The 72,089-nt window shown below is 32.1% G+C and overlaps 2 long non-coding RNA genes across 4 annotated transcripts; one reads left to right on the top strand and one right to left on the bottom strand.

Annotated features, from left to right (window-relative positions):
- The first annotated feature begins 13,591 nt into the window (after nt 1–13,591).
- LOC127736750 (uncharacterized) lies at nt 13,592–57,439 on the top strand. 3 transcript variants are annotated; one of them, XR_007999164.1, is made up of 3 exons: nt 13,592–13,714; nt 49,260–49,318; nt 56,967–57,439. It is a non-coding gene; the product is annotated as an uncharacterized LOC127736750 (long non-coding RNA). The 3 variants fall into 3 exon arrangements; XR_007999156.1 differs by having other exon boundaries at nt 13,603–13,735; XR_007999159.1 differs by lacking the exons at nt 49,260–49,318; nt 56,967–57,439 and adding exons at nt 43,897–43,930; nt 44,122–44,645 and having other exon boundaries at nt 13,603–13,735.
- An 8,112-nt stretch (nt 57,440–65,551) lies between these two features.
- Nucleotides 65,552–69,787, bottom strand: LOC127736763 (uncharacterized). The gene is made up of 3 exons (XR_007999170.1): nt 69,675–69,787; nt 67,657–67,747; nt 65,552–66,935 (listed from the first exon to the last, which is right to left on the bottom strand). It is a non-coding gene; the product is annotated as an uncharacterized LOC127736763 (long non-coding RNA).
- Nucleotides 69,788–72,089: the final 2,302 nt, after the last annotated feature.

The raw sequence follows: 72,089 nt of genomic DNA, 5'->3' as shown, positions 1-72,089 counted from the left end.
TTACAAGAACGACAACTTTCCGGTATGTTTCTATATATTCTGCCTAATTCAGTTCAAAACAAAAATAATAAAACGCATCAAAGAATATTATCCATTATCCATTCTTTGTGTGAGGGAACGTAATGTGTTCTTCACTGAGACAAATTTAAAATGACGAAATGCAGCATGTGACGTCAGGTGTGATTTATCGTTATTCGACGCAAGAAAGTAATTCACTTGTTATTTTCTATATTCTTGAGTAATTTTCTGAAACATTTTGTAATTTCGGGGCCTTTAATAGCTGACTATGCGGCATAGGCTTTGCTCATTGTTGAAGGCCGTACGGTGACCTATAGTTGTTAATTTTTGTGTCATTTGGTCTCTTGTTGAGAGTTGTCTCACTGGCAATCATACCACAACTTCTTGTTATATATATGACAAAATTTTAAAATCAATATAACGAAGATATATCGGATGATAGTTTTTCTCTCGATCTCACTTGGGCTCCTTTCGCCTTTTCTTATATATCTTATTTAACTTCCTTTCAGTATCATTTATTTCTTTTTCGGTGTCATCTATGTGCGTCTTGTCCTTTAATCTCATTTTTCCTTAAAGTCTTTTTCCAAAGTAAGTCTTCGCCCGTTGGTCAACTTTGCTTTTTTTTACAATAATTTGCGGTTACTTTCCCTAGCGCGATTTTAAAACCACCTCCAATAATCTACAATCTACAATCTTATGCTTCTTTTTCAGATACATAGTTATCAAATTATTGATTAGTTCTTGGTAATCTTTATCTTGCAAAACTGAATTATTTATTTATCAATACCCATTTGCCATTTCTAATATCCCGGGCTTAAATCTAAGACATATACTTTGAATGAAACACAATTTAGTGCAGTATGATACCATTCTGACAATCATATTTATGTTTAAATGATATCGACCTAGTTCACCATAAAAAACGACGATTCAACATGCAGGATAAATTTGCAAAATGTCAAATGAACTTGTTCAAGTATGTAAGAATGTGGTGATGTGGAATGATAGCCAATGATTCAACTATCCACACAAGTCCTAGTAACAAAGATATAAGGAATTAAAGGTCACCGTACGAACATCAATCATAAGCAAAACCCGACCCTTGTAGCTATACAAGGCCTCGACATGACGAAATGTGATAACATTATCGGTACCAACATTATTGCACCAGATGCGCCTTTCAACAAATAATGTCTCATCAATGATACTCGAGACCAAACTAAGTGAATGTCCAAAGCCTAATTCAAACATTAAAAAGCTGATAAACCAAAAAGGACCAAAAGAAATGACAAAATCCCGAAAGGGAATCAGACCTATGCATAAAACAATTCAAACGAGAAAACCACCGGCCTGATTCATGTCAAAACAATAATAAAAACCAGAAATGACAAACAATATACCGACGACAACCCCTGATTTACAGGCTCATGACTTACGACAATATACCGACGACAACGCCTGATATACAGGCTCATGACTTAGGACAATATACCGACGACAACCCCTGATTTACAGGCTCATGACGTAGAACATACATAATTTTACTATATTATCGAATAGGCCGTGCTCACTTTTAATTGACAAACTGTGACCACAGAAGTAACAGGTAACCGAAATTTGAATGTTGTAAGAAAATTAGAAAAGGCATTCTAAAAAATTTGTTTAATTTTGAGACATTATCCAAATGATTTCCATGGGAATAAAACTAATGTTTGTCTTTCAAAAACAAATAATTTTATGCACTTTGTCCTGTTAACTTTTTTGTAATCGAACGTCACTTATGAGTCTTATATGCGTTTGGCGTACGAAATGATAAGCCTTGTATCTTTGATAAGTTTCTCTACATATAAAGCAAAGCAGCTCTACAAATCGTGTGCAAGTCCTACGCATGCTATGGAGATATGCGTTCATCTAAGTATTTCTCGAAATTAGTGATTTATGATAAAAACTCAGTTTTTCACAATTTAATCTTCCAATTGCATGTCTACATATGAAGCTGTCTTTTTTAGAGAATTTGCATTTACCAAAAGTATTTTTCAAAATGTCATTGCGAAAAAAATTTTCCAGTTTTCACAAAAATAATATGCATCTCTACATAGTATGCACAACAATTGCACAAAATTTTCACTGTGCCTTTTTTTGGACTTGGAATTTTTGCATTCATAAATATTGTTGACGGACAGACTGTCAATCCGACAATGTGGAAAGTGGAAAGTAAAGGGCGCCTGCATAGTCAATGCGGTGCTATAAACTTAAAAAACATGGTTATTTAATATATAAATGTCTGACTTTTTTTTTATTACAGTCGTAAGGAATGGGAATTTTCTATGATTTATCGTTCAGGAACTGAACATGATATAGGCCGGTGACCAAAATCAGAATTTTCAAATTTTAATCGTCAGAAATACTACACGGCTATATCATATACCATTCGATTCGAAAATATATGTACTTTAAAATTGATTTGGTCGTCAAAGGAAAATATGGTGCAGTTTTTTCAGAAATCAAGATCAAAGGTCACTAACCGTTTTCAAGGAAAAACCAAATCCAATATGAATTCCAATCTAAATATCCTTTTTGCAGTAGAATGATTGCAAACTTGCATCTATTTTCTTCTATTCAATTTTTCATCAAGAAAGTGGAAACCCATCACTAAATGAGTTTCCCAAGTAAATGTATACGACTTTACAAAAAAAGAGGGTCGGTGGTTTCCATTTTAAAAAACTGTATTTTTTTTTCAAATAATAAGAACAACGACCGTCAAAACTATACAAAATGTATAGTCAAATATGAAAAAAAATGTTATGATTATACCTCAATAAAAAGTATTATTTTTGTGAAAACTGGAAACTTTTTTTCGCGATGACATTTTGAAAAATACTTGTGGGTATATAGGTTGAAGTCGGTTCATGCAAAAGTGCCAACGAAAATTCTTTCAAAACTGACTTATATTTGAGTTTACACTATGTCATGACGTTTTGTTTGAAGTAAAATGTACAAATATGAACATGAATCTTTATAAAATTGATTAACATCTTTGAGAAGACATTTTGGATGAAAAGAACCGCCTTTTATCCGTTAAAAAATTGAGAAAGTTTCTGTTGTTCAATCCAAAACTAATTGACACAAGATAAGAAATTTTCTGCTATGCAGGATAGTTGAACATTACAATAAACATATGTTACGTTAATAAGAAACAACTTTAAAAAGATATTTTTGATGAATAGAACCGCCTTTTATTCGTTTGTAAATTGAGAAAGTTTGACATGCGTTACTTTAATAAGTAATTCAGTCCTCAAATGACTTTTGTATTGTGGGAACGTTATAACAAGGTTCTGACACTTAGCTAGAATGTATATGTTCATACATGCAAGACTAAGCAACGCAATCTCGAATATCAACATTGGTCCAAAGTTGTACTATCGTGGTTAACGAACACACAAAATTCTTAAACCACAAGTCCTAATAATATGGCGAATATGAATGTTAAGCTTCGGACATTTGACTTGTGCAATGGAATAGAAGGCCGGTCGAATGTTTGCGTACAACATGTAGCGTGCTTTTATCAAGCATCATAGGACATTTCAAATCATTTCGTCAATGCAGAATACACTTTGGCCATATCAATCTAAAATCGGGGAACATAAAACAACTGTTACATCAAGGCTCTTCTCCGATAAATGTCAAAAGTAAAATAACAAAAATACCGAACTCCAAGGAAAATTCAAATCGGAAAGTTCCTTATCAAATGGCAAAATCAAAAGCTCAATAACATAAAACGAATGGAAAACAACTGTCATATTCCTGACTTGGTACAGGCATTTCCTTTTGTAGAAAATGGTGGACTAAACCTGGTTTTGTAGCTAGCTATACCCCTCACTTGTATGACAGTCGAATAAAATTCCATTTTATTGACTACAATGTGTGAAAAAAAAAAACCAGACATTATAGGTAACAATGTCCGACAAATGCCAAATAAACCCTGACTAGAAAGGAATAGTCTGTCCTGCTGCTTGCAACTCTAAATGTCCTTCAACAAAAGTCAAGAAAAAGCCGTCTCTGGTCGACACTATACACTTGCTATGATCACATGATTGCAGTTTCTGGAATGTTTCCGATTGTCGTGATTGTCGTGATTGTTTTGCCCTACGGTCTGGTCTGTATAAATTGATTTGATATCTGAACTAGGGTTATCATTGATATTGCACTGCTGATGATAAAAAATAGATTCTGTAAATTTGTCTCTTCAATTAATGAATAAAGTTTGAATCCCCGTAAAGGTTTATAGTGGTTTTAAGACAAGCTAGCCTTTATCTAAATCTATTTTGAGAGTATGTACTCCCTTCTCTTGCTTGTAGCTTTTTTTATTACAATATGAAAAATAATAAATCGGTTTAAACTTTCATACCAATGACATTGATTTCTGGACTTAAGCCGGCAGCTATTTTATCTGTATGTTTCTACGAAAAATTAAACAGTAATTTGTACCTTAATAATTTGTCACCAAAAGGCTTTTATGATTAACTTTTTCGCCTAATGAATAAAGCATTATGTGTGATGTTCGAGTGAAATAAAAAAAGAAATATATTTGAGTGCGGCCTTTGAATAACAAGTCAAACTGCATGCCACTTATTATCTGCATTTGAAGTTATATTTGGTAGCATACGCTATAAATTTATTACTTTGGGATACCATACGGCATCTCTTGTTAATAGTGAACAAACAGGATAAACATGCTACACAAAGGTACAAGTGATCAGTATGCTGGAGTTTCTTATTGACAACATATTATACGTTGAATTTGGAGGTATACTTTTTCAACAAATTGTCGACATTCCTATGGGAACGAACTGTGCGCCTCTCCTTGCCGACCTCTTCTTATTTTCATATGAGTCGGAGTTCCCTCAGACACTTGTCAAAATCAAGAAGAGCAAAGAAGCCAGATCATTCAATTTTACATTCAGATATATTGATGATGTTCTTTCCATTTACAATCCAACCTTTTCTGATTGGGTTCCATTAATATATTCTAAAAAACTAGAAATTAAAGAAACAACAGATAAGGCTTCCTATGCCTCATTTTTAGACTTCGAATTTGACATAAGCGGTCATCTCAGTACCGGAATCTATGACAAACGAGACGATTTTAATTTAGAAAATATCAATTTCCCCCACCTTAGTAGCAATATTACAACTTCACCTGCATATGGAATATAGATTTCCCAACACATTCGGTATTCAGCAGCTGCTACTCAGACTTTATAAAACATCACCAGTGTCTGAGCAAAAAGTTGTTGAACCAGGGTTATGTCAAAAAAAGTCTCGTCCTTTTTCTCAGAAATTTCATCAGAAGATACCAAGACATTGTTGATAAATATTCCGTATCAACTTCACAAATAATACACGATGGTCTTGAAATATAGATTATAGGTACTGCCGCTGTTTATCATCTTAATTACGTATTAAAGTGTTCTTTTGTTTGTCTTTGTAAATTATTACTTTTACTGTTTAGTCTATTTTTGGTAATATCCCTTTGATGTGGCTCGGTACTATGGTAAATTTTTGTATTCTTGTCTTTCGTGTTTGTTTATGTGCTTTGTCTATATGCCTTTTTGTTTGTTTTTTTTTTGACATATTTGTTCGTTTTTATAGTGATTAAGATTATAACACAATGTTGACTGCTGCACCCTTATTTTTAACATTTTTGCCTATTATGTCACGCATTGTTGTCAATATCATGGAATTTTATGTGACTGTCATACAAGTGAGAGGTTTAGCTAGCTACAAAACCAGGTTGAATCCACTATTTTCTACATAAAAAAATGCTTGTACCAAGACAGGAATATGACAATTCTTGTTATCTATTCGTTTGATGTGTTTGAGCTTTCGATTTTGCCATTTGGTAAGGAACTTTCCGTTTTGAATTTTACTCGGAGTTCGGTATTTTTGTTATTTTATTTTTTGCTACCTAAAACGTAAAAATAAAAAAAAACTGCACCGTACGACTTTATGACAACCAAACTTAAATTCAAGTAAAATCATTTTTCTAGGACTGTGCAAATTTTTAGCCGTGTAATATGAAGTGAAATTAAACTCTTTTAATTTTCGACTTTTGTCTATCCCGTCACCGCACTAATAGTTGGCATGAACATTTAATTCATTACATAAAATATATATAATACATTATGTAAAATTTTAAAACATTTTGCAAGACAAAAAAAAAATGTTTAGTGCTCCAGTAATTCTTTTATTCATTTATTTCTTGTAAAAAGATCTTTGATTATGATAAAGATAAAATATAAACTTATAATGTGTGTTTACATCTTTAATATTATTTGAATTTCAGCTGTGACTGCATGCTATATTAATCACGATTGGACATATACATTTTGCTTGAATAGAATCAAGTCTTGCGATTGGAAAAAATTCCTCCGCCAGTTTATTTTTTTATATTCAGTTTTTATTATTCCATATTGGTGTAAAAGGTAGTCAAAATTTGGTTATTTTTTTACGATACGGATGTTAGTGTCCATAAAACTAAGGTTTGTCAAATAGTATATTAATATTTACCCTATATGTTTGGTCTAAGTTCTATTTCAGAGTCTATCGTAAAAGAAATGAAAAGTTATGACACAAGAGCTTACAACATATATAATAAGAAAACAGAAATACATCTGAAAAGACAAAATAAATTGCTTTTGGTGATTTTCTCATTCGAAAACTATCTTATCATAACAAAAGCATGGTGGAAATTTGCATGTCGCTAATTAATTACAATGAATGTTATTCCAACTTCTTAGAAAACTATCTGAATGAATTGCACGAATAAACACTTAGGTCTTGTTATGAAAATTCTATGAATATCTAAGCATTAAAACACTAATTTTGAATAAAAAAAAGACCAATCCGAATAAGAAACGGTCTCTAAAATATTGCTGTTTTTCACTTTGTAAAGATTGACAACATGCTCAAAGAACTCGAAAAAAACGAATGTGTTACACAAAACTTTATTTACTATTGCTGATGAATATTGAAATATTTTTATTGACACTTCTTCAACCCGTCTGCGACGGACGAGAACCAATCTTAGTACCTCCAATAAAACACCACTAAAGACAGCAATAAAGCATTTGTCTAATGCTGATTGTAAAATTACTAGACGAAATAAACGAAAAGATTATCGCAAAAAAATAGAGCCGGATGACAAGAATAGTTTGGCCAAAGCAATAAAAAAAAATAAAAAATTATGAACAAAACTCTTAATGAATATAGAAAAGATTTGAGAAAACAGTTTGGCGAGTTACAGAAAGGTGATCGAAAATAATATTGGAATATATTAAATAAGCAAGAGCATATGAGCCAACTAGAGGCATGTCCTTATATCATATTAGTGCTTGCTTGCTGGTAATGTAAATGAAACCAAAGTAGACAAATAACAAAACAAGTTAAAATAAAGTCAGCTTATAATCGTTAAAAAAAATAAAGCGTGCGCTAATGACAAAAACTATAAATGAATATATAAAATCAACAAATTATCAGTTTATTGATGTACTTTTTAAGTATTTAAACATAATATTTGATTCTGGAAAAAATATAGAATGGTGGATCTTTGTGTTATCAAGCCATTTTAAGGGGTTAAATATAAACCGAACAATTAATATCCTATTATGTATGCCACATGTGGAGTAGGATCTGCTTACCCTTCCGGAGCACCTGGGACCACTCTTGATTTTAAGCGAGGTTCGTTATGCTAAGTATTTAGTTTCCTATGTTGTATTTGGTAGACTGTTGTTTGTCTCTGGTCGTTGTTTGTTTATAACCATGACGTTGCCAGTTTGCCTTCGACTTATAAGTTTGAACATTCCTTTGATATTCTCCACCTCTCTTACTGTCAGATATTTCGGCAAATTATGTATGAGTATTCTAATTAATAGACGCAATGAATTATCGAAAAGGTTATTTAACTGTTAATTCTATGCTCATTTTGCACTCTTTATTTGAAATCTTGAAGTACGTGTGTAAGAAATAGAGATTATTCTGCACTTTGTGGGCTTGGTAAACATTGGTAATAAAAAGTATAACAAATACATGAAATTATGCTAAACGATATAAACGGCAGATGCATCAACGTACAAATCAGAATGATTCGAATGTTAGATTGAATTGAGACAAGGTAAAAATGTATCCCCGTTTTTAGTTTCATTATGTTTCCATGATCGAGAAGAATATCTGAAAATAGAAAATGTGTCCGGTTTTAATCCACTCACAAGCGGGATCCAACATACTGTAAACATGGTAAATACTTTTCTTGTTTTTTTTAAATTTCCTTTAGGCAGATGACCCAGCGATTTTGGTAGAATAAAAAAACAGATCTACAAACTTCACTTGGCAAACTTATAAAGTATTGCTTTTCATTGGAAACTAAGAGTGAATGTTGAAGAAACTATTTTTTTTTTTTTAAGGTTGATTACCACGAAATCTGAGTTTTAAATATGATGAAAAAGAATTGAAGTGGCTACCGATTTAAATTACTTTTGAGTATAATTTTCAATAAATGGTAATTTCAAAAGATACAAAAAACACATAGACGAAAATAAAACGAGGGTCAATTAAAAGTAATCTCAAGCTATTTGATAATATAGTTAAAACTATTTCACTATAACACTGTGAATAATGGGCATTTGGAAATAATAACATACTTGAAAAGTTCATTTGAAATTTTGCAAACTTATCCTGTATGTTAAATCGTCGCCCCCCGAAAAACGGTTATTTACGTAGTGCTTGAACGATATCTTTCAAACATAGATATTAATTTCAGATTTGTATCGAACCGGATTCAAATTCTACAGATCACGGACAGTAAATTGTGTTCTATTATGTATAAATTTATATTATAACTAGCTCAGGCAAACTATTTCTGTTCTGCATGGCTTTATCATATAGAACATATTTTAAACAATTGTGGTTCTTCTTTCAAATGTTAGTCAATACATACTATGAACACAATTGGCTCAAATTTACAGGCTTACTTTGCAGAACCAATTCAAACCTTGATTTCAAATGTTGATATAAACACTAAATTGTAGAATTTATACTTTTTTGAAAACTATTTAAATTTTTAAGACATGGATATGTTCACCCTTTGCAAATTAAGAATGATAAATCATTAGCTACAATTTAAATGTGGAAGAAGATTGAACATTTCAAGAAGAAACAAACGTTGTCAACTGTGCAAAACTTAGGATATTTGAGACGAATATCACTACCCTCTTGATATTGATTTGTTGAAATGAGAGCTTGTATTGATAGGACATATATTAACCATTGTATTACTTTGAGGTCAGGGATCATGTGACTTTATTATAAAAGGTAAAAACTAAGAAATCTTTCTAAATTTACAAGAATTATTAATGAAAAGGTGGGTTTTGTTGGTTAACAACTATGAATCTGATATGTACTGGTTACCTTTAAATGTAGATTGTAATTTGTGATTTGTATTATATAACATCCTTAATCTCTCTATTTTCATTTTGTTTTCTTTGCATTGTCACCCAAACATCTTTTGTACCTTTGTCTTATTGTCTAATTGTATTTATCATGTTTTTGTTTTGTCTATTTACCATTGTTTCAACAACGGTTAAATCAGATTAAACGCAATTTAAATATTTTGCACTCATCAAGATTTGGATAAGTGTTGGAAGTTATCTTTGGTTACGCAAAGGTACCTAAATGTGTCTATGGTTATAATGTCTGAGATATAAATCTGACGTGATCTTTTCTACCAAGAGCTCATACACTCTTTTAGTTCATTTACTGTTTATAGATAATCAATCATAAAAGCTCTCAATACTTCATTCGGATGGTAAATATAACTGATTTTAGAATGCAGTGGAAAATTATATCATCATTACCGTTTTATCATAAACTAACATACAATGCCAAATGGAAATATTTTCGTATATGATATTATTTATTTTTTCGGTGCGGAAAAGAAAGGGAATTTTCATTGATACGTGCCAGAAAAAAAATCACCTTTCGGGCATGTCATTTATCTAAGCCCCTCCCCCCAAAAACAAATGGATTGAAAAGTGTATACTAGACTTAGTGTTGATGAAAATGAAATTGAAAAAAAATAGAACAATGGACTTTACGGGAACTAGTCTGGAATAAAGAGGGCAGAAGACTAAATGCCAAGAAAACATCAGAATACAGAATTTCTCTTTAATAACTTTTTTCGAAGTTTGCACAATTGTGTTATTGATACCGATTTTGTATAAAAATTTGTCTGTTTGTTTTGCTCACACATGGTAGTCAATATAATGGAATTCTATGCGACTGTCATACAAGTGAGAGGTTTGGCTAGCTTTAAAATCAGGTTTAATCAACCATTTTTTACACGAGGAAATGCCTTAATGAGGTCAGGAATATGACAGTTAGTATCCATTCGTTTGTTGTGTTTGAGCTTTTGATTTTGCCATTTGATAAAGGAATCCCCGTTTTGAATATCCTTGAAAATCGGTATTTTTGCTATTTTACTTTTAACATGTAGAAACATTTTCACACAACACAACTGGTTATCACATGGAAAATTACTCATCAAGTCTTCCAAATTTGATATTCCAATGAATAAACGTATATATGGGATAGTTATCGATCTTGTTATAAATAATACGTAATTAAGTTGAGGTACTGTCAGGTTGTCACACTTTCTGATCTTACTTCAATCAAATACCTAGCATTTTCACATTCTTTTTTTCTCAAATTCTGTCTCCTTTTACAACCACAGTTGCTGTACTACCTTTTTTTATCATTCTGCTCCCGCGCATAGTTAAGTATCTGCTTCTGAAGCCAAGTTTTAAGGGAGAGATAAATGTCATGGCCAAAGTAAGTGCATAATCACAATGTAAAATTCCTTCTGGCATCTATACTTGAAATTTTAAGTCAGCATCCACTCTCATCGCTCATTGATTTAAATGCGTACGTTTGTTTTCAGGTGACAACGTCCACATTTAGCATGATGTGCAGACAAAAGAATGTTAGTTTAGTATGAAATACTAAAGAAAAACATTTCTTGTGTCCAATAACTAGCCAGTGCATTTTAAAATTAATTAAAAAGATATCATACATTGATTTTTCAGTTATATGTGTAACGTCAATGTAGATATACACTCACTAAATATGCATGAAAAAGTATTCCTTCGAAACTTACGAATTACGTCGTAGTGTATTCGTAGTCGTCGTGCATTAGATTTCGCGTGCGTAAATACACAAAATGTTCGCTTTCCTAGGCACATACTTCAAATTAACTTAACTAATTTAAGGAATGACTGTAATATTTTTTCGGTCTATGAAGAAATAACATCAAATTTGTGGTGTACACTGTGCACCACATTTTTTATGTTATTTCGAATAGACAGAAAAAATATTAGTCATTTCTTATAATTTAAGGATGTTCGCTTGTCATGTTTTGGAATTTTTGTCAGATTTTCGGAATCCTCTGGTTTTATACATTTGAATGCCTTAAACATTTTTGCCCATTGACCCCCATTTTTCTTTTAATAAATCTTTTACATGTATAATTATAAGCCATCTGTAAAAGTCTCATAAAATCTTTGTTATTTTTTAATAATGTTTGAGAACTTAAACTTGTCAATGATAAAGCTATGAAAAATCAAGAGAGAACATTTTCCCGCCAAAATTTGAATGCTAATATCTCGAAAACAAGCACATTGACCTATATTTTTGTTTTGCTCTTTTGGTTCCTTTATTAGTCCCCTATCAATATATACTAATGTTATGAAAGCTTGTTATTTTGAAACTGAGTAGCGAACTTCCTTAATTCTAAATTTCATTTTAAACCGGAGTAAACCATGAAAAAACGTTGATGACGTCACGGTCACATGACAAAATTATGTCTATGAGCTGATAAACAAAACAACGTCAGCCAATCAGAAGACGCATTACATCCAAAAATAAATTATTTTATGATAATTTCTGCAAATTGTGGATGCTTATCATTAGAATTTTTACAAAAACAACCACGCTTTAAGTTTGGATGCATCATAATATATCCCAGCTCATTGTGGTATAGTATCGTATGCCCTTAAAATAAAATCCTTGGGAGGTAAATTAAGTAGTAGAGTGTCTGAACTTTGGTTAAAAAAGGTCACTTACGGTCAGATTAATTTTTTACATGTTTCAACAATAGTTGGGTTACAATGATTATTCTCAGATATATATCCAAACGCACCCGTTGGTCTTAAGGAATTGCCTGTTTAATTCTTGAAAATTCAAAAATACAGTTTCTCCGATCAATAAGCTTTAAATTTCATCGCAGCTAATAACATCACTATTAATTGTGCTAATTAGATATGTGCGTAAACATTTGAAAAAAGTACGAAAATTCTTAACTTTAATGTAAATTGAAAAGGGGGAGTCCATAAAAACTGTCAAACTCAACTGACAAAATTGGAATGAAAATTAACTGTCATATTCCTGAATAAGTACGGGCATTTCCCAAGGAAAATGGTGGGTTGAACCTGGTTTTATAGCTAGATACCTCCAACCTATATGGCAGTCGTTTATAGTTCCATAATTTGAGTTGTCAGTATGCGATTTTAATTTTTTAATCTCAGTGTAGATATATATAGTGCATATTTTGAACTTTTTTAAATATATGTATGTGTTTTAAACAAAAATATCAATGACTTTGTTATTCTCAATATATGTAATATATACATATATATATAAATATAATAGTCTCAGTCAGATTTTTTTAAAGTTATTTTTTAATCTGAGTGCATTTCTTTTTAAATTTCATAGTGTATTTTTTTTCTCGATTAATGGCTTTCGCATCATTCTGACGCGAACGGCTAATGAAGACAAAGTAGTTAATTTTATGCGACTGTCATACAAGTGAGAGGTTTAGCTAGCTACAAAACCAGGTTTAATCCACTATTTTCTACATAAGAACATGCTTGTACCAAGTCAGGAATATGACAGTTGTTGTTATCCATTCGTTTGATGTGTTTGAGCTTTTGATTTGCCATTTGGTAAGGAACTTTCCGTTTTGAATTTTCCTCGGAGTTCGGTATTTTTGTTATTTTATTTTTTGCTACCTAAAACGTAAAAATAAAAAAAAATGCACCGTACGACTTTATGACGACCAATCTTAAATTCAAGTAAAATCATTTTTCTAGGACTGTGCAAATTTTTAGCCGTGTAATATGAAGTGAAATAAAACTCTTTTAATTTTCGACTTTTGTCTATCCCGTCACCGCACTACTAGTTGGCATGAACATTTAATTCATTACATCAAATATATATATATATATATATATATATATATATATATATATATATTATGTATAATTTTAAAACATTTTGCAAGACAAAAAAAAAAGTTTAGTGCTCCAGTAATTCTTTTATTCATTTATTTCGTGTAAAAAGATCTTTGATATGATAAAAATAAAATATAATCTAATAATGAATGTTTACATCTTTAATTATATTTGAATTTCAGCTGTGACTGCATGCTATATTAATCACAATTGGACATTTACATTTTGCTTGAATAGAATCAAGTCTTGCGATTGGAAAAATTCCTCCGCCAGTTTATTTTTTGATACTCAGTTTTTATCATTCCATATTGGTGTAAAAGGTAGTCAAAATTTGGTTATGTTTTTACGATACGGATGTAAGTGTCCATAAAACTAAGGTTTGTCAAATAGTATATTAATATTTACCCTATATGTTTGGTCTAAATTCTATTTCAGAGTCTATCGAAAAAGAAATGAAGAGTTATGACACAAGAGCTCACGACATATATAATAAGAAAACAGAAATACCTCTGAAAAGACAAAATAAATTGCTTTTGGTGATTTTCTCATTCGAAAACTATCTTACCAAAACAAAACCATGGTGGAAATTTGCATGTCGCTAATTAATTTCAATGAATGTTATTCCAACTTCTTAGAAAACTATCTGAATGAATTGCACGAATAAACACTTAAGTCTCGTTATGAAAATTTTATGAATATCTAAGCATTAAAACACTAATTTTGAATAAAAAAAAAGACCAATCCGAATAAAAAACGGTCTCTAAAATATTGCTATTTTTCACTTTGTAAAGATTGACAACATGCTCAAAGAACTCGACAAAAACGAATGTGTTACACAAAACTTTATTTACTATTTACTTTTATTGAAATATTTTTATTGACACTTCTTCAAATCGTCTGCGACGGACGAGAACCAATCTTAGTACCTCCAATAAAACACCACTAAAGACAGCAATAAAGCATTTGTCTAATGCTGATTGTAAAATTGCTAGACGAAATTACCGAAAAGATTATCGCAAAAAAATAGAGTCGGATGACAAGAATAGTTTGGCCAAAGCAATAGAAAAAAAAAGAAAAAACTATGAACAAAACTCTAAATGAATAAAGAAAAGATTTGAGAAAACAGTTTGACGAGTTACAGAAAGGTGATCGAAAATAATATGGGAATATATTAAATAAGCAATAGCATATGAGCCAACTAGAGGCATGTCCTTATATCATATTAGTGCTTGCTTGCTAGGTAATGTAAATGAAACCAAAGTAGACAAATAACAAGTTAAAACAAAGTCCGCTTATAATCGTTAAAAAAAATAAAGCGTGCGCCAATGACAAAAACTATAAATGAATATATAAAATCAACAAATTATCAGTTTATTGATGTACTTTTTAAGTATTTAAACATAATATCTGATTCTGGAAAAAATATAGAATGGTGGATCTTTATGTTTTTGGGGATTGGGAAATAATAATATACTAGAAAAGTTCATTTGAAATTTTGCAACCTTATCCTGTATGTTAAATCGTCGTCCCAACAAAACGGTTATTTAAGTAGTGCTTGAACGATATCTTTCAAACATAGATATTAATTTCAGATTTGTATCGAACTGGATTCAAATTCTACAGATCACGGACAGTAAATTGTGTTCTATTATGTATAATGTTATATTATAACAAGTAATCCTGTGTTAGGATGCTAACACAAAAGTCGCCAAAACGGCCCCCAACCATTTTTCTGCTGTTTCCATGGTAACGGCAGCCATTTTAAAATTTCATAGTCAGATAGCACATCTACACATGACAGGTCACATTACTCACAAGTTTCATATAAATTGGACCAATTTTCAAATTTAGGGATTCGTGTTTCCATGGTTACGGTGGCCACTTCGGAAATTCCAAAGTCAAATGCCACATCTACATAAGACAGTCAACATTTGTGTAAAGTTTCATTAAGTTTAAAGCATTTTGAATTTTTTGACATTTTTGCAGTTTCCATGGTAACGGCAGCCATTTTGAAAATTCCAAAGTCGGATGGCACATCCACACATGACAGGTCACATAACTGTCAAGTTTCATAAAGATTGGACTAAATCTAAATTTTTCGCATTTTTGTTGTTTCCATGGCAACGGCGGCCATTTTGGAAATTCCATAGTCAAATTCCATATCTACATACAATCGTTAACATCTCTGTAAAATTTCATTAAATTTGAAGCATTTTAAAAAAAAATCACATTTTTGCAGTTTCCATGGTAACGGCGGCCATTTTAAAAATTCCAAAGTCGAATTACAGCTACATATGGTGCTTCCTGTAATAATCTATCATTATATAACATAAAAAATGCATAGGAATAATTCAACACTATCACATGACTAATCACATGACTATTGTTCTAGAATGTTCCATGAAAATTGACCCCCTAAAATAATGCCAAGATGACCCCGGGCTGAAATAAAAAATGTGGAATGGACACCTGGACATCGGTCTCTTGTATTACACAAAAGTTAAAGGTTCTACCAGTAGCGAATCAATAGTCGAAAAATGACCCCACCCATGTACCGGTCCCCAAATAGTGCCAAGTTGACCCCCATTTGAAATAATAAATAGTAAATGCACCCCTAGGGATACTACCCAAACATCATACCAAATATAAAGTTTCCATCATTTAAGGCTTGGAAGAAAATGGTCGAACAAATTAGGGTTAAGAATAATAATAACAATAATAATAATAATAATAACAAGTAATCCTGTGTTAGGATGCTAACACAAAAGTCGCCAAAACGGCCCCCAACCATTGTTCTGCTGTTTCCATGGTAACGGCAGCCATTTTGAAATTTCATAGTCAGATAGCACATCTAGACATGACAGGTCACATTACTTACAAGTTTCATAAAAATTGGACCAATTTTCAAATTTAGGGATTCGTGTTTCCATGGTTACGGTGGCCATTTTGGAAATTCCAAAGTCAAATGCCAATCTACATAAGACAGTCAACATTTGTGTTAAGTTTCATATAGTTTGAAGCATTTTGAATTTTTCGACATTTTTGCAGTTTCCATGGTAACGGCAGCCATTTTGAAAATTCCAAAGTCGGATGGCACATCCACACATGACAGGTCACATAACTGTCAAGTTTCATAAAGATTGGACCAAATCTAGATTTTTCGCATTTTTGTTGTTTCCATGGCAACGGCGGCCATTTTGGAAATTCCATAGTCAAATTCCAAATCTATATACACTCGTTAACATCTCTGTAAGATTTCATTAAATTTAAAGCATTTTTAAAAAAAAATCACATTTTTGCAGTTTCCATGGTAACGGCGGCCATTTTAAAAATTCCAAAGTCGAATTACAGCTACATATGGTGCTACCTGTAATAATCTCTCATTGTATAACATAAAAAGTGCATTGGGATAATTCAACACTATCACATGACTAATCACATGACTATTGTTCTAGAATGTTCCATGAAAATTGACCCCCAAAATAATGCCAAGATGACCCCGGGCTGAAATAAAAAATGTGGAATGGACACCTGGACATCGGTCTCTTGTATTACACAAAACTTAAAGGTTCTACCAGTAGCGAATCAATAGTCGAAAAATGACCCCACCCATGTTCTGGCACCTAAATAGTGCCAAGTTGACCCCCATTTGAAATAAAAAAATAGTGAATGCACCCCTAGGGATACTACCCCATTATCATACCAAATATAAAGTTTCCATCATTTAAGGATTGGAAGAAAATGGTCGGACAAATTAGGGTTAATAATAATAATAATAATAATAATAATAATAATAATAATAATAATAATAATAATAATAAGAAACGGGACAAAAACATAAAGTCCCCAAAACTCCGTTTTGGCGACTTAACTAGATTTGTAATTGCTAGCAATAACGGATGGCACCCTCGTCCCCCCATTGCCAGGGTAACGACAGCCATTTTTAAAATTCCAAAGTCAAAGAGCACATCTGCACATGCCCATTAACATTTTTGTAAATTTTCATGAAGTTTGGAGCATTTTGAATTTTTGACATCTTTGCTGTTTCCGTGGTAACGGCGGCCATTTTGAAAATTCCAAAGTCAAACTGCAACTCTTAACATGCCAGTAACCATTTATGTAAAGTTTCATTAAGTTTGGAACACTTTCATTGTTTTCGCATTTTTGCTGTTTCCATGGCAACGGCAGCCATTTTGAAAGTGCCAACCTCTAAATGCAAATCTTCACATGGTGGTTAACATTATTGTATAGTTCCATCAACTTGGGTCCATTCAATTCCAAGATCCAGACTGGACAAAAAAGTGTGGAAGAAAAATAATAATAAAAATAATAATAATAAAAAAAATAACTAGATTTGCCATTGCAAGCAATAGCGGATGGCACCCTTCCCCCATTGCCAGGCGAGCGGCAGCCATTTAGAAAATTCCAAAGTCAAAGAGTGCATCTACACATGCAAATTATCATTTTCGTAAAGTTTCATTAAGTTTGGAGCATTTTGAAATTTTGGACATGTTTGCTGTTTCCATGGTTACGGCGGCCATTTTGAAAATTCCAACTTCAAAATGCAACTCTGCCCATGCCAGTTACCATTTCTGTAAAGTTTCATCCAGTTTGCAGCATTTTGATTATTTTGAAATTTTGGACATTTTTGCTGTTTCCATGGTTACAGTGGATGATTCCAAAATTCTAAAAGCAGACATCTCATTGCCACATGTCATGTTATATATCAATAAAGTTTCATTTACTTTGGTGAAATACTCTTTAACAAATGCAGATTTTATGCATATTCCCATAGGGTCAATGTAAAACTTGCCCCCAGTTTCCATGACAACGGCGGCCATTTTGGACTGTCCAAATATTGTCTTGACATCTTAGCATAACGGGTAACATTTTCATAAAGTTTCATGCAGTTGGGTCTTATAACGAAGGAGTTAGAATTTTTTATATTTTAGCTGTTTCCATGGTAACGGCAGCCATTTTGAAAATTCCGAAGTCAAACTGCAAATCAGCACATGCCAGTTACCATTCCTGTGGAGTTTCTTCCAGTTTGGAACACTTTGATATTTTTCGCATTTTTGCTGTTTCCATGGAAACGGCGGCCATTTTTTACCATTCCATAGCAAGGTGCACAACTTTACAAAGGGGGTCCTCATTATAGTAGAGTTCCATCAACATTGGTCCATTGGATTCCAAGAACTCGCGCGGACAAAATGTGTGGAAGAAAAATAAGAAAAAAAAGAAACGTAGAATAACAGTATGTCACCCCAACTCCGTTGAGGGTGCCATAAAAAGAAACGTAGAATAACAATATGTCACCCCAACACCGTTGAGGGTGCCATAATAAGAAACAGGACAAAAACATAAAGTCCCCAAAACTCCGTTTTGGCGACTTAACTAGCTCAGGCAAACCATTTCCGTTCTGCATGGCTTTATTATATAGAACATATTTTAAACAATTGTGGTTCTTCTTTCAAATGTTAGTCAATACATGCTATAAACACAATTGGCTCAAATTTACAGGTTTACATTGCAGAACCAATTCAAACCTTGATTTCAAATGTTGATGTAAACACTGAATTGTAAAATTTATACTTTTTTGAAAACTATTTTAATTTTTAAGACATGGATATGTTCACCCTCTGCAAATTAAGAATGGTTAATCATTAGCTACAATTTAAATGTGGAAGAAGATTGAACATTTCAAGAAGAAACAAATGTTGTCAACTGTGCAAATCTTAGGATATTTGAGACGAATATCACTACCCTCTTGATATTGCTTTGTTGAAAGGAGAGCTTGTAATGATAGGACACATATTAACCATTGTATTACTTTGAGGTCAGGGATCTTTATTATAAAAGGTAAAAACTAAGAAATCTTTCTAAATTTACAAGAACTATTAATGAAAAGGTGGGTTTTGTTGGTTAACAACTATGAATCTGATATGTACTGGTTACCTTTAAATGTAGATTGTAATTTGTGATTTGTATTATATAACATCCTTAATCTCTCTATTTTTATTTTGTTTTTTTGCATTGTCACCCAAACATCTTTTGTACTTTTGTCTTATTGTCTAATTGTATTTATCATGTTTTTGTTTTGTCTATTTACCATTGTTTCAGCAACGGTTAAATCAGATTAAACGCATGCAGGTAAATACAGAAATCTGTCTCGGATGTAATTTTTTTATACACCATTATTTTCATAATTGCACTGAACGTTTCAAGTTAACGCCCAAGTATCGGATAATTTTGCTATGTTTCTAACATTGTGTGTCAATCATATTAAAGAACCGTAATTGGTGCCCTCAGAATTTGTAATGGATTCAAAATAAATTGATAAAGTTGGTCTCAATGCATCATTGTACATGTATTAGTTGAATTTGATCATTATTGTACACTTGACAGATTTTGTTTTCTCAATTGATTTTGCTTTGCAATATATAGAGATACACAATTTACAAATTCAATTACAATAAAATTGTGTTACACAATTGGGGAGAGAACAATATTTACCAATGTGTATTCAAATATAACTTAACTGATACAAGTACATGTATCCTGTAGACACTTAATAACAATGTGCATGAATATTATAGTACATATACCCTGCAGAAAATTAATGACAATGTCCACGGCTTAATTAACATGTATCCTGCAGATGTTAATTGCATTGTCCGATGCTTGACCTAGTACATGTATTATTCAACAGCTAGACTACTTTATACTATACCGACAGTTATGAGCTATTGTGGAAAGCTGATTGATGACCCCTCTGAACTATATAAGATCCAGCTTTGGACTAGAACGGCAGATTCCGACAGGAGATTCCGCCAAGGTCTCCCCCCCTTGTGGGTAGGCTGGAATTAATTCACTAACCATCCGAATTACTCAGTCAGGACCGAACAGTTATACCACTATACGATCACGTGTCCGTGTGAAGATATGAACATTCGAACAATTTTGAACTTTAAAGACAGTTTGTGAACAATCGAACATTTGAACTTTAGAAACAGTCTTAACTTTGTAATTACATAATAAAATTTATTTATCCACTTACTGACTTCGTTACAAGTCGTAAATTTGATGCCGTTTAGACCAGGATCGACTTGGATTGGCTAAAATAACGCAAAGGAATATAAAACGTAAGAACTAAGTTACTTTCATTTTTTCTTTGTGGACAATCAAGATATTTCTATGTCAGCGCAAAAAGTAGAAATGGCTTTTCAAGGAATGGCACTTGTTAAGTACAGTTTTTAATTTTTAAGGGAGTGAGGCCGTATATTTAAAAGGCTTAAAATCAGAAGTTTGTTCACGAGCTGTGGTTCGCACGATTTTTTTTTAGTATTTTTAGAAATTGTACGTCAATTTAAGAATTATGAATACACATATTCTTAAAGCAATTGAAGATATTTTTTTAGTTATTTTTATATGCAGTTATTTAATAGATAGGATACGATATATAATAAGTATGATTCTTAAAAATGAAACTTTTTTTTTAAGTTTGAAGAAGCTAGTTTTTCGTTTAGAGTACATATGTAAAAAAACTAAAATGCCTGATACTATAGCATTTTTTCGTATTTATGGTTTTTGGTCATATTATGGGTTGTTTTCTTGAAGATACATTCAATTATTCTAGAAAATATATATCTTACGTAAAAATGGTAGAGCACCGGTATATATGAAGGTTGATTTAGAACCTTTGGTAGATGAAGTTAATGGTACATTGTGGGTTCATATGTTTGCGATGTTATAGCCATTGACGATTATGGTTTACGCAATTGGGTAGTGTGTATGCACGTTTGTTTAGAGCAAACAAATTGTCTATAATTTTAGATTCCAACCCCTTCTTCGGATGATAAACATAAGTGATGTTAAGTAATTAAATGGTGCAGGTTGTTTTTGGTGTTAGATTACGCCTATTTACATAATGTTAATAGATAAAGAGAAGTATCTTCAGAAAATAGCACATTAAAGATAAATGTTGATGTGTTTTGCCCGAAGGGATTTACAGTATTTTTGTGGTAGATTGATATTTGTAAAAAATGAGAAACATATGAACTGCATGACTAATGACAAAAAATGTAAGTGAAATAGATAATGGATATCAAAGGAAAACTAGCATTAAAGTAAAATTGAAAATTTTTCATAAACACTTATGAGGATTACCATCAGAAATTAAAATAAGAATAAGAAAATAATTAATTTAGGAGTTGAAAAAAAAAGAGTCTTAACAATGTGTTTTGTTCATGAATAAGCATAAAAATCAACTTTAAATTGTTTTAGTTTTTAAGATGAAAGTTAAGTTTTAAACGAATTAGAATGAATAAAATATGACCGGACTATTTAGACTGTGCAGTGTGAAAATAGTTTTTAAACAACATTTTAGTAAGTCAATTGTTTTAATGTATTTTAATATTTTGCATATATTATTCTAGACTTTGTCGTAAATTTAGACATAAGTGTTTTACACAAATTAAGTGTCATAATCTTGGACAAAAGACGGAATTTCATTTAGACTTTTCATTTAAATATTTATATCATGGTTAGGTCTTGCCGGACTGCTAAAATACAATTTTAAGGAGCGAAATATTCCTTCTTGATTTCAATATAGTAGGAACGCTATTTCAATAGGCTAAACAAATCTCAACATATACATTTAGTCATATTGAAATGTATAAAAAGATAGGCAGTAGGTTGCAGAAGTTTTAAAGCAATTAAAAAAAATATTATATATATATAAAAAAGAAAGGAAAGATTATGATGATGAAACTATATACAATTTTTTTGAAAAATGTAATAGATTACGGAGAAAGACATTTTTTTTCGCAACGAGGTGTTGTCAAAAATGAAATATAGAGTCAGTAACAAATTGCACAAGACGTAGTTAAAATTTTATCAATTGAATCTTAAATGTTTTTTAAGAGTGATGAGAATTAATCTGTGGTCTATATTTAGCGTTAAGATTTATTAATGAGAAACTAAAGTTAAAGAAGTAAAAGTATTACAGTTGGTAACAAAGTAACACATATAATTTTTAGTAATTTTTTTTTATAGGTATCATGTAGGTGTAGGAGTCGAATTGAACTTATTTGATTATAAATTTATAAATATATTTCTTATGTCTTGTGTAAATAAACATCTCTTTATTATGTAGGATTCTCAAAATTGTAGAAGTTTTTTTCTCCCTTTTGTTTTTTGTTTTAACCAGATAATTCAATATTTAAGAGAACGTATTGATTATACCTAGAAATTGGTTTACATAAATTTTGCTAGGCTTGAATAACCAAGTGAACTAAAGGCGATTAAACAAACCATCGTAATACTTTAATTGATAAATTAAAGAAATTTAAGGGGAATTGAAAACGATATTGAATTTCCAAATTGGGGAGTATGTTTATCCGTGGGATTAAGTGCAATCATGATTGGAATAGCCATATTTTGTACTGTTAAATTATGAAGAATATATCTTGGTTAGCTAAAAAGAAAAGTGTGAGTTCTGGTTCTAATGCCATGAACGATGGGTACAAAATGGTGTCAATGCAATTGGTTGGAACAGATGTTACTGTTTCCAGAGAGATGTCTTCCTCTGCGCCATTTATCAGGGACGAAACTTAACCGAAGACCGATGTTAATAGTCTCTTGAGAAAGATGTACCTAGAGCTAGATACGTCAACAACTTAGTAATTGGACTAGAGTGTAAACCTTAAAACATTGATGACCGAATTCACTAGCAGATGATGACCGACACTTGTACAAAGAATTGCACACTTTCCAGTAGCTGAGGAACAATATGCTATGATGGTGACGGGAAAAATATGAACAATATATACCCAAATATTGAACTTTATGAATCATATGAACTATATATCCAGATATTGAACTTTATGAATTTTATGAACTCTATGTATCCAGATGTTGGGCTTGCGAATTTTATTGAACTATATATGTGGTGATGGTTACCGAAACTTAACAAGGAACTACAGAATTTATAATCGCATAAATGAAGAAGGACTATCTTATTTTACCGAACTTTCGTTCTTATTGCCAGGGGAGGAAATATGTTACACAATTGGGGAGAGAACAATATGTACCAATGTGTATTCAAATATAACTTAACTGATACAAGTACATGTATCCTGTAGACACTTAATAACAATGTGCACGAATATCATAGTACATATACCTTGCAGAAAATTAATGACAATGTCCACGGCTTAAATAACATGTATCCTGCAGATGTTAATTGCATTGTCCGATGCTTGACCTAGTACATGTATTATTCAACAGCTAGACTACTTTATTAACTATACCGACAGTTATGAGCTATTGTGGAAAGCTGATTGATGACCCCTCTGAACTATATAAGATCCAGCTTTGGACTAGAACGGCAGATTCCGACAGGAGATTCCACCAAGTCTCTCCCCTCGTGGGTAGGCTGGAACTAATGCATTTAATATCCGAATGTACAATGTACTCCATCAGGACTGAACAGTTATATCGCTATACGATCACGTGTTCATGTGAGAATTCGGTAACACCAGAATTCGTCAGATCTCGGCCAGTGTCACAGTGAAAACCAATTATTGAACTTTCGAACTAGTTATCTTTAGAAACTTTGTAAATTACGTAATAAATTATAATTCTGTATTAGACTTCTTTACAATTGTGCATTATACATGTTACAATTCGTTCATTTGACAAAAAAGAAAAAGAAAAATGTTTCGAAATCAGTTTAAAATAATCTTTAGATGACACTTCAACCTACATTATTGTAAAACAACAATTCTTCCTGATATTTCATTAGACAACCAATTTTGATTTTACTAGTGTATTCAACCAAAAATGATCCATAGAGAATAGCCAAATTCCAATAAAGACAGCTTTAAGATATTTGTTTTCTTATTCATTTATCTTACACATGGTGCAGTCTTTCATGGTTACATACACTACAAACCAGTAAAAGTCTGAAATGGCCTATATTTGTACTCGACTGTACTGATTTTTACTCGACCTGTCTGAATTGGTCTCAAATTTACTTGTTAATACTCGACTGTAGTCTGAACCATACTTATCAGTCTGAACTTGTACTTGACCTTTACTCGACCAGTACTTAACCATTTTATTTTCGTCTGAACCATGCTCGACCTAGTCTGAACCATGCTCGACCTAGTCTGAACCATACCCGACCTAGTCTGAACCATACTCGACCTAGTCTGAACCATACTCGACTAAGTCTTAACCAACCTAGACCTAATTCTTGTATCTATCTATTGTATTTCATCAATTTAGGAACTGTCTTTAACAGCTATTTCCCCTGGCTAGAAATTTGAACAACAATTTGAAATTTAAAATGTATTCAATATGGCATTGAAACCAAAATTTCACAATAAACATAATATAAATTCAACACCATATTTATCAACACTTACATATATATATATTACCTTTAAAATAAAAATAAAACAAGCTGATCAATTAACCTCAAAACTGAATTGTGACTTATATTTTCAATGTTATTCAAATTTTTTTGAATGTTTCAGATATATTTTATGGTTACTGGACAATTTTCACCATTTACTTAAGCCTTGTATAGATTTATGGTGTCAGTTGAGTTTAGTTAATAATGCAGTGAACACTTTTTTTTATAAAAATATATTTGAAATAGTATGTAAAGCAACTTAATAAATTTTAAAAATCACACCTTTGTTTTGTAAAACCAAGAATTTAATATAATCATGATAATAGAACTTCCATAGCAATCCTTGATAACCATTTAAATAAGGAAATGTGTTCCAAAGTTGCAGAAAAAAATTATTTCAATTAAGTTTAAATAACTTTTATCAAAATTAAAGACATGGCATACAAGAAGCACTTTAATAAGGTTTAATTGCCTCAGTACATATGTGTTTTACAGGTAAAAAGAAAGTCCTTTTTTTCTTAAACTCGTGTATTACTTATCTAGTGAATTCAAAAGGCCTTGCGATTTAAGTTTTACAGGATGTTGCAATTTTTAATGAATGCTAATTAGAAATTAATACTCTCTGACCAGGTGTGATCTTTTTAATGAGTTTGCCCCAAGCAGGAGGTATTACTTTATACTTTACCACTAATCAGAAGAAAAATTTTATCTATTTCTTTAATTTTTTTATCCCTTTTTGATATATATTATAAATAATATATCTCAAGTTATAATAAGAATAGATATATTTCTAATATGAGGTTAAAACAATTTCAGTGATTTTTTGGCTGTTGTTACCTCATTAAAAAGATAGCTATATAACTATTGTATGTAACCATGAAACTTATATAGTTTTTTTTAGGAATTTAGGAAAATTAAGTTTAAAGAAAAAAAAAACACCCGCCAAACAAGAAGCACCTTAATACGGTTTTATTACCCTCAGTAAAGGTGTGGTTTTTAGTTAAAAGAAAATCTTTTTTTAACAAAACTCTAAAACTTTAAAATTAATATAATTAAATTATTATATAAGATAATTTAATTTAACTATCTCTATTTGATAAATCTGAGAATCATGTAAGGATGTAAAAATATGTTTTTATATATATCTTTATTTTATAGTGGCTGTTGTCATGTCAGAAAAAAAGAAATTAATTTTAACAGCTAAAATCAAAACAAAGTATAGGTTTTTTGGTCAAGTATGGTTCAGACTGGTCGAGTATTGTTCAGACCTTTGGTCGTGTATGGTTTAGACTGAAAAAATTGGTCGAGTACAGGTCGAGAATGGGTTAAGACTGTTTCAGACTTGTCGAGTAATAGTTCAGACTATTTTCAATGGCAAAGATAAGGGTCAAGTACAAATCAGTACGGTCGAGTAATGTCGAGTAAAATTCAGACCAATTCAGACTGGTCGAGTAAAAATCAGTACAGTCGAGTACAGATATAGGCTATTTCAGACTTTAACTGGTTTGTAGTGATATATATACTCCGTATTAAACCAAGAAAAAAAAAATAGAAATAAGAATATGTGGTTTTATTGCCAAAAGAAAACCTTTCGACCTAACGACGTGGATATAACAAGTATTTATTAAATTGGAGTAGTTGCAAAACACCTGGCTCTATAATTGTAAGATATAGAAGTATTACCTGAAAAAAGAATGTAAAAACAGTCAGAAAATTCACCCCTATATCAGAAATGTAACTGTATCTTTCACGAGTTAAGTTGACGGAAATGTTGTCGGACGTTTCGTGGGAAGATACAAACCAAGATAAACAACAAAATCTGAGGGAATTGCATGAATGTCAAAAGGACAAAAACATTACTTTAGTCTCTGATAGAGAATTATTTCATTAATCTTACAAAATCTTTTTATTGTCCTATTTAAATCACCTTCACATTGAAGTTTGAGTTAAAAAGAGTGAAGAGAGGGATAGTAGCTGTTCCTTTTTTCCAATGTAGTTCTTCAATTTTTCATGTCATATACATCCTTAGCCTTCGTTTTTAAGGTTTAAAGCTTTTCTGATGAATGTCAATCTCTAAAAACACGACATTACAGAAAGTATGTATGTTCTATAGTTTCCAATGATTAATATGCAGGTACCTGAATGCATGATTCCATCATAATTCCAGTCATCTTTTTTTCCGTTTTTTTTTGTGATTTTTGAAACAAAGTGATACTGAATGTTTATGCGGTGGACAATATCCATGGGTCTACCTGATAAGTCGTCAAGTGTTACTACGATATGAATAATGTCTCATTAAATAAAGTTTCAAGAAAAATTACTATACTATACATTTGGCGATGAAAATGGATAGTGTTGTAAAAAAAAATAGCCACTGCACACAAAAGTGCTAACAGCCTACTGAAAAATGTTTTCCTTCATTTTAAGGAAATGAAACATGAAATACTCGTCTGTTTTTGTGAGCGTTATCAAGAAAAATAACTCTCATAAGCTTAAGGTACGCGTCTTTTAATACAAGTCCAGTTTCCGGTGCATGTCAAACATGGAATGAAATAAAATGGTCAAATCTGAACACAATGTTTTTGGTTTAATCAAAAGTTCATGCTGCATTTAAATGTCATTAAACTGTTTGATATTTTTGGGACATCAACAAAGAAAAGTGAGAAGAAACATCCTAACTGGATGTGATGCAAACTAGTAATCTGCACTTATTCGATAGATGACGAATATTTCTGGTGTAACTGTTTAACATATTCCTTTTCCCTGATCATACAACTTCAAGAATATATCTACCACGACCCCAAAGTCATTTTCTGTAAATACCATTTAGGCTTTACAGACCAACAACAAATAGCTTACAGATGTATTTTTAAAAATATACTAATGTGTGTGTAATATCCGTGTCTACTGAATATCTGGTTCAAATAATACCTTTCTTCAGTATTTTCTACAGTAAAAGATAATTTGAGGATACTGCATGCCAAATCTCAGCTTTAAATAAACCATGTTATCAAAGCCCATAATGTCTATCATTACATTGGTTGATTGATTTGAAACGTGATTTGCAATTTCCAAAAGCATGGCAAAGTTTAACGTTTTTCATTTATTTTTGTGAAGGGTACCAGTTGTTACTGATTGATGAAAAATTGTATTTTCATTAATATTTGATATCGTGATTTTACCAAAGTTTGCGTTTAAGACTAAAGACATGTAATTGCGTGATTTACCTTCACCCTTGCAGTCCATGAAAAGTGAATCCCATGAATAATAATGAATCAACAGAGGCGGATCCAGGATTTTAGAAAGGTGTGGCTTAGTATAAAAGTTTGCCGAGCGGAGCGATGCGAAAATTTTTTTGGACCTTTTTTTCGGCTAAAAAACATAAAATAAGTGTAAAATGCATTTTATAGTTAAAATGTAGGGGGTTGGACATTTTTGGTGCCGTATTCTCTCCATCAATTGTCTATTATGCAATGATTGGATGGATCCACTGTCTTCCCAAAGTTCAAGGGAACATTAGAAAAGAACCCAGATGGAACCAAGAAGGAGCGATGCGAAAAATTTTGTGGACCTTTTTTTCGGCTAAAAAACATAAAATAAGTGTAAAATGCATTTTATAGTTAAAGTGTAGGGGTTGAACCAGTGTGCACGGATTGAACCTAATTGCATTAGGAATTCTCATGACTTTTTATACCTTCAACGTATTTTGCATTCGGAATTCTCATGACTTTTTATACCTTCAATGTATTTTCCAAATCATTTATTTATTTAGTATACAAGTTTGATCGTTTATATAAATATACATTGTTAATTTCCATTGTGTAATGCAATGTAGGCGTACATATGATAATAATTTTGCAGCTGATATAATAGTTTAAGGTAAATAAATTGAAGAAAAACTACGGTTTCTTATTGGTGCATTCTGAATAAAATTCGGATCTATCATAACCTTCATTCGTATACACCTCTATGTCTTGCATTGTTCTGGACATAATATTCAATTTCATGTATGATAATATAGTATCAACATATGCTAATCTTACTTCAAGCATACGGATTCATTTCATCTCTATGTGTAGCAGATTCTGCTGAACAAATTTTATTGGTTTTAAAAAATATGGGATGCCTATATAATTCTTTCATTACCTTTTTGTAGTTGAGAGGTTGTTTTATACAATTAACAACTATTATTTTTGTATACAGGATATTTTTATAATCCGCCAACACTTTTTTAAAATATCCTGTATACAAAATTAACAACTATTATTTTTGTATACAGGATATTTTAAAAATGTGTTGGCGGATTATACAAAATAAATGGAGAATGTGTCCCCATGGACACAGATGATGCCCCCGCTTGCATACAGCATTATAAAGGGACATAACTCAAGAACAATAAAAGTGACGCTACCCAAATTTGTACTTTATCTTAGTTTTGTGGTAATAAGTATTGTGTATAGGTTTCATGTTTGGTTGGGGCAAACTTAAGTTACAGAACGGAAACTGAAAATTTTGCAATTCTTCGATTTATAAAGGGGTATCACTCAATAATGGTTAAAGTGACACTACCCAAATTCAACTTGGTCTGTGTTTTACCAGTGGAAGGCAAAATTAAACATTGCATTGTATAAAGCATTGATTGTAGTTGATTCAACTATAATCATGGACAAAGGAAGATAACTCCAATTTTAATAAACTGCTTCGCTGAGCGCAGCTGGATACACCCGCAGAGGTCCAACCCTGAACAGTTGGGGCAAAAATGGACACAATATCCAAGCTTGATACAGGTCTGAATTTGATTGTAATTAAATATTTGACATATTATAGGTTTCTGAATAAATGTAGTCAAAGAACTTGAAATTGGTTATATGAATTGAATTTACATTCAATCAAAGATTTCTTGCTGTTGTGCAATACACTGTGCTGTTGCGCAATACTTAGTAAATCTGTTGTCAGACTATAAACAAATAAAGTTATTTTCTTCTCAATGTCATATTTGAAATTTATGAAAATCAATAGGGAGATTACATCAATAGCTATAAATAATTCACCAAAGTTTCAAGAGAACTGCGGAAAGCATTTTTTAGTTATTGTCCGAAAACTGGAAAATCACCCTTTTTTTATGAATAAAACCCTGTAACTCAGAAACGTAAAATCTAAAATTTATAAAAATCGAAAAGGAGCTCATGTCAATAGATATAAACAATTCACCAAAATTTCTTGCAAGTTGGTGAAAGCATTCTTGAGTAATTGTCGGAAAACTGGAAAATCCCCCCTTTTTTAATGAATAAAACCCAAAAACTCAGAAACGGTAAATCTAGAATTTATAAAAAACGAAAGGGAGCTCACGTCAATAGATATAAACAATTCACCAAAGTTTCATGCATATTGGTTAAAGCTTTTTTGAGTTAATGTTCGACATGTTGACGACGGAAGGACAGACGGTCAATGGTATACCATAATACGCCCGTAAACGGGCATATACAAATTACTTGAACAATGGCATCATTGATATTTTTAGAAAAAAAATGAAAAATTTAGCAATTTTTCCATTTGTAAAGGGGCATAACTCTAGAACAGTAAAAGTGACGCCACCAAAATTCAAACTTGATCTGTGTATTGTTGTGATAAGCATTGTGTACAAGTTTCATAACATTTGCTTGAGGCAAACTTAAGTCAGAGAACGGAAATGAAAAATTTTGCAATTTTTCCATTTATAAAGGGGCATAACTCTAGAAAGGTTAAAGTGACGCCACCAAAATTAAAACTTGATCTGTGTTTTGTGGTAATAAGCATTATGTATAAGTTTGGTTGAGGCAAACTTAAGTTAGAGAACGGAAACCAATTTTGGGACGTACGGACGTACGTACGTACAGACTGACAAGGGTAAAACTAAATGCCCCCTCCGCTTCGGCGGGGGCATAAAAATATGGAAATAGCATCTTCATCTTTGCAGGATGCAGATATGGCTTTATAAAGTTCCATATTGAACACACCAGCATTTGGATGCTGGCATCTAATATATATATAGACTTTGATATACCTTTTGTTTGGATGCTGGCATCCCAATTATATGCATGCAGACTCAACTTTCTCTTTGGATGCTGCCATCCCATTAAAAAAATTGGATGTTCATCCTTTAAAGTTAATCTCAGGGATGCTGGAATCCCAGTTGTAAGTAAAATTTATCTCAACACATTATAATTGAATGCTGATAGAAATTTCCTTTGGATGCTGGCATCTGTTTCTGTGAAAGCCGGTGGCTGTTTTGTTTAAAGGCTGACATCTTTGCATTATATGTTTCTTTATATATATATATTTGACCAGGTGACTTAAGTTTAATCGCTCAATTGAAAAGTCTTTTATCTTTTAAAAAAAAAATCACATTTTTGGTGTTTGTTTATTATTTACGGTATATAAAAAATATATAGGAAAAGCGCATAAATCTAAAACTGGTGACTATTATTGTGACGAATTACAAAAATACAAATAAAACGAAACAGTAAATATACAATATTATATTGTATTAAAGAGTGTTTGGGGTTACTGAAAGTGAGCTTAACCTCATACTCATAGCCTGCTGAAATGATATCATAGACATACACTCTACTATTCAGATTGGTGAATGCACTTTATTAAGGTGCTTCATATGAAGTCTGTAAGCCTGGGTTATAATTTTGTGTCTATGAAAACCCCCATTTTCAATTAAAGTATATATTGGTATTAAATATATAAGATATCATAAGGAGATCTGTCTTCCCTAGTTGCCTGCATACAATAATACACGTACTGCTTTAGTAACAATGCAAAATCTTTTAAATTTTTATTTAATTATCAGTACTGGTCTCTTTCATCTGTACGTACTGGATATTGTCAATATCACTGGACTTGCTATATGCACACCATGTCATGATCTGTTTTCATTTCACAAGGAGGTCTGTTTTCCTCAGTTGCCTACATACAATAATACATGTCATGCATGTACCACTTTGATAACAATGCAAAATCTTTTAAATTTTTATTTTAATTATACGTACTGAATATTGCCAATATCACTGGACTTGCTGTATGCAACTTCCCATACGTAGGCACATCATGTCATGATCTACTTTCATTTCAATCACAAAACTTTCATTTTCTTTATTACGATCATTGTTAAGCTTTTTTCTGTAATCAATATTTATCAATCATCTAATAAAATCGGTTACATGAACTAGAGCTTTCTAACTTTCTTTTATCATTTAATTACTTATCTGAAATCAGCTGGAATCGCAAATGATCATAATGATCTGGTGCTGTTTGGATGTTTTGTCGCCAAAATTCAACCTGTCCAATAACTATAAAGTGTTACGATACATAATACACAACACATGAATAGTATCCGGAAAGGTACAGCCACTGCTTAAAAAACACTGAAACGAGAAATGAAAATCCAGTATAGTTTTTAATACAGATAAATATTCTGACCAATATAAATGTTTAAAGAAATTGCTTAAAATGAGTTTCCTGTTGCTTACGTCTTTCATCCACGACAATTTGGGCTCATATTTGTCTCTAAGGCAATTATACCACATCTCCTTAGTTTTACATTCACAGTAAAATATAAACTGGCCTCGAGCAATCAATGAGTCTATATTCTTCATATAAAATCTTGCAAATATATGAAAGATTGTCAACAATAAGTTTTTGTTGTAACATCACAATACTTTTAAAGTAGATTTTCATGTAGGATATATAGTGTTAAAAATATATTGCTTTCCTCCCAACGTTCAAAATGATAACTCGTGGTTGTAAAAAAAACTACTTACACCCTCCCATCCGTTTCCACCCCAAGAAAATGCATGATTATTTGAAGAAAACCTCCATTTAAACTTCACTCTACCAAAGTTTGCCATACCAAGCCTGGTGCTTCTGCGTAGTCAGAGATAAATCTATTAAAAAAAACATCTGAACCACTAATTAAATCGAATTATAATTATGGAACAACACTGAGATCTATACACTATTAAATAAACAGCTGCGCCATGAGCACATGATACGCCCGTCGCTTTTTAAAAGAATAAAGTTCAATAACTTCTCAATGTCATATCAGAAATTTATGAAAAACTAAAGGGAGGTTATCTTAATAGATATAAACCAGTCACCAAAGTTTCATGAAAACTCCTCAAAGCACTTTAAAGATATTGTCTGAAAACTGGAAAATCACCCCTTTTTTATGAATACAATCCCATAACTCGGAAATGTAAAATCTAAAATTTATTATAATCGAAATGGAGCTTACGTCAATAGATATAAACAATTCAATAAAGTTTCTTACAAATTGGTGAAAGTGTTTTTGAGTTTTTTTCCGAAAACTGTATAAAACCCCATAACTTGGAAAGTTAATATCTAAAATTTATAAAAAACGAAAGGGAGCTCACGTGAACAGATATAAACAATTCATCAAAGTTTCATGCAAATTGGTTAAAGCGTTTTTGAGTTATTGTCGGACATGTTGACGACGGACGGACAGACGGACAACGGTATACTATAATACGTCCCGTAAACGGGCGTATAAAAAGGGTACAATTTCATCAATGTCATTCGATTTGGAGAAATATACCCTATTTGGAGATATTTCATGAAATTGCAATCCCATGGGTAGATTCATTTTACATCTTAATTTGTTCCGTTTTTTTTGCTTGACCCTAGTCCTAAAACACAAACATTGTGTGGCGATATTTACATTTTCTTTATTTTTTTCGTGTTTTCTTTTTCATTCATTTTGCTATTTGCTATTTTCAACTTTTATAATAAAGCTGTCACGAGCTTCAAAATTAAAAAAAAAAAGCAACAAATGAAAATATCAGCTTTAAAGGGGCATGAGCTACGAGATATGGAAAAAATACTTTTCTATTTTGTTCAATCATTAATGAAAGTGAAATAGTGAAATGATAATTCGCTTTTAGCAGCCAGTTTGGTTCAATTTTGTCAAAATAAGCTAAGAAACATCGTTGAATAATTATTCACTTGCAAGTGAATAATTCGACCTCATTAAATCCATTTTTATGTGACCTTCAATAAAACCCCTTAGCTGGAGATTGATCATGTTGATTAGGCATAAACTAGGCATGTTCAGCTAATAAAAGGAAAAGAATGTCAACATTGAAACTCAAAAAGGGAAACAAAAGTAAACCATTTTGTTGACTGATTCGATCAACAAAAACTCATTCTTATACAGGAAAACACGATGATTAACATATTTTTTTAACCTACAATATGAAATCAAAGAGACCAAGAAAAATCCAATTGCACGTGTTTGCTATCTATTTATATCTGTATTTATGTTTATATCAGGTTACATGACGGTCGGCAGTCTTGGGGGTCACCTCGATGGTTAATAAGGTGGCGTCTAGACTAAAATACACACGAAATTCTGATACATATTATCGAGTTCATACATTGCAAATTGTTTATTTAAGACTTTTTTTAAATAGGGATATACGTTTTAGTATGTTATAAATCAAATATGAGAATTTGAGTCATATCGGTGAACACGAATTTGACAGCTAATGCCCCTTTAAAAACACTAAGTAATGAAAAGATTATGCAAAGGCATATATATATATATATACATATATATATATATATAGGACTAGCTTGACCCATAAAAACATGTAGCAAATTAATTTCTTCAAGTATATGTATTAGAGTAAATTTTATTTTAAGTCGATAAATCTATATTTATATAGTATTCATAGTGACATTCACTCTTTAATATTCATACATGACAATGCAGTAAGGGTTTTGCTCGGTACCCTATAGTTGTTAACTTCAATGACATATGGTCTCAGGCTGGTGGAGAGTTGTCTCATTGGCAATCATATCACATCTTCTTATTATTATATACTGTAGCTCTGGTTCCTTAACTGATTTGGGTCCTTTTCAACATTTGTATTAGCTGTGGAATCGCAGTGGCGGATCCAGGGGGAGGGGATGTTCCGGGGATCCGGATCAATGCATTTGAATGGGGTCATATAGTTGGAACCCCCCCCCCCCTTTATCCTGGGTTGGGAACCCCCCTTTTAAAAATGGCTGGATCCGCCCCTGAATCATGACACGTATGATCCTTGTGATATGATTCGACCCTCAGTGTTAATGATATGAACTATTAAATCAACCAACTTGCTAGATGAGCACAGTATTATCAGACTTTAATGTAAGCCTCTATAGTAACAGGTGAAAATGAATGTTATGTCAGATAAGTCCCCCCTCCCCCACAAAGAATTTCAAATACTTGTTCCCTTCAGACCCTTGCAATTAAGATGCGAACAACACATTCAACTTTCTGGTAAACTGGATAGACCTTAATTATCGCTATTTGTCTGTCATTTCTGGACATCACAAAGGTTCCCGTAAAATTTTGACTTCACAATACAAAATGTCTGACGCCACAAAGGAAAAGTGATTGTTGTATGCATGACGTCAATACTTCAAGTGTAGCAGATTATCAGGTCAAGTGTTCTGATATTCAATAAGCGATATGGTCTATTGTCTCCTGGTACGAGGAAAATTCTCCCTTCCAAACCTGAAAATCAGTAATTCATGGAATTTCTTTTGGTTTATATGGCTTTGTGAGGCATTTTTTTCAGGGCAAATTTAGTCTATGAAAAGCTTCTTGACTTTCTAGACCGAAAATCAATCTTAAATCAAATTTCTTATACTTTACATTGCCTGTATTAACATTGTAAGGCCTCTTACCAGTGATGAAATTTACTGGTGTAGGTCATATGGCTAGTGGTGAACAAATTAATTTAGCTGACCGGTTTTTATATTGGCCATGGCAGTATGGCTTGTGGTTAATCGTAATTGGAGACATAGTCTTGGTGGGGTGTCATGTAAATAAGAATTTTGTCAAATCTATTTATTTCTCTGCGGAACAGCTTAATCCCGCATTGCATGAATGGATACATATTTTCAAAATATATGAAAAGGGAAATGAATGTCTCAGATGCTCACCACTACTACAAAAGAATCGAAGTGCTATATGCACATATCGTTGGCCAAATGAACGACATGTCCTAATCAGTGTATGTATGTTCGTAGATTCCTCCGTTTACGGAGCACCCCTCAAGAGCTGCGAGGGTACAATGGAATCCGTGTACACTCCCTATCGGGATTAATGGAGATGTGTCACTAACGTATTTACAATGTTCAATATTTACAAGGACAATCCCCAACCCAACACCAGGGAGTGTTAGGACACCGGGCGGATCTGTTATTATGGCGGAGGAAGCCAAAGTACTCGGAGAGAACCACCGGGCTGCTCGGCGGGAACAGACAAACCGAAGAGATATCATCAGATTGATCTCCAGGTCAAAGTCGGGAGCAACTATGACCAACCGAGGCCCCCATAGTACCCATTCTAGTTTAATCTCCGGTCTGGGTACCAGAGATGTGTGTGAGAGCAGTGGCGTAGCTTGCATTCTGTTATTACCGAGGCAGGGGTCTGGGGGGCTCCGGTCCCAGAAGCTTTAGAGGTTTTGCAATTTGAACAAGAAGAATCTATTTGAATGCTAGTGGTTGTTTAAATCTATATCATCATAATGATGTTAATATGCCTTACACTAAGTTGTACTATAGATTTATTAGTTGATAACTGATACACACGTCATTTTCAATGTTCAGATGAATCCATAAATGTTCTCAAAAGAAATTATCACTTTTTCAAATCGAATCCTTTCAGTGAACTTCCAAGATCTTGAATTCATTGCGAATAGAACTGAGGAGATGGATATGAGGTATACAATAATGACACAGCAAGCCAACAATACAACAAAATTAAAAGTCATCTAGAGGTCGACATACGGTCTCAAACAATATATATATAGATATCCTTACAATATGTCAAGATCCGAAAAAATGAAAACAACACGTTATAAATTGTATGCGTCCGAAGCGCTTTTCTGGATTTACCTTCATCAGGAACGCTCAAGGCCGAATATTTGAAAGCCAAGGATATATAAGAACCGAAACATTTGAATAGCTATATTACCAAAAAGGACATAAAAAGTAGCCAAATACATCTAATGTAAACTTTGCCTTAGGGGGTTGAAACCTTAGTTTCTAATAATTTCAAGATTTATTAACGGACAAATTTAGAAAGGTTTGTTATAAATCATGTCAGTACCGAAGTTACTATTTTCTTTTCTCTTTGTTTGTGAGAGACTGAATACGAAGCACGTGAAGTTACCACATAAGACAACTACTGACAAGTTTCATGAAAGCCAAATTCAAATACCTCAGTAATCTGCCGATATTTTTCAATGCCATCGTACACTCTAATATCGGTGGCTGTACCTCATTGTGACATAAGCTTTAACGTCATACCAGAAGTGAGACAAGACCTTGTTCGATGGCCAGAAGAAACCTGCACAGAATTTTCAATGCACAAAAACAAACGTAACGATTAAGGTTTATTTAAAATAAATATCATTTATTCGTTTATTCGTGGGCCACATGCTACATGTAAAGTGCACCACGGCACTTTAATGGGTTGTGTTCGCCCTGATATTTCTTGGAGGGTCTTCAAATTCTTACATGGTTTTGAAATTTTTCCCATGGTGAAAATGACAATCGGCGAAGTACTAACGGAAATATTTACGCTATTCTGAAGTCTACAGAATAAATGAAAACAGTATTTGGTTGAAATTTTTAATATATAAACTGACATCTGTATGAACTAATAGACATATACCATATGTGTCTCTAAAATTAATGACTCCTTTAAATATTCAAAATTCTCTGCTAGTGAAAAACTATAAATTTAAAGTAGCGAGATGATAAAACTTGAGAACAACATACACATTATTCATTTGTGCATGTTGAATGATGTATATTTTATTTTGATTGGTATCAAAGTCAATGAAACTCTGAGTAATTGGATTACTACACGTAGGAGGAAATGTCAACACACAAATATGTTTCAATTTTAGACGCTACCGGTTATATATATATATGAGGGTTTGAAAAGAGGTCTGCAAATATTTAGTTTTTAATTCTTTTCGCACATAATTTCCTTTCTTTTATATTTTAGCACCCTTTTAAATATCCTTTTAAGTTTAATTTAATTTCAGATCATTTTTCTGTATACTGTAAACCACACCCAGACCCTCATGTACTAGAAATTATTCTCACACAAAAATAATAATTTACTTGACTGATCAAGATATTCGATCGGATTAAATAAATATGTTTGCTTTAGTTTTGTCGATTTCTTTAACTCCGACATATTTATATTACTGAAAACTACCGCAAAGGGGATTTCTGATTAGTAGAGGGAAATGTTTCCATAAGTCTTGAATTTGCAAAGGGTATGAATCAATAACGACAACGAGACAATACAAGTCGGTATATTAGCGTTAAGTAGCGATTTTGCTGCATAAAATTAAAAAGATTTTTTTTTTACCGAGGCAGCTGCCTCGGTTGCCTCGGTTGAATTGCCTCAGTTGCCTCAACATAAGCTACGCCAATGTGAGAGGGTGAAAATCACCCTTCTGATGTACTGATATTTTTAGCACCCCGAGTGAGAATTGAACTCGGGACCTTCAGCACTGTAGCCATAGGTCTTAACCACTAAACCACGAACTCACAGTGTGTTTTCAAAACTTCTCAGGAAAATATTGACGGAAATGAGGAATGAGTTGTGAAAAATAAATGAAAACGGAACGACTCTGATTCTAAAAACGGATGTTAGATATACTGTATATTTGGGTTGATATAGATGCGTACGATGTTATATGTTTGTCCAGTTTCCCATGTTAAATAATTAAAATGAGAAGGTATTTACCTTACAGCTTCATTTTCCCGCGATGCTGGAATATATAAATGTTATAAAACTAACACCTCGTTCATATAAGATGCAAATACATCAAAGCTGAACCGATAATCTGTCCTGCTTGAACTATTGATGTCATGCAACAATCATTTTTCAATTGTGGCATCAGATATTTTGTATTGTGACGTTAAAATTTTACAGGAAACTGGGTGATGTCCAGTAATGGCAGACAAATAGCAATAAGGTGTATAGAAAGAATAGGATGAAATTTGAAAACAATAGGCAGGACAGGAGTTTTGAGTACAAAAAAGGCAGGATGAGACACTTTGCAAAAAAAAAAAAAGGATGACAATTTATGTAAAAAAAAAGTCAGGATAAACTAAAAAAAAAAAGAAGGCTGATCCGAATAGAGTGAAAAATAAAAAGGCAGGACAGAGATTACAACAACAAAAAATGCAGGACAAAATTTTTCATCATAGCCCCCCACCCCCCCCCCCCCCCCCCCCCCCCCCATAAATATTAAATGGCAGCTCCCTAATAGTTAAAATGTCAAAATCACAAAAAACAGCCGTTGGACTATGAGTATGACTTTTGAGCAAATTTGGAGGGAAATGGGGCGTAGAGGGGGTCAAATAGTGTTCAAGGTAAGCAAATGCTCTTTAAATTATGCGTGTTTCAAAAATCGAGGAAAAATTACAGGGAAAGTTGGGTCATCTTTTCAGACTTAAGTTAAATAATGACTAATGTACTTACCTTCTAATTCTATATATATAAAAAAAAATCACAACTCAGAACAGGAACAATAACACTATGTCTATTTTACTTTGACTACTGATCTGCAAACCTACAAACAGACACAAAAATATCATAAAATAGTGAAATATAAGATTGATTGCACTTTGTATGGATAATTCCCACACGTGTTACTTGGGGAGCCCGTTTGTTTACAAATAATAATGTCACGTGTCACTGACGTCACAAATTTGCATCGCCCTTACAATACACTACACAATTCACACATACATAACCCATTTATCATGCAAACAGGCAAAGTGAATGTGATTGGTTGTCAAATAATACAAAAATATTGCATGTACAGTTAATGAAGAAATTAGTTCATCAAATTGATAAGATTTCACTCATGACACAAATCGACTGGGTTGACATTTCTGTCATCGGGGAAATGGGATTAAACTGATCGTCAAGAAGGTCTAGAGAACCACCTCTGGAGAACCTTAACATTAATAAGTAATACTTACCAAAATTACTTTATATCATTAAACGCTATTTAAATGAAATGTCAGAAAGATTACGATATAATACTGATGCAGGCGGGGATGCAGGTTATTTTCTTATATATTCTTACTCCTATTGTTTGAAGTAATAAAATTTGTATAGAATCAAATTTAACTAAAGTTCAGCGTTAACAAAAGTGAATATGCACAAAGATTTGTATAGTAAATCCTTGATATGCAGAAGCATGACAATATATTTATGATAAAATGTGTATATATTTCTGTAAAAGAATTAAGTTGCCCGTATACTTTACTAAGAATTACATTTGAGCGCAAAGAGATCTCTATTTGTGAATTGGTTTATTAACCCCGGTTGAACCCGGGGTCGAAGTTCAACATGTTAACATATTAACGGAAATTTACCTAATTGCATTCGGAATTCTCATGAGTTTTTATACCTTCAACGTGTTTTGCATTCAGAATTCTCATGACTTTTTATACCTTCAACGTATTTTCCAAATCATTTATTTATTTAGTATATTTATATATAATTTATATATAATATAATATATAGATATAACGATGTGTTCAGATAAGAACTGATTTGTTTAAGCCACACATACGTGTCCCTGTATCCCCGGACACAAAATGCATGCTAACTATATTTTGCAACGAAAATAAGACATATTGTGGAGAGACAAACTGAGTTATTTAACTATTAAACATATTCTAACCATGCATATCACTTAATGCATATATTTGGACTTGTGGCCGTAAAATCCGTCATTCCCATTCTTGACTCTTACATATATATTTGTTAAGTTTTGTTTTGCACTCCTAAATCAAACAAATACAAATGAATGTATGAAGATCTACGTAAGGCCAATGCACGTCTTAAAATTTAGAGTCGACGTTAACCGTTCGCTTCAAGTTGTATCAAACACACCACAAAGCTAAACTAGACTAAGCCGGGATACTTTTCAATGCAATTGCATTTTGAGAAAGTCCACACTTAAATCTTGTATCGGTATTGGTATTTAACATCAGAGCAGTATATAAATCCCTTTCCTAACACGTCTATTGCTTTGACATGTTTGAGTGATTGCGTGACCTTGACTTGATTTCACATTCCATCGGTCGGTCAATTGTCAGTTTATTTATTAGGACTGTTTCTCTGGGGCAATATGCAAATGAATTACTATATTTAGTTAATGATGTTCTTGTTATGTATTTATTTCTGTTAAGCAGGTTTCATTTTACCTTGATCAAATATGCAGGTATCACTGATAATGTTTAGTTTATATGATATTCGTATTAAGACTTATATATATATATATATATATCATTATTATTTTTTAAAATAAAACATAATTCCAATCAAGATAAGTAAAGAAGGTGAGACAATTCAGTGTGCGTACTCTTGTATTTAACAAATATTTACATTCAAAAATAGATGACATTTTGTGTAATAGTTGTTTTCCTCGACACTCCTGTTTTGGTCGCGCATCTTTTCCTTAACCAAAAAAGTTATCGACAAAATTTCTTTTTACTCATATTTGAATGTCGTACTGATACAGAGTCGGTCAATTTGAACAAATTAATCCGGTAATTATTTGTAGTGTTTATATACTAATAAGAAGATGTGGTAGGATTTTCAATCAGACAACTATCCACCTAAGTAAAAATGAAGGGTATGTTAGCAATTAAGGGCAACCGTTCCACCTTCAGCAATGAGAAAAACAACCTATATCGTAAAAAAGGCCAAACAGTGAAAAATATGAAACAATTCAACTGAGAAAATTAACGGCTCTATCTATAACAAGACAATTCACTGAAAACAAATATGACAGACATGAACCGACGACAACCACTGAACTTCAGGCTTCTGACTTGGAACTGGCACATAAAGAGTGACTTCCTAAGTTGTTTTTTGTCAAACTGGAATTTAGTATTTTACCACTTTTTCTTAATAACCGTATGTTAAGTTCATGGTTACAAGACAATTTTTTTTTACTTTTTCTACATTTTCCACATTTTGGTTTATTATTCATCACGTTCATAGCCGATTGATCCTCTTTCTTACCTGTTAATTATTTTTATTAAAACGTGTTGTTTGTTTGATCGTATTTCCTCATAAGCCAAAAATTAATTATAACGTAAATATTGTTTTGCTTTCCGCTGAATTAACAATTGTGATGTTACGAAAGAAGGTGACCCTGCCTGATGATGTTACGTAGAAAGAACACACCTTTGTGTAGATATACCGCCAAATACGCAATACGATTTTTCTTCACTCTCAACTGTTACAGTTAAATGATATATAAACAAGTCTAAATCGAAAACAACGTTCAAACCTATGATTGCGTTGGATAAAAACCGCAATTTTTATACGTGTGCATGCAAAACAAATTTCTTGGTAAAGGGGTCTAAATACAGCACAAACAACATTTTCCAAAAGACCAAAAAAGTGAAAAATATATTTTAACAAAACGCATTTGACTAGCAGGTCGAACAACGGATGTTCTTAAACCCTGCTGACTGCCATTGGCGATTGCCAAATAAAATGATCACCAGATGTAACAAAATGGATCTTAAATATTAATTTAATATCAAACAGAAAACAATAAACTTGCGGAAAAGATGGTATATATATATATATATAAATAAGTCTAAATTGAAAACAACGTTCAAACCTATGATTGCGTTGGATAAAAAACGCAATTTTTATACGTTTGCATGCAAAACAAATTTCTTGCTAGAAAGGTCTAAATATATATATATATCAAACGATCACCGAGGATAGCATTTTAAATTTGGAATCGTATATTGGTCTGGAAAGGAAAAATTTCGTATCAAACTCGATGCAGTGAAAGATGGTATATTCAATCCGATTACGCCACTGACCTCTCTTAACCAATATTTTCGTTGTATATGTTATCTCCCCTAACACTGTATTTCTTCTGGTTGACTCGATCATTGATTGTAGGTTTTAAATGGATTTTCAATAGTCTTGGCTATATAACGGTATTCATCTATAATTGGACGAGAAAGCCGAATTAGTCTGGGAGAATTTTCGACCTTCAGAAGGAAAACTGGCAATCCCTGGCTATTAAGAAATGGATTCGAACTCACATCTTCAGAATAACCAGGTTAGCAATCACTTTGAATACACTATTTTAACTTCGCTGTCAACGAGGTCGCTTTTTTCTGATGAGTACAGTTGCGTGCAGATCAAGCATAACATGTAAACCTGCAGCAAATGTTAGATCATTTTATGTCGTCTGTTTTATTTCACGTCTTGAAAAATTGCCTAGTTAAATCTACCGTAATGAAGTTTTGTAGTATTTATGTAACTATTCAATAATTTCTGAAAATATCTTTTGCAACATATGAATAAATCAGAGTAGAAGTATATCGATAATTTAAAAAAATAGTTCACGGGAGAAGTACACACGTGTTTTCTTATTGCACGTACAGGTAAAGATTGAAAATCTGTAGTAAACGCCCGTGTTCTACTGCCTATCGGACACAGAGTATACATGCGTTCATGCGTTTACTCGAGTAGACATTAGAAATTTCCATTTTGACCTTGTAAGCGTAACTGTAGTAAAACGCGCGTTTATTGGTAGACGAGAAAAGCGGAGTTAACAAATGCAATATGTGCAAGCGGCGTTAACGTGCGTTTAATTTGAGTTATGCTTGGTCTGCGCCAAACTGTACATATCTTTTTAACAAAAAAAAGGTGTTTTAATTGTTCGTTGTATCAACACGACGATTCGGTCTATCGTAACCAAAGCAATCTAGTGACATAATCTAGAAGTGATTGCTCCTTCTTGAGGGTTCCTTAGTGGCACATAAGAAATAAATCGGAAGCCATGAATAATCATTCCTTTTGACTTGAGATATTTCGACTACAACTTGATTTCTAGCTATAGGTCACAGTCTAAAGCAAAGGTCAGTGTCAATTTTTTACCAACCTGAAAGAAATAGTTCGGTTCGAAAATATTCACCATAGTACTAAAGTGCATATAGTCTTTCTTAACGATACTGTTTTTCTTTCATTTCTAGCACAGCAACTTTAAAAGACAAAAGACAGATAATGGTAAGTAGATTAGCAAGAATTTACCAATACACAAATTAAATAAAAAAAGGGAAATATGAATAAAAAAATATATGTAAATTAATCAGCAGTATTTATATTTTACAAGGCTGTCTACATATTGGCAAAATTATACGAAATGTTTTCCATTTTTTAAATTATTTAGTTCAAATAAAGTCATTTTTTATTTTAAGGAAACCATCACAGCGGTTAGAAGAAGTCTGACAATGAAATCACTTACAGTCGTTGATAAAATCACATACTCCATAATAGAACAAGAAAAAGATTTTAAAATGAATTCGAATGAAAACAAAGAAGAACAAAATGACATTTGCAAACTCTTTGAAACGACAGCAAAGTTTGTTAAGTGGAACGAAGAAAGGGACGACGAACTTTGGAAAAATGCTAAAATAACTATTTATGATTCTTGCGATCATGAATACGTCATCAGAAGTGGAAACGGAAAATCCAAATTCCTTGTCAACAGCGAGGGAAATGATATCCATATTTTACCCTTGGAAACAACAAAGTCGTCCAGCCAACAACATTTTTGTAGTTTAATGTAATATGGTAATGGTGTAAAATCTTGCGGATGACTCTATTTCTAGCTGTGTGTTTTATAACTTCTTTTTTTAACAATTCCGGATACCTTCCTTGACAATTTGATAAGACCATGTTCTTTATAGAATAGTATATTAATACACTAATAAAACAGTAACTATTTGTTGTAATATTTTATTAATTAAAGTACTCGTTGATTTTTAACCTATCAACGATCGATGCCTACGAAAGTGCTATGTTTGCTTTGCAACAATGTTCATAATGATAACACAATATATTCAAACGTCAATTTCGATTAACCAAAATCCTAGATTTTTTTTACAGTTTTTATCTAGATAGGTATCTCATAAATGTGTATCAGTAAAAAAACAAAATTTTGAAAAATGCTTCCAGTTTACAGAATAACCTACCAACATGAAACTATTGAATTCAGTAGCGTGCAAAACAATTTATGATATAATTATCAGCTAAACAGGCCACATCGTTACTAGCTATTTACAAAGTATCCATAAACCAAATGGTTTGAAATTGAACAAAAATGTAAAGATGGTACAGTTGGGTGCAGTCCTTACCTGGACAGCAATTTAATTTGCTAACCATTCATTTTGACTGATTAAAGCTAACCTGTGACAGGAATTAGGACTGCTGACCAGTCCTAGGACCACAATCAAATTAACTTGAAAAGTGGACTTGGTCCGATGACTGGTTTTATGACTGCCGAACTTACTTAGGTACAGGTACGCTACTATTATAAGTTAACTTCAAAATCAATTCTGCCATAAGTAAATATTGATTTTGACAATTCCGATCGAACACGACCTGATTCCAAGTTAACTGTTAACTGGTCTGCTCAACACTAAGTTAAATTGTAACCAGGACCGATCTACAAAGATGATTTTATAAAATATTTTTAAATGTCTTTGTTTCTTGATATAAACAATACCGATTAAATACATTTGTAAATAAAGGACGCTGCTAGTTAAACAAATGATCTGCCTTTTATAAATTAAAAACGATATTGGTTACGCTTCTAACGTGCATTGACTATATATATACATATTAATAAATATTAAATTCTTTAAGTCGTATAAACATTTACATGTATTTTTTTTTAAATGTTATAAGTTCTCATCTGATTTAAGATATAGTATATATCTGAAAAAAGTGGTTATATTATCAGATGAAGTCGGTAAACAATGGCAATAACGCATACCACTTAGAATGTATAAAAGGTGTAGAGTTACTAATATTTATCATGTTTATGGTCGGCTATAATTCAGAGTGCCCAAATTACTAATGTTTCTTTTCTGCACCGACTAACAGTGCCAGCATGTCCTCTTTTTATTCAAATAGTTTAATCATCACCAAACATCAAAAGTTTTTATATCTAGGCTCGTATATTATGATTATTTGAGCGCATCAACCAAAACTTACCATATTTGCATTTTATTATGTAAATTTATATAAACGCATAATAAATAAGTAATTTGTTTGTCAATGTCCGGATGAATTATATGATACAAATGACGGCAATATTGAAACACAATGACTACACAATTCTGTCCGCATCAATTCAGAGTGCCAGTCTGTTCTCTTTTTACCCAAATTTTTGACTTAAAAAACATTCAGTAGTTTTGAAACCTCACACTGGCTCGTATAACAACATTTTATGACCGTATCAACCAAAAAATGCCCATGTTTGCACTTTATCATATAAATTAACGTGGCCCCTTAATAAATCAGTAATAATTTTTATGTTATGATGGATTGTATAATGCAATTGACAGCAATATTGGAACACAATGAGTACAAAAATGTTGTCTGCATCAATTTAGAGTGCCAGCATGTCCTCTTTTTATTTAAAATCTTCACACGTCACAAACACAGTATTTTTCATATCTAACGCTGGGTTGTATAAAAAATACTGCATCAACCAAAACTGACCATATTTGTTCTTTATAATAAACATGATACAAGTATGACATGTATGAGGTGGCATCATCTGGGAATCCTTTACTGACGGTGTACATGTATAATATCCATGGTCATTTTCAATTTTATAACCGCTTCATGAATAATCAACTCAGGATGGCTTGTATAAAACAAATGACAGGAATATTGGTACACATTTGACCATGATGACTACAAAATATTTCTGCGATAATTTAAAGTGCAAGCATTTCCTTTTCGTATTCATAATATTGAATCGTCACTAAAGTCAGTAGTTTAGGATGTTTTGCATATCAAAACTATTTGACCGCATCATCCAACATTGACAAGACTACATAATGACAGGTATTAGAAAATTTCATGTTGGGATAGTATACTCACTGACTGTTAGTGTATTAAGTCAGTTGATTTATGTTGTTGGTAGCTGAACGTCCAGGGGCAAATATTTCATTCATGTTCAGAACGAGTATATTTTTCGAAAGATATCATTTATTATCGGTAAAGATTAATCTGACGAATTGACGAGATTAACTATACATGAACAACACCTTATATAACCGGACATTATACATTTTTCGTTCGAACATTTTGTCAAAAACAGAATCGTAAATCCCATGCAAACAAGGTGTATTACAATGATTAATCCATTTAATGCATAGGTGATACTTAGGAAGATACTGTAAAAAACGGAGAACGAAGCAACGTAAACGATGATGGTTATATCACACAAGTAATAGCTTCTCTAAAAAAGCCGTCTCTTAGCTGATGAAAGTGGAAAGTGTTCTCACTTTGTAGATTAATTCATTCAGAATAGCCTTGCAAATAAGATCCGTATCGTACTAATCCTTTAAAGCTTAACATACTGGATTGACATAATCTTTTGTGAGAGACCGTTCTTTTAAAATGCCAACAGTATTTTCGTATTTGAAATTTATAATTTTCTTTTATTTCTCTTTCTCTCATATAGCATATATATATATATATATATAGTATAAATGGTCAATAAACCTCAAAACAACTGTTCAATTCTTTATTAACCAAATGTTTTACAACATATAGGTACATGTATTAATAATAATTAATATATATACTAAATATAGATTACAAAAATATACGGTCTTGACAAAACAGACAGAAGTATTAAATACACATAAAAATAAATACCTATAAAGACTACTAGAAGTTTGTTCTTGTCCCTCCTCATTGGTTTAAGTAAGACTTTTTTTTGCAATTAAAATCACTGTCGTAAATGCTTTACATATTTGTCAAGCAATGTATCCCCTATGATGAAATAGCGTAACCATGCATCATAGCTATGTGTAGACATACTAATTGTAAAAAAATATTTGATCTCTAGGGTATCTTCCTTTTACCAGACTGAGACATATATATGTATTTACCATAAAAAGGTCGCAACCCCTTTCCGAGATAAAAATTCCCGTTTAAATTAATAATTAATAATCAGTATCTTCTATTTTTCAACCAAAACCAGGCATATAAAATAATGGAGGATGACCTGAGATATATTTTTTAGTCTTAGTTCTTTTGGCATAATCTATAGTATGGATACTTGTCATATTCAACTCCTAGTTTTATTCAAATTTGTCCTTTTAATTTTAAATCTCTTGTACAATAGCAGCACCTTTCCAGTTATTATTTATGTGTTGCGTCTAGATATGTATTATACCACTTTATAGTGACTGCAAAAGTGTTAACAAATCATCAAAAAATATAGAAGACACATCTAAATATCACCAGATCATTTGTCATTGCAGTTTATTGTCGGAAAACTGAGTAGCTCCGGTATGGATAGTAAAACATGTTAAAATCTTGTGAAAGGAAATAAGATATGTGCTCGGAACGCCATATCAATCATTCTTATTGGTTGATTCAGAGTCTGAGTGGGATAACCGTACTCGAAAATTTAACATCTTAACCCTGGAATAATTTGACCAGCCTAACTATATTATATATCTGGCTTATCAATGTTTAAATTTTGGATTTTACTTTATTTTTAGAGACACAATAACAATAATCTTGACAATCCACTTTGAAGTAACTTAAATCAACACACTATACACAGTGTACATTACTCTGGGATTGCGTTGATGATAGCTCAGAATATATATTTGTTATCTTTATGAGTATAATTACATTGCGTTGCAATGATTGTTTTGTCTTAATATATCTTTTAACGCTTTTTTCAACAGAATTGTAATATAAAGAATCATGCCTAACTCTCTTACCATAGCGTTTCATTGTTAATATCTTTATCATGTTTATTACACCACGATTTTTTAAAAATTGTATTGAAACTTTTAACCTGATCTAGTAAGGTAAATGGAATAGTATTACCCCTTGCACTCGTAGTGCATGCAAAGGAGAATGAATACATCTGTCTAAAAATTATTTCGAGGAGTATGAAACGTCTTTCCAGCGGTTGACATTTTGGTGAGAAAAAAAACCCCCAAATCAATGAAAACGTAATTATTTTGTCATATATATGACAATTATCAAATAAAACCTATATAAAACACCTGTTAAAAAAGAGGTTGAAGATACCAAGAGTACACAAACATCAAACATTCATAAGAAAAAGTTTTAACGTCATGACAAAATATAATAACGAAAACAACAAAACAAGCACGGAGAATTGAAAAGAGGGTGTTACACTACTTGTATATATATTTAAACGATTTGAATATAACATAGAAAGCAATATGGCTATGTATGAGAGGTTTTTTGCTACACTCATTATAGATATAAGGATTCAAACTGAGTACGCCAGATATTATATATCATTAAATTTTATTTTTTTCAGTGTAGTAATTATCAAAGATTTTTCAAAATTGTCTGAGACTGTAAGTGATATATAAAATGGTAAGTAAATAGATAATAACAGTTATTCTATGTTGATGAATTGATGTGTTGCTATTGATTTTTTTAGTAGCTGCTAGTTCTCTTCGTTTGGATTTGTGTTTTTTGTCATTTTGTCAGTTGTTATCTGTGCTTTGTTCTGATCTATTGAGTCGATATACAAATAAGATGACGTGATATGATTCACAATGAGACAGCTTTTAAGAGCTACTAAATGATAGTTGTAAGCATTTAAATGTCATCGTGCGACCATCATGCGCAAAACCCATACAATATAAAAAGTTATAAGTGGCTCTGTCATAATGAAATGTATAATGATGAAAGCGAGAGAAAAACAAACCAACGACATGAAGGTACAACACAACGTATCAAGTAATTAATCAATATGAACAAGGTGAATGGGAATTTTTGTGCAAAGTTCATTAATACTTATATAGAAACAATTCTGCACCAAATTAATGCTCTCGTTTGATGAAGAAAAAAGTTATTTCTTCTACTAGTACATAGCAATTGTATTGTCTTCGAAAATAATATGTTGTTATAGTTGTATAAGAATTGTATTGTTTTGGTGTATCACTGACCGTTTTTTTTTCTCTGTTTTATTACAACTGTAACGTTTTCAGAGTAGGATAGATTGCATTAGCTTTGGATATTATGGGTTCTTATAGTTGTATGCAAATTGTACTGTCTTTGGATATAATGTGTTGGTATAGTTGTTTATACACTGTATTCGGGTATGCTAACATACATACATACCATAAATAATATATTTTCGGCAGGATTTGCAGGAAATTGTATCCCATTTTACTTTTTATTTTCTTATTCCTTTGAGTATAGCCACGCTCACTTATAAATGCAAATTATACTCATTAATCTAGATATACACGTAAGTAATTACTGGCCTGTTACATTGAGGGAAGAAAATACTGTAAATGCATGAAAAAAAAGAAATTAATAGCTATGGCGTTTGAAAAGTATTAAATTAACTAGTTTATAATAGATAGTGCTATGTTCTTTGTCATGTTTTGTGACATTTTCACTACAAAAAAAATCGGAAGGTGTCCTGATTAATTAAATTAAAGAACAACCGTAGACTGAGATGTATTTCTTTGTGCAATACTAACATCCCGACAGGTTATACGACAAGCAAAACTTTTCAATATGCATTATCAGACTAATATATCGAAAAAAAGTATTATCTTTTGGCAAACAGTTGCATTCTGATTTATCAGCCACACTAAAGTGGAATATTCTTTTCTGAACCATCCAGGATTTTAATACGTCTTATAGCTAATTTATAATTGGAAATAAACTAACAAATTAATCCGGATAAAGCCTTTATAAATCATTATCCAATTAAAATGAAAATATTACTGTAAAGGCATGAAAAAAACACAAATGAATTGTTAGGGTGTATAAAAAATGCAAGTCACTGTGTAAGTAATTTATTGTATCAAGTTAGATGATAACAGAAGAATACTATGCTTGTTTTCTTTTTCCCATGACAAAAGTAGGAGCCCAGTACATTGTGAATCAATAAGGTTTTCAAAATCCTTCATTATTAATTTTGAATTTGAAATATGCGATTCTGGCATTTCAGTCTAATAAACAGAGGACAGGGTTGTTTCTGCCTCCAACCAATCACAGATTCAATAAAAAAAGGTAAAGCCCCAATTGGCAACAACACTCGAAAGCTGTCAAAGGAATTAAATGTTTGAGTAAATTATAGCTTGCATTTTAATCAGAGAATAAGTCATTATTTTATGCCTTGAAAAAAATTGCATTGAAACTTGGTATCGTCCGGGTTGATTCTTTAAAAGAAAGATTAATAAGTGTGAAAAATATAAATCCATATTGGTATATACATTTGTTTAACAATTGTAATGTGTTCAGATGAAATCGTTGTGACAGTTGTATAAACTAATTGTCTGCAGATATAATGGCTTGTTATACTTTTAAAAAAATGGTAGTGTCTTCGCATGTAACAGTTACGTTCGTTGTATTCATTTTTTTCTTCTTCGGATATATTGTGTTGATATAGTTGTATTACAACTATGTTGTCTTCAGATACATTGTTTTTTATATAGTTGCATAGCATTGTATTGTCTTTGAATATGATAGGTTAGTATAGCTGTATAGAAATTGTATTGACGCTGGATATAATGAGTTTTAATAGTTATACAAAAATTCTATTGTATTTGAATAAGATATGTTGTTATAGTTGTATCAGATGATATTGGGTTTTGTTATATATGCTGTTATGGTTTTATTGCACCCTATTTCGTCTCCGGATAACATGTTTGATTATAACTGTATAAACAGTGTATTGTATTTGAATATAATGTGTTGTCATAGCTGTATAAAACATGTTTCGTCTTCGGATATAATGTGCTGTTATAGTTGTAGAGCAGGATCTGCTTGCCCTTCCGGAGATCTGCGATCATCCCCCATGATCGCGTTTGTGTTGCTCATTTTGTAGTGTTTTGTGTTTTTTTTTTATGTACTACTGTTTATCTGTTGGTCTTTTTCTGTTTTAGCCATGGCGTTACCAGTTTGTTTCTTTTCGACTTATGAGTTTGAATGTCCCTCTGGTATCTTTCGCCTCTCTTTTGTATAAAAAATGTGTTGTCTTCAGATATAATGTGCTGTTATAGTTATGTTGTATGAAAGTTATTTGGTCTTCGGATATAATGTGCTGTTATAGTTATATAAACATTGTTTCGTCTTCAGATATTACGTGCTGTAATAGTTGTATAAAAGATGTTTCGTCTTCAGATATAATGTGCTGTTAAAGTTGTTTACTTATTGTTTAGTCTTCAGATATAATGTCTTGCTAGAGTTGTATAAAAATGTTTAGTTACATTCTAGGCAATTTTTTATCAAACAAATATGTGAAAAATAAATTATCAACCAAACTCAAAAGAAAAAGAATAGCACTTTATTAATTGTGTACATACGTGCGAAGCGCTTTTCTATATTACCTTCATTCAGAATGCGTATAAGGAAACCGATGCGTAGAAACGTTAGGCACTATATGACTAAATGTTTGCTACAAATAATAACCAAGTGCATCTTATCTTTTTGCTACATAGTTTGATAATTAGAAACAGACTGCGGTAAAGGCGACGATGTCTTAAAATACTACTGTGATGAGTGCTTACTTTTCACGTTTTTCTCTATCTCTATAACTGATTTTTTTTTCTAAACTGTTGAATGATAAATGGCAAATTCACTGTTCTTGTCAAACTAGACGATGAAGGGTTTGTATCACAAATGTATCATCAGTACAGTGTTTGATACTTCATTATTGACAACAATATCTTTTTACCGTCATTTTTTTGTAAATTTGCTGTCTAATTTCAGTTTGAGCAAACGAAACATGATGGTCATGTTTAAGGGAAATCCAAGCCGAGTACTCAGCACATATGTGTTGGTATGATCTACTTATGTCACAGAAAGGCAGGAGGGACTTCGTTCCATAATTACATAATCAACCACAGTCATAGGTTGACATTTTCGGCTTTTTGGACATATATGGTTCGGAATTTTTGTTTTGTCGATGCTCTTCAACCTTCCTATAAATATATATAATTTAGTTGCGGTCCAATGTAAAAATGTATTATGCTTCAAGGCGTCTCTCTTTACAAAAAAAAAATGTTTATTTCAGATCACTGTATCCATGATTTATGATTAGCTTTCGTCATAAAACATAAAACCAATAATATGTAGCAGTATACAAAATAGACCACTGTTTATTGCTTACAGTTGCACGATGATCTCTCTCTCTCTCTCTCTCTCTCTCTCGATCGATCAATATCATATTATATTAATTTTTGCTGCCTTTAACATTGACGTAGGAGCAAAATATCCTTAATGTTCTTAATTTTGGAAATATTTCAAATATTTGACACTTACCATCTCTATTAAATAAAATTAACATATAATATAAGATTTTTAGTATAAAATGATCAGACTGTACCATTGTTGCTATCTAGGAACGATACAACTTACATTTGAAAAAAAAATACGTTCATGCATATTTCCATCCTTACAAAGTCTGCAATGATTATAAGAAAACTCAAAGTTGATCTTATTTTATTTTTGTAATACCATTGAAAGCTATAATCTTTATGATCAGAGGTGATGATTGACTATTTACCTTGTTTCTCATTCATCATGTGAAACTGGTCCTGTATTTAAATTTAAGCGTATATCTTCATTTTAGGGTGGTGTATATTCTGATTTCATACCTGTAGAAGAAGCTCATGAAATATTCCAAAGTGTCGTGATAGAAGAAAGGCTTCACTACGATGATTATACATTGAACAAACTACGAGAACATAGATCGCTAATTCATAAAATTCTTAAAGACGACGTTAATGTTCGGGTATCCATTTTTATAAAGGAAAAAGAATATAAATTTAGAATTGGATCAGGAATGAAATACCTCATTTTCAAATCTGAATGGAGTTACGCATTTAAAAATGAGTACAAGTTGTTGCAGTTTGCATGGCGTCACAGAGAAATTTCAGCTGTTATTGTTTTTGGAATAGTTTGCTCAATCTCGCAATGCTATTTAGATATTGACACATTTAACAAAATCCGTCCGTACGTACTTTCAATGGTCCCTGCCTTAGGGTCATCTCTGTGGGTCATCAACTACGCGAGGGATGTAAGAGATCAAAGACCATAGAAGTGAGATAAAAAGAGGCATTCTATTTTAATAAGTTCTACACTTTTATTGGAGATTGTTTTGACCTTTACAAATGTAATGATGGAAGTAGATATTTCAAAGTAGAATACTTTTTCCACTTTTAACAGATGGTTATAAATAAATGTTCTGTTCTTTTTTCTTTTTTCTTTTGTTCAAATTTGATATTTGTTTCTAATACTGGTCACCAAACGAAACATAATTTTGTTAAGTATGGACATTCTTTTGTTACCAAATACCGAGCTCCAAGGTAAAACAAAATAAACATGAAACAAGCTTTTGCATCAGGTAATAGTGTTGATGATGCAATACCAAGATGATTATTTAAGCAACACACAAGTAAAAAAAAATGTAAAAGATACGTCCGAGAAAAGTGACATAGGTTATGCATTATTTGTACTAAACATAAGAACAATGTATCCGGGAGGGATGCTGTTTGCCAGAATAAGTTTTATTTATTAAAATAATCATGACGATGTTCTCATTGATAAAATGCGTGACTAGAAACATGATTTTCAGACTTGTGGGATAACTAGGTACAAATGGGTTTACTACATAGACATTAAGTAAAAAAAGACTTGTCACGTTATTATGACATATTCTTTGAATTTATGAGCAGAAGCGTCTTTTTGTTTTTCGTCAGAATTGATTTTAATGGCCAACGTCAAGGTTTCTTTTCAATTTCAAACATTGGTTTTCTTTAAATAATTTATTATTTACCGCCTACACATAAAATCATGCATTTGGTTAGCACAGTAACCTCCAATCATGCATGGTTGTCTTGATAATGGGCTATTCTTTTCTCTTTTGTATACTTGTTGATATATGACTGTTGTTTCTTTTGTGTTGTTTAATTGCTGTCTCGTTGTTGTATACATAATGTCTCTTCTCTTTTCATTTGCATTGAATTTAAAAAAAGTATCTTTTCAACATTGTCATTATTCATATCCATATACTAAGGCTTAGTGCCTATACGATTAAGTACGAAATATTGAAGTAAAAAATGAACATATTTCTATTTTTTTTTATTGTTGTCATTATGATTAACTCAGGTTATCATGCAAATTTCCGTGTCACACACTTGGCATAGTATCTGTTATCATCGATCCATTGTCGATATGGAAAATGATAAAATCTAAAATGGAAGCTTCCGACATTTAAGATAATTGTGCATTTTGTTTTGTATCCTTTAAATCACCAAGTAGATAGTGATTAATTTGAGTAATACTACATTGAAGCAGTAACCTATCGACAAAATAAACTAAAAGTACTTCTTCCAAACGAAATCAACAGGAAGTACTAGCAGTTTGATAAAAGTGTTCATATATTATTAAATATGCATTTACAACAACTTTTACGTTTTTACAATTTTTGATACATCGAGACGCATTAACCTTTATTTTTATTGCTCATACATTGTTGCCAATATTAAGCAGTTATATAGGACTGTCGACCAAGTGAGAAGTTGCGATAGCTATTGTTAATCTACAATTTTTTACAAAAGGAAATGCATACATTTATTCTAAAACCAGTTGTTGGCATGATACGGGTTACGTTCTTCTCATATATTTTATGATGGTATGATACTAAACCCCTAACGGGAGGGATTGTACTTGATTTTCATATGATGAAGACATAATCTTTCAATCAGTTTAATTGAGGTCTGGAGCTGTCATGTCAGTAACTGCTAGTAGTCCTTTGTTCATTTATGTATCATTGTCATGTTGCTTAGTTTCTTTTGTTACCTATTCTGACATCGGACTCGGACTTCTTTTGAACTGAGTTTAACTGTGCGTATTGCTATGTGTTTCTTTGTTGTACATTGGCTGGAGGTATAGGGGGAGGGTTGAGATCTCACAAAACATGTTTAACCCCGCCGCATTTTTGCGCCTGTCCCAAGTCAGGAGCCTCTGGCCTTTGTTAGTCTTGTATGTTTTTTAATTTTAGTTCATTTATATGTTTTGGAGTTACTGTAACGTCCATTTTCACTGAACTAGTACACGATTTTATTTAGGGGCCAGCTGAGGACCACCTCCGGGTGCGGAATTTTCTCGCTGCGTTTAAGACCCATTAGTGGCCTTCGGCTGTTGTCTGCTCTTTGGTCGGGTTGTTGTCTCTTTGACATATTCCCCATTTCCATTCTCAATTTTAATTGCCATGTTAGGAATATTACTGTTCTTTTTCATTCGTTTGATGTGTTTAAGCTTTTGATTTTGCCATTTGAAAAGGGATTTTCTGTTTTGAATGTACTTGGAGAACGGCTTTTTTGTTTGTTTGTTTTTTTTTTTACTTTTTAATGGGTTTTCTTTTAGTTTATGAAGTCAAGGGTTTCGAGTTTAATCAAAAGTTCAAACTGTTCCTGTTTTACTGAGCTTGTTTTAAATATTTTAAATATTATCCTTACATCGTTGTATGTTTCATCCAAAATCGTTCATTTTTTGCTTCTTAGATCGAGTAAGTGGGTTTTGTATATTTCGTCTACACAACTGCATGTAGTATTGTTTTACATCTGATAGAGACAATAAGACTGACGAAAACTTCTTTTTCTTCTGATATATTTGTCAACACGATTTTAAGAACTGACGACTTTTATATATTCTTTAATATACGAAAATTTGTAGATATAACATTATTTATATATATATATATATACATGTTTATATGTTTTGTTGGTGACAATTAAAACGGTATATTGTATTGTAAGGACAGATACATACATACTGTAAAATATCTCTAACAATGTTAATACTTTAATGTAAGTGTATATGAAAACATCGGGAGAAAAACAAATTGGAAACTGTATTTTTAACGGTTGCTTCAAAAATAGTTTTTTCATGCTTTGTCAGAACAAATCTTTGTAACTGCACATTATCAGTTTACTTAAAAAAAATGAAACTAATATTTTGAGGTTAATTTTTTACAACGGTAATTGTTTTCTAGGGAGATATTCACACGAAAGAAGAGTACAGACCAATTAGTGTCCCACATCAGGCATTTGAAATTATGTTAACGGAATTCCCAGAACTGACAGAAGTATACAAAACCCACTTGCGAGATCTAAGAAGCAAAATATACACGATTTTGGATGAAACAAACGACGACGTAAGGATAACTGTTTCCATTGGTGATAAGTTTTCCGGATTCCAGCTTGGAACTGGACGGGAAAGTCTCACAATGGAAATTTCGGAGAAGGGAGTATTATACGATAAAAGTTATCCGGGAAAAGTACAAGAAGGATATTTATTTTCTTAATTTAGATTTGACTACAGTGTTACCAAGTATAAACAGCATTTCAAACAAAAATTGATATATAACAATTTACTTGTGATTATGGCAGACTTACAATGTGTTTGAATAAGGAATAAATATTTGTATTCGAAATCGTGTATAGTTGATATAATTAAAAAATTAATAAAAAAGACATAAGAGAAACGTCTTAATCTGCCATGGCCCCGTTTAGATCAATGTCAAATTCTTGCCGCAAAACTTATACTACAATGTATGTTTAACACATATACAAATACTCCCTCAACCTCGTATCACAGTTCGTTTAACCTAAGATCGGTTTTCGTTTTTTTCAAATAACCATATGATTGACGTAACAAAACAATTATCAGTTAAAAGTAATGTAGTAGTGTTTTAGCGATATTTTTTAACATTGTCATACAGCGGGAGGTTTGGCATGCCATGAAACCAGGTTCAACCCACCATTTTTTCTTAAAATGTCCTGTACCAAGTCAGGAATATGGCAGTTGTTATCAAATAGATCGTTTCTATGTGTGTTTGCGTTTGTTTTTGTTGCACTTCGGTGTTCCTGTTGTTCATTTGTTTTCCTCTTATAGTTGATGTGTTTCCCTTGGTTTTGGTTTGTAACCCGGATTTGTTTTCTCTCAATCGATTTATGACTTTTGAACACCGGTATACTACTGTTGCCTTTATCTATTACTTTAATAAAGACATGTACTCTTTCCGAGATGTATAGAATTAGAAGTATATACACATTATATTTTCGAATCTGCAAGCTTCTTACCTTTTGATACCTGTGGCATTTTGCTTTCTTAAAGAAAAAAAATGCAGCAAATCATACAATCGCAATTTTTATTCTTGCACCAACAATGGTGATAATAAAGCATATCATAGAAAATGTTTATTAAAATCATGTTTCGGCCTTATATATTCACAAAATTAAATTTCTTAAATAGAATGGTAATGCAACATGTATCAAAAAGACAACAACACAACTTATAAGTAAAAACATCCTAACATCACTTAACGCAACAAGAAACACCTGCACCCGTAGGAAGACTTTAGGAGACTCCTTAAAAATAATATATACTAGTTCAGCGTAATAGGCGCCACACTAAATTCGATATACAAATGAACCAAAATACAAAAACAAACGCACACACATGCCTATGGTAATGAACATTTAATAAAAAACGGTAGTGCAAAAAAATCAAACTTTTCTTTGCCCAAAAATCGGGATTATGGATTATGTATTTTCTCCCATCCTGTACTAAATATCTATCATTTTCCGTTGGTGTGCACAACAGAACAAAGTGGTTCGGCTGATAGCTTGGGTATTCCTTGCTTGATTGGAATAAAACTGAAACATTAATCATAAGTTGTGACTTTGTAGTAGGTTGTTTTCTATGCTTGGAATAACAACTAACGAGAGCTAAGGTTCTGATGCTTTATTGTACCAGTAGATAAAACAAGTCACTTATGGAGTGAGTTGAACTAGTAAGGTTAACGGCACATCAAATAAACATCACACAATCATGTGTCCTATATAATTACACATTACATGGAGTCAGTATTCAATAATTATTTTGTGTCCAAAATAATAAAGTATACAGGTAACTATCTATATGGTCAATGTAATCGGGACATAAATACAATCAACTGTCATGGCTATCGTCCCGTGGAAATATACAGGTACAAAAAAAAGGAAATTAAACTCGACCGCGAAATACTAACAGCCAATCAAATACAATGATTCAAGTAAATCCCAATGAATATTCAGAGAAAAATAAAGTGAATATTACTAAAGATAAAATTAAGGTTTACAAATTATAATTTAAACTAAAAATACAATATTCAAAATATATAATTAAGCTTTTATGATACATATAGTAATCAAATAGATGATTTTTACAATATATATAAAATGATCATAAAAATCACTCTGCTACAACTTGATTTAGATACATGATTAACAAATTGTTACAAAAGAGCGGCGAAAGATAACAGAGGGACAATCAAACTCAGAGATCGAAAATAAACTGACAACATCATGGCTAAAAAGAATAAGACAAACAGACACATCATAGTACACATGAAAACTAAAGACTAAGCAACACGAACCCCACCAAAAAAATGGGGGTGATCTCAGGTGCTCCGGATGGGTAAGTAGATCATGCTCCACGTGTGGCACCCATCGTGTTGCTCATGTTATTACAAACCCGGAAAATAGTCTAATTCGGTAGGTCACATTCGAGAAAAGGGAACGGGATAAGGAACATATCCGATATCATCTCTGAAATGGATATGCCATAACGGTCAATCAACCCGTGATGGCGTCCGTAAAATTTACGAAGGGATGATTTCAACTTCACCATTTGGAACTCTTGGTTTAATAGCTTCCGTGTGAGCAGCAACCCTCTATCAAGGAAATCATGATAGGAAATACAAGCCCGGGAATATCGTATCAATTTGGAGATATATACTCTGTATGCAGGCGCTGCTGGAATGTTGCTACATAGAAATGTAAAGTTAACAATTGGGAAGCTGAAATCATCTCTTTTGTCGTAAAGTTTTGTTTTCAACCGACCCCCATTTTCAATTTCTAGATGTAAGTCAAGATATGAAGCAGACTTAACTGTATCAGTTGTATCCTTTATCTCTAGTTCGATGGGATAGATGCGTTCAACATAATCACCAAATTTTGAATTTTTAGTGAGATAACATCATCTATATAGCGGAAGGTAAAGTTAAAGGTTATTGCTAACTTGTTTTCTTTCTTCCTAAGAAGTTCTTGTATGAAGTCAGCCTCATAAGAATAAAGGAAGAAGTCGGCAAGAAGAGGGGCACAATTGCTCCCCATGGAAATGCCGATAGTTTGTTGAAAAAGCACGTCCTCCAAACGTAACAAATATGTTGTCAATCAAGAAATCAAGCATATTGATAATGTCAGTTTCAGAGAATTTTTTGTTTGAATCAGAGTGTTTTTTTATAAAGTAGGATGTATTCCTCCCTAAGAATTGTAAGACTAGATACTTGTATCTACGTTCTATTTTATGAAACAAAGCAATACCAACTTTTTCAATTTGTCTTTTAGTTTGGAATGGGGAATACTTGTGTAAAGTGTAGAAAAGACAAATGTTTTAATACTTTTGCAAGATGAAAGAGTCTTAGATTGTATGTACTCTAAAATATCTTTGGAATTTTTCACTATCCACATCTAATTCAAACCACCCTTAAATTAGACAGTTTCACAATAACTTTGAAGCCCGGCTTTGATTGCTGATAAAATTGATGTTAATAGTTCAGAAAGAGGTTTCGTGGAGCACTTGAGGACCCAGCAATATACCGTTGTTTGTAAGGACACTCATGTAGTTAAGGTATCCAAAAACAGTGATGGAAGATCCAGTTCTTCATCTTTGTTTGAAATTCCAACGGACCTACGATTATACAGAATTTCCTCTTTAGTAAGTTTTCGTGGGGTATATAGTGAGTTTCCAAGTGAATTGTCAAAACCTAATTCATTTATCAGGCAGTTTATGTAATGAGATTTACACACAAAAAACGATAATGTTTGGGGCTTTATCTGCCGGGACAACAACATATTTGTCATGGAGGTAGGACAAATGTTTTGCAAGATTTGGGTCTTTAACGATTGACGTAGCATGGATATTAATAGACCCATTCAGTTTCTTAATTCTGGTTTGTATTAACGACCTCACAGCCTTAATCCATTCGAAAAGAGTATCTACGTCTTCTTTCTCGCGTTTAACTCATTTCCTGGCATAATCCTCGACTGAACCCATCAGTACTTTGAAGTTGTGTTTCCAATTGATGGATTCAGGCTCACGATATTTCAGACCTTTGATAACATATTTTGCAGGGAAGTGTTATTGATAATGTTGATGTCACCGGTAATAACGTGGCCATCCGGATTATATGTGAATGTGGAACTAGTACAGGTGCAATCAGGCGGTTTAGACTTGAAGTCGTCAATATTGAGATCTTGCAAAACGTCTGTAATTGTAATTGACAATTTTAGTTGCAATTGGTTTGGTATAGGTATAATACAATATAATATAATAAAAAGATTGGTACATACTGCTCTTTTAAATAGGGAGACATTTTCGATTGAACTAATTAATGATGATATTGCCCAAGTTGATGGCATCGAGTTCTTTGTTGTCAAAGGAAAGTTTAAGAAAAGATCTTTTCTCTTTTTCATCTTTTCCAATGCGAACTGGTTTGAAAAGTCTGTGAATTGCAATATCCGAAATGATAGCTGTAAGTTTGTATTGGTTACAACAAACTATGTTGATATCACAGTTGGAGGATATCACACCACACAATAATTTGGCTGGTTTAATCCAACATTTACTTCATAAGAAATATCTGTACCAAGTCAGGAATATGTCTGTTGTTTTCCATTCGTTTGATGTGGTTTGGGTTTTGCTTTTGCCATTTAATAAGGGACTTCCCTCATTGAATCATCCTTTTTTGTTGTTAATTTACTACGCGAATATAAAATGAATCGCTGTACGTCTTGTATTTCTCTGGTTATATATTTCCCCAACTCATTCGGTATTCAAAGCTTGCAGCTGCTACTCAAACTGTCAAGACTGGAAATCACCTTGTAACGATGTCAATGTCTGAGCAAAAAGTTAATAAACCAGGATTACGTCAAAGAACGCCTCGTCCTTTTTCTAAACAAGGTTCATTGGGAGATACTGTACCAAGACCTAGTTGATCAATATTCCGTATAAACTTCACAAATAAGACACAATGGATTAAGTATAGATTCCAGGTACTGAATTTGTTTATCATCTTAACTACATGCTACAGTGTTCTTTTATTTGTCTTCGTAAATTATTAGTTTTACTGTAGTCGGTCTTTAGTAATATCCCTTTTCTGTCCTTATACATCCCGTTATTGTGCTTTGATAGATTTTTGTTTTTGTTTTTCGTATTTGCTTTTGGGCTTTGTCTATATGTCGTTTTTTTCCCATAGTAATAGTAAAAAGTAAAATCACAAAAATACTGAACTCTGAGGAAAATTCAAAACGGAAAGTCCAAAATCAATGGCAAAATCAAAAGCTCCAACACATCAAACGAATAAATAACAAATGTCATATTCCTGACTTGGTACAGACATTTTCTTATGTAGAAAATTGTAGATTAAACATCGTTTTTTAGCTATTAAGTATTTAAGATTATAACACAATGTTGACTACTGTACTTCCAATTTTAAACATGTTTACCTATTATGTCTGTCTGTTTTATTCACGCATTGTTGTCAATAATATGGAATTTTATGGGACTGTCATACAAGTGAGAGGTTAAGCTAGCTATAGTACCAGTTTTTTATTCCAATATTTTCTACATAAGAACATGCTTGTATAAATTCAGGAATATGACCGTTGGTATCCATTCGTTTGATGGGTTTGAGCTTTTGACTTCGACATTTTATATAGGACTTTCCGCATTGAATTTTTTCGGAGTGGGTTATTTTCTAACAAATCATGGTGGATAATCGGTAAATATTCACTTAGGTAAAATTCTGGTCAACTTTGCCAAACTTTAGATTTTACCATGCTTTTTTGATAAAAAGTATAGATAACCGTATTATTTTCAACCTTATTCACGAAAAACACTTTTTTGATAATAAAATATATCTGGGAGATGGAATTTTGAAATAAATATGAATGAACAGGTTTTATATTATGCTTCAAAACAAAAATGTGTCACCAAACTTGTTTTCTCGCTACAAGTCCTTTAAAATTCTTACAGTTAAATTTGCTTTCCCTTGAATGGCTCAGTTGAAACAATACTTGGTATTTGTCTAAACCGTCTTAATACTGCAATAAATTAATATAAATAGTTTAACATATTAATTGGAAATCTGTCTCTATACTGCTATTTGATAGTCCAAGAAAGATGTAAACAGTTAATCTGCCTTAAATTTTACCAAATGTTATATCTGACTTTTTATTATGAATACTCTGGAGTTTTTTTTGTTGCAATAGTTCCATGTTGATACAATCATAGGGAGCGGTTCAATGCAACAACTAGTAAAAAAAAACTGAAAGGAAAGACGACGAAAATAAAGTAAAAAGATAAGTAAAAGGCAATAAACAAAAGTACAAGACAATCAATCAAAAACTAAATACAAAAATATTGTGGAAGTCTGAACAGTTTTTGCTAAACTAGTGGCACCATTCATTTTGCTCTTGACAATGAGAATAGTTTGACATTTCGTTGTATGTGATGTCACATAAAATAAAAGAATATACCAATTAAAATATTAGTGTCCTATACGCGCGTGTTGTGTACGTTGGAATCATAAAATAAAGGGTCTCGTAAACATTTCCCGAAATTCAATGTCGAATAAAAAGTGAAACAAATTAAAACAGGGTTCAAGGAATCAGTTTCACAAAGGACAACAGAAACATTGAAATTGCATCTAACAAGCAATCGAAATTTTCAAGTTTTCTATTTTGCGTTGATTTATTTTATTCTTGTCGCTGAATTATAATAGACTAATAATCATCTGTGTATCAAAAGTTTTCGTCATCTTTTGATATGTTTCAAAAAGTTTTGAACTCGTATTTTTACGACTTATCTTATTTGATTGTTTGCTTATACTTATGAAGATTCAAAGTAAATAACACTTTATGTAAAAGTTTTAAGTCTTTTACACCAACGATTGTTTTTTACTTCGCATTCTAGTTTTCAATAGCTTTTGTGAGATAAGACTATAATAAATTTAGAGTGACCACTTGAATATATAAGTATGAGATAAGAGCTATATTTAGAAATAATTGAAAACTTTACTTCTTATACACCGTATAAAATAAAAATCATCTCAGTAGTATGACGACGTTCGTTTTGGAAATATTTTTTGTATTCTGACGGAATAAGGTTGTTCGCATTAAACAAAGGTAAATGTTTTTAACTTATCTAATGGATGACTTATAATTTTACAGTATATTATTTTCTTCAATTGCACGCTTACCAAAATATTGCATCCCCTACAAACAATGAAGACAACAGCAAAATAATACATAGTCGATGTATCCATGATGACTGGATGTGTATTTATTGAGAAGCAATTGTCGTTCACACCCTGTGGGGTTGCTCTTAATTCAAAAGTAGTGCCATTCCCCTATTCGTACAACAAAAAATAGCGCTTTAAATTATTCTTTTTATAATTAACGTTTTCCATTTCTCTAATACATGTATGCCATGTTTAAAATAAACACGACAGACGTCCTTTTAGTACATCGATTTGTTGTTTTTTTTTTCATTGGGAGTTTTCGATAAGCATTATATAATCTGTTCATTAGTTTGAAAAGGAAGTTGGGGTAGGGTCAGTTCTAGTGTACACGTTTTTTGCTTTTACCGTTCCTTCAGCAAAGTTTAGGACATAATATTCATATTAATGACATGGTTGTTTTCCATCATTTGACGTTTGTTAGTTTGGAAGTCGTAATGTAATGTACATGTCACATATTTTACGTCATATATATCATGTATCTAATTATGATGTTTCTATCCAGGATATGCAACTGTAAATCGTGCTGATTTATTGATACTTGAATGAGGTTATTTTTTTTTTCAGATTCATTCTTGACCAAGGATTTTTGACATATACTTTATTTTAATATGAAATGTTATCCAAATTTTAAAATGGAAAGCAATGTAAAAGAGGGGCGAGATATACCAGAGGGACATTCAAACATAGATCGAAAATAAACTGACAATGCCATGGCTAAAAAGGAAAAAGACAAACAGACAAATAATAGTACACAAGACACAACATAGAAAACTGAAGACTAAGCAACACGAACCACACCAAAAGCTGGGGGTACTCTCAGGTGCTCAGGAAGGGTAGGCAGATCTAGCTCCACATGTGACACCCGTCGTGTTGCTCATGTTATTACAAACAAGGTTAATAGTCTAAACCCAGTAAATATACTTTTTCTTTCACTAGTACATTTAGTTTGAAGATTGAAATGAGTCTATAATCGAATAAACTATACTATGAAATAATCATTACAAGTCATTCTTTCATTTAAGTTTACTACCTTATTGTGAAATATTATTTGCTTTGTATAGGGCATGGTGTGATTGATGAAAATGGTTTTCATTTCCAAACAGGACCTACATACTATGCTGACTACAAATAATATAATAAAATTATTTGCAATCTCTATTCATGTCATGTGTCAGCCCACAATAGGCAGTTTCACTTGAAGAGTAACTGTTTTCCGTGACCCCGTTCGAATATTTCCATCTTCTAATATCAATGTGAGAAAAGAGTTGTTTCCGTTTTTGTTCTACTGTTTTTAGAAATAAACATGATTTTTGTTTAGTACTTTTTATATAAAGAGTGTCCTTTGCTTATAAAACAAGCAACTTATCCACAACCGGTACCTTAGAACAATTACTGGTATAAATATATGTATATTTTTTTTATAATTGTTTATTGGACCAGAATGAGAAAACAGAAAACAAACTGTTAGAGTGTAAGAATAATTATTCAGACAAGAATGAATTTATTGCCTTGACGCGACTTTTTTTCTATGCTTTGAATCGATCTGAGGTGTGTAGTATTTTTTGGCTTACTTTTACAGTTTTGTTCCTAAGTTTTGATGTAAAACCACTGTGCGAGGTTAAAGGGAAGGTTGGTCACCGCAAAAAAAAGATTAATTTAGTCGTAGATGCATGTTTCTATTATTAGTTGTTATTGGCTTTTAACTAGCTGTCAGTATCTGCAGGAACTCTCAAATCTGTACTTAGCGTATATTTGTTGTTAGGATGAACAAGTAAACGGCCACGTCTATGTTTGTCTTTCTGTTGTTGGGATATACAAGTACCCGCAACGTCCACTCTGTGTTTTTAGTTAGATGTATTTCCAATTGTATTCATCTGATGAGTTAAGCCTTTTTCAACTGATTTTTATAGTTCATTCTTATGTTGTACTGTTACACCACTGTCCCAGGTTAGGGGAGGGTTGGGATCCCGCTAACATGTTTTACCCCACCAATTCTGTATGAGTGTGACTGTTCCAAGTCAGGAGCCTGTAATTCAGTGGTTACCGTTTGTTGCTGTTTTACATATTTGTTTTTTGTTCATTTGTTTGTACATTGATTAGGGCGTTAGTTTTCTCGTTTGAATTGTTTTACATTTGTGATCTTAGGGCCCTTTGTAGCTGACTATGCGGTATGGGCTTTGCTAATTGCGTACGATGACCTATATCTGTTAATTTCTGTATTATTTGGTCTCCTGTGGAGAGTTGTCTCATCGGCAACCATACCACATCTGCTTTTTTATATTAAACCTGTCTCATTTTGTATCTGCCTGTCCCGATAAAAAGCCAAAATTAAATATACGCCACTGCTTGCTTTATATGACATGTGTTTTCCTTTTGCTGTTAGAATATAATCCAGTCGTTAGTTTGGCTTGATTGGATGAGTTCAGTATGACATCTATTTTCACGGAACTAGTACACATTTTTGTTGAGGGACCAGCTGAAGTCCCCCTGCGAGTGCGGGATTTTCTAGCTGTGTTGTTGGCTCATTTTACTCTTTGGTCGGGTTTTTGTCTTGTTGACACATTTCCCATTTCCATTCTCTTTCTTATCTGAAGAGACGGCAGTGGCTGTAAGCTAGTTGAAAAGTAAAACAATAAAATAAAAAGATATTCCCATGACATGAGTTTCAAAACAACATACGAAGACACTATCAACATCAGTCGAAAAGACTGTGAGACTCGACAAATATGTAATAAGAAAACACAAAAACGCAAAATACAGACATACCGCTTAAAAAATACTCCAACTCCCTGAAAGCCAACTTGTTTGTTTTTCGTTCCTTTTTTTTTGGTATAGTTTTTTTTTGGTACATAAACTAGGCCGTTAGTTTTCTCGTTTGAAGTGTTTTACATTTGTGATTTTGGGACCTTTTATAGCTGACTATGCAGTATGGGCTTTGTTCATTGTTGCAAGCCGTACGGTGACCTATAGCTGTTAATTTCTGTGTCATTTGGTCTCTTGTGGAGAGTTGTCTCATTGGTAAACATACCACATCTTCTTTTTTCTATTCAGCTTTAAAATAAAACTGCTCTCTACACATTCATACAAAGTCATATTGAATTGATATATCAACTAGCAACTTGCAAAACATACTCTATATATGCAACGTGAGTAAACATTGAGGCGTAACATGAGAAAATTGCATCATTGGGATTTTGAGTTTATTTCCTGAACAAGATTATTAACATATTTGACATGACAAAAATAAGTTTCGAATTATAATTTTGTGACGAAAATGAAAGCATAAGATATGTAATTTTCGTTCAGCGGGTGAATTATATTATTTTGTGTTTACCTTTTGGGTTGGCCTTGTTTTAAAGAAACTTCGAAATAACTAGCAATATATAGTACGCTGTTCTCTTTATGAATATCTTTAACTATCATTCCTGCAATAATGAATAATTTATATATCATATATCATTAAAAATATCTTTATTTTAAAGAAACTTCGAAATAACTAGCAATATATAGTACGCTGTTCTCTTTATGAATATCTTTAACTATCATTCCTGCAATAATGAATAATTTATATATCATATATCATTAAAAATATATGTCTGAGAGGTAAATCATTTAAACATTATAAGAAATAATGCTGACGAAATTGTATTCCATACATCATATATATAATATTTGAGATTATTTTCATATATTTACACTAACAAAGTTCCACTCGTCATTAATATAAGAATCGTAAATGACCTTTGAATTGACCTCTCATGATGAAAACCATGAACCTTGAAATGATAATAAAACTATATATCTTTCATGCATCCTAAGTGTATTACTGTAATGTAAATATCTTCACCATGAACACTCAATGAAAGCATAAGATATGTAATTTTCGTTCAGCGGGTGAATTATATTATTTTGTGTTTACCTTTTGGGTTGGCCGTGTTTTAAAGAAACTTCGAAATAACTAGCAATATATAGTACGCTGTTCTCTTTATGAATATCTTTAACTATCATTCCTGCAATAATGAATAATTTATATATCATATATCATTAAAAATATATGTCTGAGAGGTAAATCATTTAAACATTATAAGAAATAATGCTGACGAAATTGTATTCCATACATCACCTTTAATATAAAAAGTTTTACAAAAAAAGTTTAAAAATCTTTTCGAACTTCTGAGAATCTACCTTCAATCATAGTATGTTAAGGTATTAAATGATCGGGAAAGGAATTACACACTATGAAATATTAGAGTCGCTAAAGGCACATTCTGTATGTATGTGCCTGTCCCAAGTCAGGAGCCTGTTATTCAGTGGTTGTCGTTTGTTTATGTGTTACATATTTGTTTTTCGTTCATTTTTTTATATAAATTAGGCCGTTAGTTTTCTCGTTTGAAATAATTTACATTTGCCATTTCGAGGCCTTTTATAGCTGACTATGCGGTTTGGTCTTTGCTCATTGTTGAAGGCTGTACGGTGACCTATAGTTGTTAATTTCTTTGTCATTTGGTCTCTTGTGGAGAGTTGTCTCATTTGCAATCATACTACATCTTCTTTTTTATATTATACAAAATATCGTATCAAGTTTTTTTGCTGTTCAATATGAATGTTCCTCATCTTCAAAGAAAAACGAGAATAGTTTTTTTTTTAATGTTAACATAAGACCTTGTTGAACATATTTTCGTTGTCAATTATTTTTTTTTCCAGCAAAATATTTAACATAACATAACAACTGACTGAGGTTGAATGATGATCAACTGTTTTTTTTTTCAGACAAAGTAATTACAGTACACCTTCATTTATTGCGTCTGTAATCAAATTTTCTGATGGCTGTCGGGTAGTTCTACTTCGAATAATCATCTTTTCCGCTACGGAAGGAAATTGACGACAAGAATAGCATTAACCAAAACATCTTCACGTACCCTTTCAAAAATAATGAAATACTTAGCCTTTAAATTCTCAATGATTGATGCTTTTCATGTTGCCTGGCAGATGGCAAGTTCCTTTAAATAACCATTTGTCAATCCAAATAAGGTAGTTATTACATCTAACTTATCTGTTTGGATTTCAGGAGCTTTTACTAGTGCGAAATCAGGCGGCACAATGTCTGTATCTAGAATGGAGGAATTGTTTGTTTCATCTGCAAGCTTTTCGTCAACAACACAATATTTAACAAGTAGCACCAAATCTATGTCACTGCCTAGGAGGTCTAGACGCTAAGATATTATGCCACTGCATATGATTCTTATTTGTTAGAATTTCAATGCATACTTATGTAACAAAGATGTGTTTTTAGATTTAAAAATGTTTTAAAATGGTTCTAATATAGATCATTTTATGGTTAACAATTCTTACCTCTTTTTGTTATGGAGTTTCTTCTATAATTTAATATTATCTGCTTTTCCAACAAAAACGCTATGCGATTGATAACTGCCAAAATATATTGGCGCAATTGATCGTGATTGAAGAACAAATCAATACACAAATAAATTAGACGCTATTGTATTATTGTTTTATGTGCAATACAATTGGCAAAAGAACAAGTTGGTAATATAATCCCATTGCTCAATTTACAAAGTAATGACACACATATTTTAGATAGTTTATCATTAAAACACATGAAGTGTTTACGCAAACTCATATCATGCCTACCAGTTAATAAGGAAACTTTATTCGCCGAAAGTGAAAATAGTTTTTAATGAATTGAAATGAAAAACAAAATCTGAGAAATTGAAGAAAAAAAATAAAATTAACGGTGATTTCAATTGATAATTATTTAGATTTCTAAATCATTTCAGAATTATAAACGCCTTCAGTATGTACATATAGTAAACTCTGATTTAGGTTTTGTTTTGTTTTGTATGTGGACTGTCGTTGGCTAAATGAGTCAGAGCTATAATTGAACTTCGAATAAATCATAATGATGAAAAGCAACAGCTTCAAAAACAAGCGTACATTCAGTAATATTGAGGTAGAAAATACATCACTCGTGTACTCTGTAATCACTCTATAAAAGCTTAGTTTAAGACTCTACGTGATTAGATAAAAAAAACACCTTATAAATGTCCGCAACGATATACTTGAATTACTTTCATTATGAAGTTTCAAGCGCAAATTTGAAACTCTTATCAGGTAACATAAGAACATTTTATTCACTGAAAAAAGTATTTGTACAGTGATCATGGTGATTGAAACACACATGGTTATACATGGCAAGGTCATTGCACTAAATGTAAATACTATGCAATTGTGGCACCCCTTTTTATCATAGCGTACATACTTGTATTTTAAAGACTATCCGTCATATCGATTAAGAATGAAAATTGTATGTGCAATCCTATAGTTGGTGAGACTTTTTCTACCAGATATGCGAATTTTCGTATTTATATTTTCTCTTATTACTCTCATTTAATATTTTATGCATAAGTGCAATATTGGGAATGGTTTATTCCCCACAAGCTAACTAAATAATTTAATCTACCCTCTAGCTCATCAGACGTTAATACAACTACTATCAGTCTATCCGGATTGAAGTTTCTTTATTTCTTCAAAAAGGCTTTTTTGGGATCATAAGTGTACGTCCAGTGGAATATAGTACATGCATGTCAGAACAGGAAAACTGATCATTAGTATAAACCAATGATCGACAAATGCGTACATTTTTGTTAAATTAATATTTGTGTATGTTTCAAAATGTCCATAATTATTGACAACTAGTATATACTTACATTTTCCCCAATTTACCCTTGGTACCTCATATATATCATGCTTTACACCAGAAATGTTATTTATAAACAAGCGTAAGAGTTTAGTAATGACTAGTATATCACTGTCGGACAAGCGAGACAAAGATATATATTACACCTGTTAGTTTGTAAATGGAAAGTCGTGTACACTGATACGCTCAGAAGTGAAGCGATGCATGAACTTGCATTATGTAATTGTGTAATAAGTTTTTAAGTCCGACTGGAAATCGCTTAAATACCTAGACGTGTCACCTCACAACACCTCTTGGAATAATTCCTTAAGCCATGCTGGTGATCAGATAAGAGAAGACCCGAATTTATTTAAATAAGTTTATTACATAAAAGTTTTATGTACAAATTAGATTTCCGAAAACAATTTTACACGGAACACTTATTTATGACTTTGAACTTTGACCTTTTAACTAATTCCCATTAAATTTCTTGTTTCAAAAACGTAGTAAAAAAAAAGTATAAAAACGACAGACCAAAGTGATTAAAAAAGAATAACATTTTCCGTATCAAGTTAGGTAGAAATGGTTGCACAACCATGTCTGATATATTCTTTTTTTGTGACCCGGGAAACTGTTTATGCTTTGTGGGTTAAAACAACCGTATGCTTGACAAGATATTGACACTCAATGTCGTCTACGTTAGTTACTGCTTGTTTTGGTCCTTTGTGGTTTATAGATATCACGTGGTTTCTCAATTCTTAATCTTAAATCGATGATGATCTTTTATCTAGCAGAATAAAACGTTAATATTTATGAATTAATGATTTTTTATACCAAATGAACATAATATCAATTTTTATTTTTTTGCAAAGTTTCCCTTTAAGGATGTACTTTCGTGAACTTAAATAAATCAAGAATTTAAAATTGATCCTATAAACTGGAAGAGCATTAGATAAGGATCAAAATAAGCTAAACATATTGATAGGTCATGGAGCTCCTTTTCGAGATATTTGATTTTAAAATATGGCGGGAAAAGGCTGACTCGGACTTTTACCTTATATTTGCATTGGTAT

The sequence above is a fragment of the Mytilus californianus genome, unplaced genomic scaffold (assembly GCF_021869535.1).
Source record: "Mytilus californianus isolate M0D057914Y unplaced genomic scaffold, xbMytCali1.0.p SCAF_1, whole genome shotgun sequence".
Classification (NCBI taxonomy): domain Eukaryota; kingdom Metazoa; phylum Mollusca; class Bivalvia; order Mytilida; family Mytilidae; genus Mytilus; species Mytilus californianus.
Note: the sequence above shows the minus strand (reverse complement) of the source record. Positions and strands in the feature narration are given on the sequence as shown.